Source organism: Somniosus microcephalus, chromosome 2 (assembly GCF_052327205.1).
Source record: "Somniosus microcephalus isolate GS21.2 chromosome 2, FLI_Smic_1.0, whole genome shotgun sequence".
Classification (NCBI taxonomy): Eukaryota; Metazoa; Chordata; class Chondrichthyes; order Squaliformes; family Somniosidae; genus Somniosus; species Somniosus microcephalus.
This window is the reverse complement of record NC_140988.1, coordinates 383,248,676-383,320,314: the sequence shown is the minus strand read 5'-3', so window position 1 is coordinate 383,320,314 and position 71,639 is coordinate 383,248,676. Positions and strand designations below refer to the sequence as shown.

The following is a 71,639-nucleotide window of genomic DNA, read 5'->3' as shown; positions in this document are numbered from 1 at the left end:
CCAGGCCCCTCTCCACAGCCTCGGGGCCTGTTCTCTCCCCACAGCCTCGGGGCCCGTCCCCTCCCCACAGCCTCGGGCCCAGGCCCCTCCCCACAGCCTCGGGGTCTGTCGCTTCGCCACAGTCTCGGGCTGAGATCCTGGACGGGCAGTAAATGGCGGCCTCACCAACATGCCGAGAAGATTTTTTTAAAGTCCAATTTCATTCATTGTGCGTAAAGCACCTCAAGACGTTTCTGTGACTCGAGGCATGGTTTTCACATGCGGGCGAGACCAGAACCATGGAGTCTTTAAATAGGTGCAAGAAAGATCTACAGGGATCATACCAGAGCTGAGAGGTTGTAACTATCAGGAAAGGTTGAACAGGCTGGGGCTCATACTGAGGGGAGACCTGATAGAGGTCTTTAAGATAAAGGGTTCGATGGGGTAGGCAGAGAGAATGTTTCCACTTGCAGACAAGACCAGAACTAGAGGCCATCAATATAAGATAGTCACTAATAAATCCAATAGGGAATTCAGGAGAAACTTCTTTACCCAGAGAGTGGTGAGAATGTGGAACTCGCTCCCACAGGGAGTGGCTGAGGAGAATAGTACAGATGCATTTAAGGGAAGCTGGATAAACACATGAGGGAGAAAGGAATAGAAGGATATGTTGATGGAGTGAGATGAAGAGGGGTGGGAGGAGGCTCGTGTGGAGCATAAACGCCAGCAAGGATCTGTTGGGCCGGATGACCTGTTTCTGTGTTGTACGTTCTATGTAATGAGCATCAATTGAAGTCTCTCTCTTTTATTAGGAGTGCGGCCTCCAGTCTCATACAAGCACGTTGCAGGACCTGAGATAGATGCCAGCCCCATTTATTTGAACGTCTCTCCCTTTTTCTGAACACCCCCTTCTCGCTCTCTCCCCCCTTCTCGCTCTCTCCCCACTTCTCGCTCTCTCCCCCCTTCTCGCTCTCTCCCCCCTTCTCGCTCTCCCCCCTTCTCGCTCTCTCCCCCCTTCTCGCTCTCTCCCCCCTTCTCGCTCTCTCCCCCCTTCTCGCTCTCTCCCCCTTCTCGCTCTTTCCCCCTTCTCGCTCTCTCCCCCCTTCTCGCTCTCTCTCCCCCCTTCTCGCTCTCTCCCCCCTTCTCGCTATCTCCCCCCTTCTCGCTCTCTCCCCCCTTCTCGCTCTCTCCCACTTCTCGCTCTCTCCCCCTGTCTCGCTCTCTCCCCCTTCTCGCTCTCTCCCCCTTCTCGCTCTCTCCCCCCTTCTCGCTCTCTCCCCCCTTCTCGCTCTCTCCCCCCTTCTCGCTCTCTCCCACTTCTCGCTCTCTCCCACTTCTCGCTCTCTCCCCCCTTCTCGCTCTCTCCCCCCTTCTCGTTCTCTCCCCCCTTCTCGCTCTCTCCACCCTTCTCGCTCTCTCCCCCTTTCTCGCTCTCTCCCCCCTTCTCGCTCTCTCCCACTTCTCGCTCTCTCCCCCCGTCTCGCTCTCTCCCCCTTCTCGCTCTCTCCCCCCTTCTCGCTCTCTCCCCCCTTCTCGCTCTCTCCCCCCTTCTCGCTCTCTCCCCCCTTCTCGCTCTCTCCCACTTCTCGCTCTCTCCCACTTCTCGCTCTCTCCCCCCTTCTCGCTCTCTCCCCCTTCTCGTTCTCTCCCCCCTTCTCGCTCTCTCCCCCCTTCTCGCTCTCTCCCCCCTTCTCTCTCTCTCCCCCCTTCTTGCTCTCTCCCCCCTTCTCGCTCTCTCCCCCCTTCTCGCTCTCTCCCCTTCTCGCTCTCTCCCCCCTTCTCGCTCTCTCCCCCCTTCTCGCTCTTTCCCCCTTCTCGCTCTCTCCCCCCTTCTCGCTCTCTCCCCCCCTTCTCGCTCTCTCCCCCCTTCTCGCTATCTCCCCCCTTCTCGCTCTCTCCCCCCTTCTCGCTCTCTCCCACTTCTCGCTCTCTCCCCTGTCTCGCTCTCTCCCCCTTCTCGCTCTCTCCCCCCTTCTCGCTCTCTCCCCCTTCTCGCTCTCTCCCCCCTTCTCGCTCTCTCCCACTTCTCGCTCTCTCCCACTTCTCGCTCTCTCCCCCCTTCTCGCTCTCTCCCCCCTTCTCGTTCTCTCCCCCCTTCTCGCTCTTTCCCCCCTTCTCGCTCTCTCCCCCTTCTCGCTCTCTCCCCCCTTCTCGCTCTCTCCCCCCTTCTCGCTCTCTCCCCCGTTCTCGCTCTCTCCCCCCTTCTCGCTCTCTCCCCCCCTTCTCGCTCTCTCCCCCCCTTCTCGCTCTCTCCCCCCTTCTCGCTCTCTCCCCCCTTCTCGCTCTCTCCCCCCCTTCTCGCTCTCTCCCCCTTCTCGCTCTCTCCCCCTTCTCGCTCTCTCCCCCCTTCTCGCTCTCTCCCCCCTTCTCGCTCTCTCCCCCCCTTCTCGCTCTCTCCCCCTTCTCGCTCTCTCCCCCCTTCTCGCTCTCTCCCCCTTCTCGCTCTCTCCCCCTTCTCGCTCTCTCCCCCCTTCTCGCTCTCTCCCCCCTTCTCGCTCTCTCCCCCCTTCTCGCTCTCTCCCCCCTTCTCGCTCTCTCCCCCCTTCTCGCTCTCTCCCCCCCTTCTCGCTCTCTCCCCCCTTCTCGCTCTTTCCCCCCCTTCTCGCTCTCTCCCCCCTTCTCGCTCTCTCCCCCCCTTCTCGCTCTCTCCCCCCTTCTCGCTCTCTCCCCCTTCTCGCTCTCTCCCCCCTTCTCGCTCTCTCCCCCTTCTCGCTCTCTCCCCCCTTCTCGCTCTCTCCCCCCTTCTCGCTCTCTCCCCCCTTCTCGCTCTCTCCCCCCTTCTCGCTCTCTCCCCCCCTTCTTGCTCTCACCCCCTTCTCGCTCTCTCCCCCCCTTCTCGCTTTCTCCCCCCCTTCTCGCGCTCGCCCCCCTTCTCGCTCTCTCCCCCTTCTCGCTCTCTCCCCCTTCTCTCTCTCTCCCCCTTCTCGCTCTCTCCCCCCTTTTCGCTCTCTCCCCCCTTCTCGCTCTCTCCCCCCTTCTCGCTCTCTCCCCCCCTTCTCGCTCTCTCCCCCCTTCTCGCTCTCTCCCCCCTTCTCGCTCTCTCCCCCCTTCTCGCTCTCTCCCCCCTTCTCCTGCTCGCTCCCCCCTTCTCGCGCTCGCTCCCCCCTTCTCGCGCTCGCTCCCCCCCTTCTCGCGCTCGCTCCCCCCCTTCTCGCGCTCGCTCTCCCCCCTTCTCGCGCTGGCTCCCCCCCCTTCTCTCTCGTTCCCCCCCCCCCCCCCTTTGCATTGGATCGGGTTGCCGGTATGTAACGTGTGTGTCTCTCTCTGTCAACAGCTGCAGGCTTGTACTATCTGGCAGAATTAATCGAAGAACACACGGTCATCACCAGTCGTATCATCAAGTATATGATATGGGTGAGTGTCTCGCACGTGACTGGGGGGGGAGGGCTGGGGCTGTGAGCACTGGGGGTGGGTGGGCGGGATCCTTGTTTACACTGGGATTGTGGGACACAGCAGACAGGGTAACTGGGTTCCCTCTCCTGATCACTGGGCAGGAATTCCCTCGTAGCTGGGCACAGTGCATGTCCAGTTGCCTTTTGAAATGATACCCAGACTCCAAGGGTTAAGTTATGAGGTGAGCTTACACAAACTAGGGTTGTATTCCCTGGAGTTTAGAAGGTTACGGGTGATCTGATCGAAGTTTTCAGGATATTAAGGGGAACAGATAGGGTAGATAGAGAGAAACTATTCCCGCTGGTTGGGGATTCTAGGACGAGGGGGCAGAGTCTAAAAATGAGAGCCAGACCTTTCAGGAGTGAAATTAGGAAACACTTCTACACACAAAGGGTGGTAGAAGTGTGGAACTCTCTTCCACAAACGGCAATCAATGCTAGATCAATTGTTAATTTTAAATCGGAGATTGATAGCTTTTGTTAACCAAAGGTATTGAAGGATATGGGGTGTGGTAAACCACTTTTATCGTTCACTATCGTTACACTATAGTTATCACTGTTATATTGTTCTCACTGTTCTCACTGTTGTATCACTATACGAGGTCGCCTCTTGTCACGCTGTTATACCTGGGCTGACCATCACTGACTCCGCCCATGGCTCCACCTACCGGCCCAGGTATAAAGGTAGTCGACTGGCTGGTATTCCTCCTTGTTGGATCCGATCACCCATGAGGGTGGGCTCTGTTATTTAGTCAATAAAAACCTATAGTTACTTTCCTAACTCGTCGCTTTTCATTGGACGAATTGATAGGTATATCAATTTTATTGACTAAATTTTAAGATGTCTAACCAGCCAGACGCCCAGCCACAACAGCCACAGCAGCCTTCAGACGCCGAACTACAACAGTCACAGCAGCCGGCTTGGCTGCGAGCCCTCAGACCACCGTACCTGGATCTAAATCCACAGGCAGCAAACTCAGCCCTCGACTTCGATCACTGGCTGAGCTGCTTTGAAGCCTACCTGGAAGAGTCCAGCGTGCCTCAGAGATCCAAGCTAAGAGTTCTGAACGCCCAACTGAGCCCTAAAGTATTCGCGCTCATCCGGGACCTTAAAACATACGAGGACGCCATCAACCGGCTGAAAAGACAGTACCAAACCCCGGTAAACTCCATGTATACCAGGCACCTCCTAAGGTCCCGCCCGCAACTGCCAGGGGAGCCGGTGGAGGAATTTTTACGGGTGCTACAAGCACTTGGCAGAGACTGTAACTTTAAAGCAGTAACGGCGGCAGAAAATACGGAAGACAACGTCCGCGATGCCTTCGTGAAAGGCCTACGGTCCGACTACTCACGGCAGCGATTACTGGAAGCAAAGAACCTCGACCTGGACAAAGCTGCAGCCCTCGCTCTCTCCCTGGAGGTGGCCCATCGGGACCAGGAGGCGTTTTCCAGGTACTGTTCGCGACCCTGGGACTCGGGCCTGACCCCTACCGCAATACCCTTCACTGCGCCGCCCCCGGGACCTACCTCAGCGTCGGCGTCCCGGACCCGATCGGGACCGCCACCCCTGGTACCGGCTCCGACATCGGACCCCCGCGGCTGTTTTTTCTGCGGCCAGGAGAAACACCCGAGGTCGCGCTGCCCAGCTAGGAACTCCACCTGCTCAACCTGCAGGAAGAAAGGCCATTTTGCTAAGGCCTGCAGAAGTGGATCTTCAGAGGCCAGCAGTGCCTCATGCGAACTGTGGGGGCGGCCATCTTCCTTCAAGACAACAGAGGCCAGCATCCCCACACGTGAGTCATGGGGGCGGCCATCTTTGATCAAGGCAACCGACACCAACAGTGCCTCATGTGAGTTATGGGGGCAGCCATCTCCTCCGCCATTTTGTCCAACCTCGTGGGAGACTCCATTTTACCCACCACGCTCGACTGCCACCGTGCCCCCGGACCCGACGACCGCCTCACCCGCAGACGACAACGACTCGCTCAGCTACACACTAGCCTCCGTCACTCTGGATCAAGCCCGCCCGCATCACCTGTCCAAGTCGATGATGGACATCAAAGTAAACGGCCACGCCACGACCTGCCTGTTCGACAGCGGAAGCACGGAGAGCTTCATCCACCCAGACACGGTGAGCCACTACTCCCTCCCTGTCCTGCCAACGCGCAACCGAATCTCGATGGCATCGAGGTCCCACGCCACGGACATCAGTGGCTACTGTGTTGTGACCCTGTCGGTTAAGGGTACGGAGTATAAAAACTTTAAACTCCTCGTCCTCCCCCAGCTCTGCGCTGCCGTCCTACTAGGGCTGGACTTCCAATCCCACCTCCAAAGTGTCACCCTAGCATACGGTGGACCCCTCCCCCCACTCACAGTCGACAACCAGCGGATGTCAAACCGCCCACCGCGTAACACCTGCAGCCTATCCACCCTCAAGGTCCCGCCACCTTCCCTGTTCGCTAACCTAACCCCCGACTGCAAACCCGTCGCTACCAAGAGCAGGCGGTACAGCGCCGGGGACAGAGCCTTCATTAGCTATGAGGTGCGGCGCCTCCTGAAAGAGGGCATTATCGAGGGGAGCAGCAGCCCCTGGCGTGCCCAGGTCGTGGTCGTTAAGACCGGCGATAAAAATCGCCTGGTCATCGACTACAGCCAGACCATAAACAGGTACACCCAGCTGGACGCATACCCCCTTCCCCGCATATCTGACATGGTCAATCAGATTGCACAATACCGCGTATTCTCGACCATCAACCTTAAGTCGGCCTACCACCAACTCCCTATCCACCCCGAGGACCGCCAGTACACCGCCTTCGAGGCGAATGGGCGCCTATACCACTTCCTTAGGGTCCCCTTCGGTGTCACCAACGGGGTTTCGGTCTTCCAAAGGGAGATGGACCGGATGGTTGACCAGAACGGACTGCAGGCCACGTTCCCTTATCTAGATAACGTCACCATCTGCGGCCGCGACCGGCAGGACTATGATGTGAATCTGGAGAAATTCCTCCGTACGGCCCAACGGCTGAACCTCACCTACAATAAGGAGAAATGTGTGTTTAACACCTCGCGCCTTGCCATCCTCGGCTGTGTAGTAGAGAACGGAGTCATCGGCTCCGACCCCGAAAGAATGCGCCCCCTCATGGAGCTACCCCTCCCCCACTGTCCTAAGGCACTTAAGAGAACCCTGGGACTCTTCGCCTACTATGCCCAATGGGTGCCCAATTATGCGGACAAAGCCAGACCCCTCATGAAGTCCACATCCTTCCCCTTCACGGAGGAGGCGTGCGCGGCCTTCTCCCTCATTGAGGGAGACATAGCCAAGGCCACAATGCACGCAGTGGATGAGTCCATCCCCTTCCAAGTGGAGAGCGATGCATCTGACTTCGCCCTAGCCGCTACCCTTAACCAGGAGGGGAGGCTGGTGGCCTTCTTCTCAAGGACCCTACAGGGCCCTGAGATCCGACACTCGTCGGTCGAGAAGGAAGCCCAGGCGATCGTGGAGGCGGTACGACGCTGGAGGCATTACCTGGCAGGCAAACGATTTACCCTCCTCACCGACCAGCGTTCGGTCGCTTTCATGTTTAATAACAAGCTGAGGGGCAAAATCAAGAATGACAAGATCTTGAGGTGGAGAATCGAGCTATCCACCTACGATTATGATATCTTGTACCGGCCAGGTAAGCTGAATGAACCCCCTGATGCTCTTTCAACGATTACATGCGCCAGCGCGCATATTGATAGACTTCAGACCCTCCACAACGACCTCTGCCGCCCTGGGGTCACCAGACTTTACCATTTCATTAAGGCCCGCAACCTGACCTACTCCATCGAGGAGGTCAGGACCATGACCAGGAACTGCCAGACCTGTGCCGAGTGCAAACCGCACTTCTATAGGCCGGACAGAGCAAGCCTGATCAAGGCCACCCGCCCCTTCGAGCGCCTGAGCATCGACTTTAAGGGGCCCCTACCGTCATCTGACCGTAATGTGTACTTCCTCAACATCGTTGATGAGTACTCCCGTTTCCCCTTTGCCTTCCCCTGCCCAGACATGACCAGTACCACGGTCATTAAATGCCTGAACGAACTCTTCGCCTTGTTCGGGTTCCCGAACTATATACATAGTGACCGGGGCTCCTCCTTCATGAGCGAGGAACTCCGTCAGTTTCTACTAGCGAGAGGTATTGCAGCAAGCAGGACCACCAGCTACAACCCCCGAGGGAACGGCCAGGTGGAAAGAGAGAACGCGACGGTATGGAAGGCCGTCCTCTTAGCCTTAAAGTCTAAGGGCCTCCCAACCTCCCGCTGGCAGGAAGTCCTCCCGACAGCGCTGCATTCCACCCGGTCACTACTTTGCACTGCCGTTAACGCCACCCCCCATGAACGAATGTTTGTTTTCCCCAGGAAGTCGACTACGGGAACCACTCTACCAACCTGGCTGACCTCTCCGGGGCCCGTCTTGCTGCGAAAGCATGTGAGGGCCCATAAAACGGACCCCCTGGTCGAGAGGGTGAACCTCCTGCACGCCAACCCCCAGTACGCCTACGTGGCTTACCCAGACGGGCGGGAGGATACTGTCTCCTTACGAGACCTCGCACCCTCGGGCACTCCGGAGACACCACCTTTACCCCCCCCCACCACCCCCCCAATTCCAGCCCAGGTAGATGGCATGCCGGAACCCCACGAGCCTTCGCCGACCACGCAGACACCAGCATTAACACCGGATAATGCAACACCGCCGCTGCGACGATCGGAGAGGCTTACGAGGCCTCCGGACAGACTGACATACCAGAACTGGTAGTACACTTCACCCCGCCGGACTCAAATCTAAAGAAGGGGTGAATGTGGTAAACCACTTTTATCGTTCACTATCGTTACACAATAGTTATCACTGTTATATTGTTATCACTGTTCTCACTGTTGTATCACTATACGAGGTCGCCTCTTGTCACGCTGTTATACCTGGGCTGACCATCACTGACTCCGCCCATGGCTCCACCTACCTGCCCAGGTATAAAGGTAGTCGACTGGCTGGTATTCCTCCTTGTTGGATCCGATCACCCATGAGGGTGGGCTCTGTTATTTAGTCAATAAAAACCTATAGTTACTTTCCTAACTCGTCGCTTTTCATTGGACGAATTGATAGGTATATCATGGGGCAACGGCGGGTCTATGGAGTTCGGTCACAGATCAGCCACTGAATGGCAGAACAGGCTCGAGGGGCTGAATGGCCGGCTTCTGTTCCTATGAAATCCAATTGCACCACCCTTTCAGGGAGTGCATTCCAGATCATATCAACCCTCTGTGTGGAAAACAAATGTCCTCATTTCTCCTCTAGTTCTTCTGCCAATTATTTTAAGTCGATGACCTCTGGTTACTGACCCCGTGCCAGAGGAAACAGTTTCTCCCAACTTGCTCTATCCAAACTGCTCATAATTTTCAATACCTCTATTAAATCTCCCCTTAATCTTCCCTGCTCTAAGGAGAATAATTCCAGCCTCTCCACATAACTGAAATCCCTCATCCCCGGTACCATTCTGGTAAATCTCCCCTGCACCCTCTCCAAGGCCTTGACATCCTTCCTAAAGTGCGGTGCCCGGAATTGTCCACAATACTCCAGCTGGGGCCCAACCAGTGATTTGTGAAGGTTTTGATGACTTCCTTGTTTTTGTATTCAATGCCCCTATTTACAAAACCAAGTATCACATTCGCTTTCTTAACTGCCTCATCAACTTACCCTGCCACCTTCAAAGATTTGTGAACAGGTCCCTCTGTTCTTGCACACCCCTCAAAACAGTACCATTTAGATTATACTGCCTCTCGTGCATCACTTCACACTTACCCGCATTAAATTGCATCTGCCATGTGTCTGCCCATTTCACCAATCTGTCTATGTCGCTGGCAAGGCTGATTTTTGTGACCCATCCCTGGTCGTGGCCTCTGACCCTCCTTTCAGGTTTGGACAGGTTGGGTGATTGGGCAGAAGCATGGCAGATGCAGTATAATGTGGATAAATGCGAGGTTATCCACTTTGGTGGCAAAAACAGGAAGGCAGATCTGAACGGCAATAGATTGGGAGAAGGGGAAGTGCAACGAGACCTGGGTGTCCTTGTGCACCACTCGCTGAAGGTAAGCATGCAGGTGCAGCAGGCAGTTAAGAAGGCAAATGGTATGTTGGCCTTCGTAGCGAGAGGGTTCGAGTACAGGAGCAAGGATGTCTTGCTGCACTTGTACAGGGCCTTGGTGAGACCACATCTTGAGTATTGTGTGCAGTTTTGGTCGCCTTATCTGAGGAAGGATGTTCTTGCCATGGAGGGAGTGCAGCGAAGATTCACCAGGCTGATACCTGGGATGGCAGGAATGACGTTTGAGGAGAGATTGGGTCGATTGGGCTTGTACTCGCTGGAGTTTAGAAGAATGAGAGGGGATCTCATCGAAACCTATAAAATTCTAACAGGACTAGACAGACTAGATGCAGGAAGGATGTTCCCGATGGCCAGGGAGTCCAGAACCAGGGGTCACAGTCTAAGGATAAGGGGTAAGCCATTTAGGACTGAGATGAGGAGGAATTTCTTCACCCAGAGAGTGGTGAACCTGTGGAATTCTCTATCACAGAAGGCAGTGGAGGCCAATTCATTAAATATATTCAAGAAGGAGTTGGATATATTTCGTAAGGCTAAAGGGACCAAGGGATATGGGGAGAAGGCAGGGACAGGGTACTGAATTTGGATGATCAGCCATGATCGCATTGAATGGTGGAGCAGGCTCGAGGGGCCGAATGGCCTACTCCTGCTCCTGTCTTCTGTGTTTCTTTCACTTGACCTCTTCGGCACCCATGAAATTCGTTGCCACCAACACCGGCAAAGCTGCCTGCTGAGGCTGAACCAGGTGCTGCCTAACCTGGGTGTCTGGTTCAATCCACAACAGAGCTTCCAACCACATACTATCCACCACCACACCAACCCTCAGTCCTCGCACGATCCTCAGCTGACACTTTAGTTCCTTTGCGCCCACCTCGATGGCCCCCTCCCCCCTCCCCCCTCCCCCCGCCCTACGCAAAACCCGACCGTCCAGAACTCGTGACCTGTCTGCACTCCGTCCCCCGCGCCTATAAGCCTATTCCCTCCCACTTGCTCCAAACACGTCAAATTCAAACCCCTCCAAGGCCTTGTCCCATCCTACCGCTGCAGTCTCCTGGCCCTTACACGCCACCCCATGCCCTCGGTTGCTCTCCCTTGCATCCCCTCCCTGTCCTATCACCATACAGTTGCGGGCAGAGCCTTGCGCTGCCTCGGCCTCGCTCTCTCAATGCTGCTTTGTGCCCATTTCTCCCGCTGTGAAGTGCGTTGGGCCGTTAGACCACACTTGGCGTATAGTGAACTGTTCTGGTCTCCATATTACAAAAAGGATGTAGAGTCACTGAAGCAGGTGCAAATAAGATTCACTAGAATGATGCCAGAACTGGGAGGTTATAACTAACAGGAAAGACTGAACAGGCCGGGACTCTTTTCTCTAGAAAAGAGAAGACTAAGGGGTGACCTGATAGAGGTCTTTAAGATTATGAAAGGGTTCGATAGGGTAGACGTAGAGAAGGAGTTTCCACTTGTGGGGGAGACCAGAACTAGGGGCCATCAATATAAGACAGTCACTAATAAATCCAATCGGGAATTGAGGAGAAACTTCTTCACCCAGAGAGTGGTGAGAATGTGGAACTCGCTACCACAGGGAGTGGTTGAGGAGAATAGCAGAGATACATTTAAAGGGAACATAACATAAAGAAGTAAGAGCAGGAGTCAGCCATTCGGCCCCTCGAGAATTATGAAATATTTTTTAAATGCTAGCCTCTGCTTACCTACCGCTATACCTTTTAATCTATTTTTCCAATCTGCCTTAGCCAACTCACCCCTCATACCTATGTAATTGGCTTTATTTAAGTTTAAGACTCTAGTTTCAGACTTAGGCAAGTCACTCTCAAAATTAATGTGAAATTCTATCATATTATGATCACTCTGCCCCAGAGGATCCTTTACTATGAGATTGCTAATTAACCCTGTCTCATTACACAATACAAGATCTATAATAGCCTGTTCCCTGGTTGGTTCCATGACACATTGTTCTAGGAAACTGTCCCGAATGCATTCCATGAACTTGTCCTCCAGACTACCTTTGCCAATTTGATCTGTCCAGTCTATATGAAGATTAAAGTCCCCCACGTTTATTGCATTACCTTTGTTGCAAGCTCCTACTATTTCTTGATTAATATTCTGTCCAACGGTATAGCTACTGTTAGGAGGCCTATATACTACCCCTACCAGTGTTTTCTGCCCCTTGTTATTCCTTATCTCCACCCATACTGATTCTACTTTCTGATCTTCCGAGCCGAGATCTTTTCTCGCTTCTGTCCTTATGTCATCCTTTATTATCAGGCTACTCCCCCTCCTTTTCCATTATGCCTGTCTTTTCGAAATGTCAAGTACCCTGGAACATTTAGTTCCCAACCTTGGTCATCTTACAACCACGTCTCTGTAATGGCTATTAGATCAAACCCATTTATCTCTATTTGTGCCTCTAGTTCGTCTATCTTGCTACGAATGCTTCGTGCATTCAGATAAAGAGCCTTTAATTAATTTTTTTTTTTACCATTATTCCCTGCTTTGACCTTATTCTCTGCTGCACTGCTACCGTTAAACTCTCTGTCCCTTCCTGTCACACTCTGCTTATTTTTACCCAAATCGCGACCCTGCTCTATTGCCTTGACCTTTCTCTTTAGATTTCTAAATTTCCCCTCACCTGACCCCTCCCCCCCTTTTTTTTAGTTTAAAGCCCTATCTACAGCCCTAGTTATTCGATTCGCCAGGACGCTGGTCCCAGCCCGGTTTAAGTGGAGCCTGTCCTGACGGAACAGCTCCTTCTTTCCCCAGTACTGGTGCCAGTGCCACATGAATTGAAACCCCTTTTTCCCACACCACTCTTTGAGCCACGCATTTAACTCTCTGATCTGCTTGACCCTATTATTTGCACGTGGCTCAGGTAGTAATCCAGAGATTATTACCCTTATGCTTCTGCTTATTAATTAATTTAGACCCTAGCTCCTCAAACTCCCTCAGCAGAACCTCATTCTTAGTTCTACCTATGTCGTTGGGTCCTACATGGACCACAACAACTGGATCCTCCCCCTTCCACTCCAAGTTCTTCTCCAGCCGCAAGGAGATAGCCTTAACCCTGGCAGGCAACAGGACTCTCTTTCACGGCTGCAGAGAACAGTATCTATCCCCTGACTATACTGTCCCCTACGACTACCACATTCCTTCCTGCTCCCTCCACTTGGATGGCCCCCTGTACCACAGTGCCGTGGTCAGTTTGCCCATCCTCCCTGTCGTCCTTTTCCTCATCCATACAGGCAGCAAGTACCTCGTACCTGTTGGACAAGGTCCAGGGCTTCATAAGCACATGAGGGAGAAAGGAATAGGAGGATATGTTGATGGGGTGTGAGGAAGAGGGGAGGGAGGAGGCTCGTGTGGAACATAAACACTGGCATGGACCAGTTCGGTGGGTGACTTGTTTCTGTGCTGTAGACTTGCTGTAACTCGATGTAATTCTATGTGTTTCTACATTAATGGTGATCTATAAATGCAAGTTGTTGTTTGTCTTCAAATCTCTTTCTTGACTCCTCAGTTCTCCACGGGAGTGCTGGTTGGTCTCTACCTCTTCGAGAATTTCCCCATGTTAATGATTGGAGTCGGACTCTTCACAAACCTCGTCTACTTTGGTCTTTTACAGACGTTTCCATACATCCTGCTCACATCACCCAATTTTATATTGTCCAGCGGTAAGTACCCATCTCAGTGCTTGGTGTATGACCCAGTCTTCTTCTTTGCCAATTGGCTCATCAATGCGTGACTGTGGCTGGGGTACGGGCACCCGCTCAATGCCGCTATCCTTCACTTCCCACTGGGGTACAGTACTGGTGGATAGAGGTCTGTCACTGTATAACACTGGGGTACAGTACTGGTGGGTACAGGTCTGTCACTGTATAACACTGGGGTACAGTACTGGTGGGGACAGGTCTGTCACTGTATAACACTGGGGTACAGTACTGGTAGGTACAGTTCTTTCACTATAACACTGCGGTACAGTACTGGTGGGGACAGGTCTGTCACTGTATAACACTGGGTTACAGTACTGGTGGGTACAGGTCTGTCACTGTATAACACTAAGGTACAGTACTGGTGGGTACAGGTCTGTCACTGTATAACACTGGGGAACAGTACTGGTGGGGACAGGTCTGTCACTGTATAACACTGGGGTACAGTAGTGGTGGGTACAGGTCTGTCACTGTATAACACTGGGGTACAGTACTGGTGGGTACAGTTCTTTCACTATAACACTGGGATACAGCACTGGTGGGGACAGGTCTGTCACTGTATAACACTGGGGTACAGTACTGGTGGGTACAGTTCTTTCACTATAACACTGGGGTACAGCACTGGTGGGGACAGGTCTGTCACTGTATAACACTGGGGTGCAGTACTGGTTTGTACAGGTCTGTTACTGTATAACACGGGTACAGTACTGGTGGGTACAGGTCTGTCACTGTATAACACTGGGGTACAGTACTGGTGGGTGCAGGTCTGTCACTGTATAACACTGGGGTACAGTACTGGTGGGTACAGGTCTATCACTGTATAACACTGGGGTACAGTACTGGTGGGTACAGTTCTTTCACTATAACACTGGGGTACAGCACTGGTGGGGACAGGTCTGTCACTGTATAACATTGGGGTGCAGTACTGGTTTGTACAGGTCTGTCACTGTATAACACGGCAGTATAGACCTGTACCCACCAGTACTGTACCCCAGTGTTATACTGTGACAGACCTGTACCCACCAATACTGTACCCGTGTTATACTGTGACAGACCTGTACCCACCAGTACTGTACCTCAGTGTTATACAGAGACAGACCTGTACCCACCAGTACTGTACCCCAGTGTTATACAGTGACAGACCTGTACCCACCAGTACTGTACCCCAGTGTTATACTGTGACAGACCTGTACCCACCAGTACTGTACCCCAGTGTTATACAGTGACAGACCTGCACCCACCAGTACTGTACCCCAGTGTTATACTGTGACAGACCTGTACCCACCAGTACTGTACCCCAGTGTTATACAGTGACAGACCTGTCCCCACCAGTACTGTACCCCAGTGTTATACTGTGACAGACCTGTACCCACCAGTACTGTACCCCAGTGTTATACAGTGACAGACCTGTACCCACCAGTACTGTACCCCAGTGTTACACCGTGACAGACCTGTACCCACCAGTACTGTACCCCAGTGTTATACTGTGACAGACCTGTACCCACCAGTACTGTACCCCAGTGTTATACAGTGACAGACCTGTCCCCACCAGTACTGTACCCCAGTGTTATACAGTGACAGACCTGTGCCCCCCCAGTATTGTACCCTCCTGTTGTACAGTGAACTGACGTCTCTGTGGACATGTATATTATTTAATATAACTAGTGTGCCGTGTGTGTGGAGGTTGATGGCGGTTTTACTTGTTCCCACAGTGCTGGTGGTCTATAACCATTACCTGGCATTTCAACACTTTGCCGAAGAGTACTACCCCTTCACTGAGGTAAGCCAGTGTACTGTGGGCGGCAGTGTCTGTCCGAGTTGTGTTGAGCTGCTCTGTGTGAAGAGACTGAAATGAGTGGCCATTGTTTCCCCTGGGGGAATCTAGAACTAGGGGGCAGTTTCAGAATAAGGGGTCGCCCATTTAAAACTGAGATGAGGAATTTCTTCTCTGAGGGTCGTAAATCTGGAATTCTCTGCCCCAGAGGGCTGTGGAGGCTGGGTCACTGAATATATTTAAGGTGGAGAGAGACAGATTTTTGAACAATAAGGGAGTGAAGGGTTATGGGGAGCGGACAGGGAAGTGGAGCTGAGCCCAAGATCAGATCAGCCATGATCTCATTAAATGGCGAAGCAGGATCGAGGGGCCGAATGGCCTCCTCCTGCTCCTGTTTCTTATGTTCTTTTGACCCCCTCCGATGGATTGGAGACCATCGAGTCACTCGGGCAGTGGCGAAGGTGGGATGTCGCAGATACCCCAACGCACTGAGTGTAGTGGCTTCCTTTAACTGTGTCAGAATGACAAGTCCCAATTGAAGCTTCTCGCTTGTGAAGAGACCCAAGCAAATAAGGTTCGAATCCCACAAGTTAAAAATGAGGAAGTTGGGGGTCAGTCGAGGGGAAATATATCACCCAACAAGTAACTAAGCTGTGGATTTAAAAAAAAATCATTTTTGTCATGTGAGCATCTTTGGAAGACCAGCATTTATTGCCCATCTTTAGTTGCCCAGAGTTTGAAACAACTGAGTGACTTGTTAGGCCACTTCAGGGGCAGCTAAGAATCAACCATGTTGTTGTGGGACTGGAGTCACAGATCAGCCCAGACCGAGTAAGGACGGCAGGTTTCCTTCCCTAAAGGGCCTTTAGTGAACCAGTTAATTTTCTTACGACAATCTGACAGCTTCGTGGTCACTTTTACTGAGACCAGCTTTTAATTAAGTGAATTCAGATTCTCAAAGGGCCGTGGTGGGATTTGAACTCGCGCGCTCTGGATTACCAGTCCAGTAACATAACCACCAATAAGTTAACCAGGGAAGGATGGTAAAAGCACAGTGGGGCCTGAGCCGCTAGGCTCTGTCTCTGTGGAGAGAGTGGGTGTGGCTTGTCCCAGAGCTTCGTGCGACAGGAGTCCCGGCACGTGGGTTGGGCGAGCAGTCTCACGGCCCCGACCACCTACCGGCCGTTTGAATCTAATGGGCAGACAGTCGTTCCAGGTGTGGTGTCCTCAGAGTCTGAATTCCCAATGTGTTCTTCCGTATGCTGAGGGCAAGCGAGAGGGTTTGTTATATTTTGTTGGTTTTCAGGCGTTGCTGGCAAGGCTGGCATTTATTGCCCATCCCAAGTTGCCCTTGGGGTGGTGAGCCGCCTTCTTCTTGAACTGCTGCAGTTCATGTGGTGAAGGTGCTCCCATAGTGCTGTTAGGTAGGGAATCTCAGGATTTTGATCCAGTGACGATGAAGATATGTTTTGCTCAGTGCCAGTTGGTGTTAGGGCAGTTTCTGGAGATCTTGGAAGTCCATCTGTGGTTGTTTGGCTCTGTCGGGAGGTTGGACGATTGAGTGAAGTCCAGGAGGAGGAATTGCTGCCGGATTGTGTGGAATGAATGGACCGGTGGCTTTTTCCTGCTCCTGTTTGATTCTAGTTACCTTGGCATTGGAAAAGCTACAGCGAAGGGTTTATACATTGGATTGGAAACCTATTGTTGGTTATTCGGTCATTCGTTTGGTTACTCGGTTAATATTTTGGTTACTCAAACGCCTCGTTCTCCTGTGTTCTGTCCAGGTACTAGCATACTTCACACTGTGCCTGTGGATAACCCCTTTCTCCTTCTTTGTGTCACTGTCCGCTGGAGAGAACGTCCTTCCGTCCACAATTCAGCACGGAGGTGAGTGTCGAGACGCCCGTCCTTAACACTGTCGGCAGGTTTTTGGTTTGGTGGATCGGTTAATGGGTTGAATGGTAGTTTGGTTGATCAGTTTATGGGCTGAATGGTTAATTTACTGGTTGAGTGGTTAGTTTATGATTTGGTCGATTGGTTCATGGGTTGACTGGTTGGTTGGTGGACTGGTCAATTGGTTCATGGGTTGAAGGGTTGGTTGGTGGATTGGTCGATTGGTTCATGGGTTGAATGGTTGGTTGGTGGATTGGTTCATGGGTTGAATGGTTGGTGGATTGATCGATTGGTTCATGGGTTGAATGGTTGGTTGGTTGGTGGATTGGTCGATTGGTTCATGGGTTGAATGGTTGGTGGATTGATCGATTGGTTCATGGGTTGAATGGTTGGTTTGTGGATTGGTTTGTGAGTTGAAGAGTTAGTTTATAGTTTGGTGGGTTAATTGGTTGGCTTATAGTTTCCTTGATTTTCCACAGATGACGTCGTGTCGAACTACTTCACAAAGGGTAAGAGGAGTAAGTGATCGGGTATCCGAGTGATCTTCACCTTCATCAAAGAGGCAATCCTGCCCAGTCGACAGAAGATGTACTGACAGCCACCGAGTGTATACGTTCACGAGCAGTAGCAGAACTGATGGAGAGGATGGAGGAGGGGAGGGAGCAGAGAGACCAAGAAACTGAATAACACGGAGGATGATGAGCTCCTGCCTTGGACTTTAATTTGGAATTAATGTTTGATTTTTTTTTCTTTAAATGGTCCCTCCTCCCTGAAGGAATTTCTGTTGGAAGGTGATTTTAAACGCATTATTTTTGCACAGATTTTGAAATTTAGAAGGACTTCAAACACACAACAAAAAACAGATCTTGTTCCATTTGGAGGGGTCTCCATCGGAGCTCCCCACGCGATGTATTAAATGTAAACGTTGCCATTTTATAATGGAGTGGATGATTGCTGTACATGGTCATTGATGCTTCCAGTAAACCTTGCTCAGTTTAATGCAAATTTCACTTCAATTCCACTTAAAATGTGGTGTCTCTCCACCTCCGCTCCTTCCAAAAAAACCTCCGCTCTTACTTTCTGTTGAATTTTTGCTTTCCAATCGGCAGAACTTGCATTGTGTTGTGCTGAGGCTAACACTAGAAGGGAGTAATATTAACATCAGTAGAGGTACAGTCAGTAACACAGGGCACTGGGGGGAGGGGTTACTGAGTGACAGTGTGAGGGAGCTGGATTAACATCAGTAGAGGTACAGTCAGTAACACAGGGCACTGGGGGGAGGGGTTACTGAGTGACAGTGTGAGGGAGCTGGATTAACATCAGTAGAGATACAGTCAGTAACACAGGGCACTGGGGGGAGGGGTTACTGAGTGACAGTGTGAGGGAGCTAGATTAACATCAGAGATACAGTCAGTAACACAGGATGCTGGGGGGAGGGGTTACTGATGTGAGGGAGCTGGATTAACATCAGTAGAGATACAGTCAGTAACACAGGGCGCTGGGGGAAGCGTTACTGAGTGACAGTGTGAGGGAGCTGGATTAACATCAGTAGAGATACAGTCAGTAACACAGGGCGCTGGGGGAAGCGTTACTGAGTGACAGTGTGAGGGAGCTGGATTAACATCAGTAGAGATACAGTCAGTAACACAGGGTGCTGGGGGAGAGGGGTTACTGAGTGACCGTGTGAGGGAGCTGGATTAACATCAGCAGAGATACAGTCAGTAACATGGCACTGGGGGAGGGGTTACTGAGTGACAGTGTGAGGGAGCTGGATTAACATCAGTAGAGATACAGTCAGTAACAGGGTGCCGGGGGGAGGGGTTACTGAGTGACAGTGTGAGGGAGCTGGATTAACATCAGTAGAGATACAGTCAGTAACAGGGTGCCGGGGGGAGGGGTTACTGAGTGACAGTGTGAGGGAGCTGGATTAACATCAGTAGAGATACAGCCAGTAACAGGGTGCCGGGGGGAGGGGTTACTGAGTGACCGTGTGAGGGAGCTGGATTAACATCAGTAGAGATACAGTCAGTAACACGGCGCTGGGGGAGAGGGGTTACTGAGTGACAGTGTGAGGGAGCTGGATTAACATCAGTAGAGATACAGCCAGTAACAGGGTGCCGGGGGGAGGGGTTACTGAGTGACCGTGTGAGGGAGCTGGATTAACATCAGTAGAGATACAGCCAGTAACAGGGTGCCGGGGGGAGGGGTTACTGAGTGACAGTGTGAGGGAGCTGGATTAACATCAGTAGAGATACAGTCAGTAACACAGGGCGCTGGGGGAGGGGTTACTGAGTGACAGTGTGAGGAAGCTGGATTAACATCAGTAGAGATACAGCCAGTAACAGGGTGCCGGGGGGAGGGGTTACTGAGTGACCGTGTGAGGGAGCTGGATTAACATCAGTAGAGATACAGTCAGTAACACGGCGCTGGGGGAGAGGGGTTACTGAGTGACAGTGTGAGGGAGCTGGATTAACATCAGTAGAGATACAGCCAGTAACAGGGTGCCGGGGGGAGGGGTTACTGAGTGACAGTGTGAGGGAGCTGGATTAACATCAGTAGAGATACAGTTAGTAACAGGGCACTGGGGGAGAGGGGTTACTGAGTGACAGTGTGAGGGAGCTGGATTAACATCAGTAGAGATACAGTCAGTAACACAGGGCACTGGGGGAGGGTTGCTGAGTGACAGTGTGAGGGAGCTGGATTAACATCAGTAGAGATACAGTCAGTGACACAGGGCGCCGGGGGAGGGTTGCTGAGTGACAGTGTGAGGGAGCTGGATTAACATCAGTAGAGATACAGTCAGTAACACAGGGCACTGGGGGAGGGTTACTGAGTGACAGAGTGTGGGAGCTGGATTAACATCAGTAGAGATACAGTCAGTAACACAGGGCACTGGGGGAGGGTTGCTGAGTGACAGTGTGAGGGAGCTGGATTAACATCAGTAGAGATACAGTCAGTAACAGGGTGCTGGGGGGAGGGGTTACTGAGTGACAGTGTGAGGGAGCTGGATTAACATCAGTAGAGATACAGTCAGTAACACAGGGTGCTGGGGGAGAGGGATTACTGAGTGACAGTATGAGGGAGCTGGATTAACATCAGTAGAGATACAGTCAGTAACACAGGGCGCTGGGGGAGGTTACTGAGTGACCGTGTGAGGGAGCTGGATCAACATCAGTAGAGATACAGTCAGTGACACAGGGCGCTGGGGGAGGGTTGCTGAGTGACAGTGTGAGGGAGCTGGATTAACATCAGTAGAGATACAGCCAGTAACAGGGTGCCGGGGGGAGAGGGGTTACTGAGTGACAGTGTGAGGGAGCTGGATTAACATCAGTGGAGATACAGCCAGTAACAGGGTGCCGGGGGGAGAGTGGTTACTGAGTGACAGTGTGAGGGAGCTGGATTAACATCAGTAGAGATACAGTCAGTGACACAGGGCGCCGGGGGAGGGTTGCTGAGTGACAGTGTGAGGGAGCTGGATTAACATCAGTAGAGATACAGTCAGTAACACAGGGCGCTGGGGGAAGGGTTACTGAGTGACAGTGTGAGGGAGCTGGATTAACATCAGTAGAGATACAGTCAGTAACATGGCACTGGGGGAGGGGTTGCTGAGTGACAGTGTGAGGGAGCTGGATTAACATCAGTAGAGATACAGTCAGTAACACAGGGCACTGGGGGAGGGGTTACTGAGTGACAGTGTGAGGGAGCTGGATTAACATCAGGAGAGATACAGTCAGTAACACAGGGCACTGGGGGAGAGGGGTTACTGAGTGACAGTGTGAGGAAGCTGGATTAACATCAGTAGAGATACAGTCAGTAACATGGCACTGGGGGAGGGTTGCTGAGTGACAGTGTGAGGGAGCTGGATTAACATCAGTAGAGATACAGCCATTCACAGGGCGCTGGGGGGTAGTTACTGAAACTGACTGTATCTCGACTGTTAAACTCTCAGTTAGATTGAGGCTCACACAAACACCATTACTCAAGTCCTGGATTAAATGCTTGTTCTGATGAGGCAGGCTCAGTTTCGCTAGCTGGTTTCGAGGGCTGTCATCTCCCTCGATAACTCTCTCCCCACAGTGTCCAACTCTCCCTTGTGTTTCCCGGGCCGGCCGAAAGGTGGGGTGAGAGGGGTGGGGGCTATTCTTCATTTGAGAGATCAGACCGCGTGTTGGCAGACTGTTGCACTCTGGGAAGCATCACCAGGTGGCATTCTGAGTATCACACGAGGGTTTACTGGGCAGTGATCAGGAACAAGAACCCTGGCTGATCTTGTCTCCTTTCTACTTAGATCAGCTAACTCGCCAACAATATTTTTTGGTCCAAAAGAATGCAGGATGGAAAGACACCCTCTTTAAGGATGTGTTCTGTGTGGTGTGTATTTTAATTCACCTCCTGTTTCTTTGAAGGACAGAATAAACAGGAGCCGCACAGGTTTTATTTGTAAGATGAGAATAATCTGCTGCTTTGCACAGTCGGTGCGTTAAGAGAGCGTATAACCTTTAACCTGTCGGCTCGGTTCAAATACAGGCCGGACTCCATGACGGGGATCTGGCTGATACTGGAGTCACCACTGCAACGTGGTCTCAAATCTCGTCGCGTTTGATGGGGATCAGTTCTCTCTGGCTGGAGATTGGTGAGGCTCTATTTTATTGCAGAGGCGTCGGTTCAAAGCCAGCCTGGACTCCGGCTGAAGAATAATGGGCCTTATCGTGCTAGAGTCCAGGATAGGGGAGAGTGTACATGGGCTGTGGGAGGAGATTAAATGGGTGGGTAGAGTCCATGATAGGGGAGAGTGTACATGGGCTGTGGGAGGAGATTAAATGGGTGGATAGAGTCCATGTTAGGGGAGAGTGTCCATGGGCTGTGGGAGGAGATTAAATGGGTGGGTAGAGTCCATGAGAGGGGAGAGTGTACATGGGCTGTGGGAGGAGATTAAATGGGTGGGTAGAGTCCATGATAGGGGAGAGTGTACATGGGCTGTGGGAGTAGATTAAATGGGTGGGTAGAGTCCATGATAGGAGAGAGTGTACAGGGGCTGTGGGAGGAGATTAAATGGGAGGGTAGAGTCCAGGATAGGGGAGAGTGTACATGGGCTGTGGGAGAAGATTAAATGGGAGGGTAGAGTCCAGGATAGGGGAGAGTGTACATGGGCTGTGGGAGGAGATTAAATGGGTGGGTAGAATCCATGATAGGGGAGAGCGTAGATCGGCTGTGGGAGGAGATTAAATGGGTGGGTAGAGTCCATGATAGGGGAGACTGTACATGGGCTGTGGGAGGAGATTAAATGGGTGGGTAGAGTCCATGATAGGGGAGAGTGTACACGGGCTGTGGGAGGCGATTAAATGGGTGGGTAGAGTCCATGATAGGGGAGAGTGTCCATGGGCTGTGGGAGGAGATTAAATGGGTGGGTGGAGTCCATGATAGGGGAGAGTGTACATGGGCTGTGGGAGGAGATTAATTGGGTGGGTAGAGTCCATGATAGGGGAGAGTGTACACGGGCTGTGGGAGGAGATTAAATGGGTGGGTAGAGTCCATGATAGGGGAGAGTGTACACGGGCTGTGGGAGGAGATTAAATGGGTGGGTAGAGTCCATGATAGGGGAGAGTGTACATGGGCTGTGGGAGGAGATTAAATGGGTGGGTAGAGTCCAAGATGGGGGAGAGTGTACATGTGCTGTGGGAGGAGATTAAATGGGTGGGTAGAGTTTGTGATAGGGGAGAGTGTCCATGGGCTGTGGGAGGAGATTAAATGGGTGGTTAGAGTCCATGATGGGGGAGAGTGTACATGTGCTCTGGGAGGAGATTAAATGGGAGGGTAGAGTCTGTGATAGGGGAGAGTGTCCATGGGTTGTGGGTGGGTAGAGTCCATGATAGGATAGAGTGTATACCGACAATGAGATAATCTGCTATAGTGATGCTGGTTGATGGGTAAATATTGCCCAGGACACCGTTGGGAACTCCCCTGCTCCTCTTCGAATCGTGCCATGGGATCTTATTGATCCACCTGAGAGGGCAGCGGGGCCTCAGTTTAACGTCTCATCCAAAAGACGGTACTTCCGACAGTGCAGCATTCCCTCAGTGCTGCATTGGGAGTGTCAGCCTGGAGTACGGGGCTTAGGTCTCTGGAGTAGGGTTTGAACCCACAACCTAATGATTCAGTCGCGAGAATGCTACTTACTGAGCCATGGTTGAGACTTTGACTCCTTGTTCTACCTTCAAATAAATACTGATTGTCCAAAGACCCAGGTGTCCTTTTGGTACTTGCAGTGGGGATAGTAGACTCCACTTTGCATATGGAGCGTGAGCTGGAAGCGGGGAGGCAGGGTGTGCTCGGCTCCACCCACTCGCGCAGGTGCATGTCTATCTCGGACTTTGCCTTGACCAGGTGCCGTTTCTTGGGAAGGTCGATGACGTGCACCGGCTTGAATTCCTCGGGTATCCTTATCCTATGGTAACTGGAACCCGGGAACAACTCCCTCTTGATGACATCGAAAGGCAGGGTTGGCAGGGGCTCCGATCTCATCCCAACCTTGGCCCTCAGCTCAGGGTGGCCCGCGCTGTCCAGCGCCAGCTCGTGAAAGGGCCCAAAGTCGTGCTGTTGGACCAGGATTTCCGGGCTGATATCCGGATTGGCCTCCACCTGTCTGGAGATATCCGTCACCGGGGGCATAGCCGGATTGGTACTGACGTTCCAGATTGGCTTGATCACGCAGACGGGGGCCTTGCCCTCGCGAGGTGTGGTGCAGGTCACGGTTTGCGAGCCCGGGATCTCGGGGACACCCACCCCTCTCCTTCCCACTTCGCACCCACAGCAGCCCAGCCTTTACCCATCCCGGACCCCCCTCCGATCGGCAGGGACCCTTGGGCTTTGTGAGCTGCTTGACTTTGAGCGTCTTTTTGCCGCTGCTGGTCTCGCCAGTCTTCACCGACTCCCTCAGCTGTTCGAGCACCTGTTCCGCGGCGGTCCTGCACGGCTTGTAGAAGCTGGAAGATGTCCTCACTATATTGGGCAGGTTCTTCTTCTCTAGCCACAGTGTGTAGGACTCATTGGTGAAGTAACCCTGCTCTTCCTACATCAAAACAAATAAAATCATCCGAACCCTTTAATACATTTAAACCTTAGTAAAAAGCTTGTTTTCATATCTTCGCACTCTTCACTTGGAGAACAGTGTGAAGTGGCAAAAGTTTCGCAGGCTGATCGATGTGAATGATCCTTCCATGGTCATCTCCATCATTGTTAACAAAAAACGGAGCATATGGAATGGGAGCCAACCTATTTTAGTTACAAGGAAAGATTGGATAGGCTGGGGTTGTTTTCTTTAGAACAGAGGAGGCCGAGGGGAGACCTTATTGAGGTGTATAAAATGATGAGGGGCCCAGATAGAGTGGATAGGAAGGACCTATTTCCCTTAGCAGAGAGGTCAATAACCAGGGGGGCATAGGTTTAAAGTAATTGGTAGAAGAATTAGAGGGGAGGTGAGGAGAACTTTTTTCACCCAGAGGGTGGTGGGGGTCTGGAACTCACTGCCTGAAAGGGTGGTAGAGGCAGAAACCCTCACCTCATTTAAAACGTTCTTGGATATGCACTTGAAGTGCCGTAACCTGCAGGGCTACGGACCAAGAGCTGGTACCTCCCTGGTATTCAAAACTGAAAACCGGTTAGCGAGTGCCACTGGCTTGGGGGATTCCTGCGCTACCTGAGTCTTCCTCCTACTCTGTCTGGTGATCACCCACTCCCTCACCTCCTGCACCTTCTGTGGCAGTAGGGTGACCCACTTCCAGGAAACTCTCGAACTCCCTGATGCACTGCAGTGACTCCAGCCGCTCCTCAAGCTCCGAATCTCACAGCGTGAGCTCGAGCAACTGGCAGAGCTTCGTGCACACCGTGATCCTGCTCTTGGATCACCGTCCAAACCCCCGGGTTAGGGAGAGGATAGCTCAGCCAGGGTCGCTGCTCTGATTACTATCCAGTGCCCCCATCGGAAAGGTGCATGTGTGTGATGGCATGGGCTTGGGCTTCGCTATGAAAATTCCAATGGTTCAATAACCTGTGATCCTCAGTGTTTAGACTCTCGCATTAAGAATGGCCGCATGAGTGAAGGATCGGAGAGGGCCCAGTCATCGTGGAACAATACCGAATCCCCGCCAGAGCCAGCACATTCAGGAGAGGGGAAGTGAAGGCTACAGACACCGCCCCACGCTGGGTACAGGCACCGCCCCGCGCTGGGTACAGGCACCGCCTCACGCTGGGTACAGGCACCGCCTCACGCTGAGTACAGGCACCGCCCCGCGCTGGGTACAGGCACCGCCTCACGCTGGGTACAGGCACCGCCCTGCGCTGGGTACAGGCACCGCCTCGCTCTGGGTACAGACACCGCATCGCGTTGGGTACAGGCACCGCCTCGCTCTGGGTACAGACACCGCCCCGCGCTGGGTACAGGCACCGCCCCGCGCTGGGTACAGGCACCGCCTCGCTCTGGGTGCAGGCACCGCCCTGCGCTGGGTACAGGCACCGCCTAGTGCTGGGTACAGGCACCGCCTCGCGCTGGGTACAGGCACCGCCTAGCGCTGGGTACAGGCACCGCCTAGCGCTGGGTACAGGCACCGCCTAGCGCTGGGTACAGGCACCGCCTCGCGGTGGGTACAGGCACCGCCCCGCGCTGGGTACAGGCACCGCCCCGCGCTGGGTACAGGCACCACCTTGCGCTGGGTACAGGCTGTGCCTCGCGTTGGGTACAGGCACCATAAGCACAGATTCACGAGGAACATTTTGTCCTAATTGATCAGATCTGGTTCGGTCCAATCAGGTCACATTCAAACATGGCCTCTCCATTCGAGCAGGCCAGGACATGTAAATTTTGATTGGGGCAGAGGGGTGGAAGAGGAAAGACCCACCCCAGGAACTTTGGGCCGTGGAGCGGCCCTTAGCATTATTACTAGCTGGAGTATAACACGTGGGAGGTATCAGCGCTGTGTTACAATTGACTTGGCTTAATACAGACCACTCCCATTACATGAGGTTCCATGATTCCCCTCTGAATACTTACTTCCTTCACAGGCCCTTTATCAGCACTTTACAGCAAAGAGCTGGGCACCTGTTCTTGGGTAGGAGACCAACATAACTCGAGACAGCATGCCATTTTACAGATCTGTGAGGTTTCCCTTGGCTGTCAGGTGGTACTTCTTAGAGGTGGACGGAAGTACTGAGTGGGGTGCCCTAGGGCTCAGTGCTGGGATTATTACTGTCTCGAACTTGCGTCAATGGCTTGGATGCAGAAACTCAATGTAAACTGGTTGAATTTGATGATGATATCAAACTAGGAGGAGCTCGGGAGTTGGAGGGGGCAGCTCCGAAATGATAGAATGAGATGGACATAATTTGCAAGTGTGCAGAACAACGGAAGGTGGAATTTACAGTGTAAGGTACAGTAAACAGGAAGGAAAAGTAGATAAAACACATAGTTCATGAATGGTATTAAAACAGATAAGGATGATGCTGAACGAGACCAAGGAGTCTCCGTCGAATGGACAGCCAACATGTCCAACCAATGCAGAGGAACAGTGAACAAAGCCCGTAATATGTTGAACAGCATCGTTAGAACAGTAGAATAAAAGTCAGAGGGGATAACGGTCACACTGTACAGGGTCTCTGGTCAGAGAGCTCCTTGAGAACTGTGTCCAGTTCAGGTCACTCCCACATTGAGCACTGTGTCCAGTTCTGGTCAGACCCACCTTGAACACTGGGTCCAGTTCTGGTCAGACCCACCTTGAGCACTGTGTCCAGTTCTGGTCAGACAGCTCCTTGAGCACTGTGTCCAGTTCTGGTCAGTCCCACCTTGAGCACTGTGTCCAGTTCTGGTCAGTCCCACCTTGAGCACTGGGTCCAGTTCTGGTCAGACCCACCTTGAGCACTGTGTCCAGTTCTGGTCAGTCCCACCTTGAGCACTGTGTCCAGTTCTGGTCAGTCCCACCTTGAGCACTGGGTCCAGTTCTGGTCAGACCCACCTTGAGCACTGTGTCCAGTTCTGGTCAGTCCCACCTTGAGCACTGTGTCCAGTTCTGGTCAGACCCACCTTGAGGACTGTGTCCAGTTCTGGTCAGTCCCACCTTGAGCACTGTGTCCAGTTCAGGTCAGACCCACCTTGAGCACTGTGTCCAGTTCTGGTCAGTCCCACCTTGAGCACTGTGTCCAGTTCTGGTCAGACCCACCTTGAGCACTGTGTCCAGTTCTGGTCAGACCCACCTTGAGCACTGCGTCCAGTTCTGGTCAGTCCCACCTTGAGCACTGTGTCCAGTTCTGGTCAGACCCACCTTGAGCACTGTGTCCAGTTCTGGTCAGACCCACCTTGAGCACTGTGTCCAGTTCTGGTCAGACCCACCTTGAGCACTGTGTCCAGTTCTGGTCAGACCCACCTTGAGCACTGTGTCCAGTTCTGTTCAGACCCACCTTGAGCACTGTGTCCAGTTCTGGTCAGTCCCACCTTGAGCATTGTGTCCAGTTCTGGTCAGTCCCACCTTGAGCACTGTGTGCAGTTCTGTTCAGACCCACCTTGAGCACTGTGTCCAGTTCCGGTCAGACCCACCTTGAGCACTGTGTCCAGTTCTGGTCACTCCCACCTTGAGCACTGTGTCCAGTTCTGGTCACTCCCACCTTGAGCACTGTGTCCAGTTCTGGTCACTCCCACCTTGAGCACTGTGTCCAGTTCTGGTCAGACCCACCTTGAGCACTGTGTCCAGTTCTGGTCAGACCCACCTTGAGCACTGTGTCCAGTTCTGGTCACTCCCACCTTGAGCACTGTGTCCAGTTCTGGTCAGTCCCACCTTGAGCACTGTGTCCAGTTCTGGTCAGACCCACCTTGAGCACTGTGTCCAGTTCTGGTCAGTCCCACCTTGAGGACTGTGTCCAGTTCCGGTCAGTCCCACCTTGAGCACTGTGTCCACTTCTGGTCAGTCCCACCTTGAGCACTGTGTCCAGTTCTGGTCAGACCCACCTTGAGCATTGTGTCCAGTTCTGCTCAGTCCCACCTTGAGCACTGTGTCCAGTTCCGGTCAGTCCCACCTTGAGCACTGTGTCCAGTTCTGGTCAGACCCACCTTGAGCACTGTGTCCAGTTCTGGTCAGTCCCACCTTGAGCACTGTGTCCAGTTCTGGTCAGACCCACCTTGAGCACTGTGTCCAGTTCTGGTCAGTCCCACCTTGAGCACTGTGTCCAGTTCTGGTCAGACCCACCTTGAGCACTGTGTCCAGTGTTGGTCAGTCCCACCTTGAGCACTGTGTCCAGTTCCGGTCAGTCCCACCTTGAGCACTGTGTCCAGTTCAGGTCACTCCCACCTTGAGCACTGTGTCCAGTTCTGGTCAGACCCACCTTGAGCACTGTGTCCAGTTCTGGTCAGTCCCACCTTGAGCACTGTGTCCAGTTCTGGTCAGACCCACCTTGATCACTGTGTCCAGTTCCGGTCAGTCCCACCTTGATCACTGTGTCCAGTTCCGGTCAGTCCCACCTTGAGCACTGTGTCCACTTCTGGTCAGTCCCACCTTGAGCACTGTGTCCAGTTCTGGTCTGACCCACCTTGAGCACGGTGTCTAGTTCTGGTCAGACGGCTCCTTGAGCACTGTGTCCAGTTCTGGTCAGACCCACCTTGAGCACTGTGTCCAGTTCTGGTCTGACCCACCTTGAGCACGGTGTCTAGTTCTGGTCAGACAGCTCCTTGAGCACTGTGTCCAGTTCTGGTCAGTCCCACCTTGAGCACTGTGTCCAGTTCTGGTCAGTCCCACCTTGAGCACTGAGTCCAGTTCTGGTCAGTCCCACCTCGAGCACTGGGTCCAGTTCCGGTTAGTCCCACCTTGAGCACTGAGTCCAGTTCTGGTCAGTCCCACCTTGAGCATTGTGTCCAGTTCTGGTCAGTCCCACCTTGAGCCCTGTGTCCAGTTCTGGTCAGTCCCACCTTGAGCAATGTGTCCAGTTCCGGTCAGACCCACCTTGAGCACTGTGTCCACTTCTGGTCAGTCCCACCTTGAGCACTGTGTCCAGTTCTGGTTACCGAGACACAAGGAAGATATTCAAGTGCTGCAGATGATGCTGAGAAGAGGCACGAATCGAATTCCCAGATTCAAGGGTCTGGGTTATCGGCAACGTCTGGAGAGACCTGGCCCTTTTTAATATTTCCCTCCTAACTCCCTATATTCAGCTTTTAGGACCTCATCCCGGTTTTTACCTATATCGTTGGTACCTATATGCACAACGACAACTGGCTGTTCACCCTCCCCTTCCAAAATGCTCTGTAGCCGCTCCGAGACATCCTTGACCCTTGCACCAGGGAGGCAACATACCATCCTGGAGTCTCGTTTGCGGCCGCAGAAACGCCTATCTATTCCCCTTACAATAGAATCCCCTATCACTATAGCTCTCTCGCTCTTTTCCCTCCCGTCCTGTGCAGCAGAACCACCCACGGTGCCAGGAAGTTGGCTGCTGCTGCCTTCCTCTGGTAAGCATCTCCCTCACCAATATCCAAAGCGGTATATCTGTTTGAGACGGGGATGGTCACAGGGGACCCCTGCACTACCTGCCTGCTAAGGGGCATAATTTCAGAATAAGGGTGCACCCTTTTAAATCGGAAATGAGGAGGAATTTGTTCTCAGAGGGTCGTTAATCTTTGGAATTCTCTTCCACAGAGAGCTGTGGAGGTTGGGTCATTGAATATATTGAAGGTGGAGATAGACAGATTTCTGAACGATAAGGGAGTCGAGCGTTATGGGGAGCGGGCAGGGAAGTGGAGTTGAGGCCAAGATCAGATCAGTTGTGATCTTATTGAACAGCGGAGCAGGCCCGAGGGGCCGAATGGCCGACTCCTGCTCCTATTTCTTATGTTCCTATGTTCTGATGAGCCCACCTATCCACTGTATTCCCTTGGTGCGTTTCTAATAACCCTGAATCCCATTTGTTGATAAGAACCTGTCTAGTTCCTTCTTGAAACCCATTCAGGTTTCTTGTTCCATTATCCCGTGCTTTTAAAATCATCTAGCTGTTTGATTTAGGTGCCTGCGTGGCCCAGTGGTAGCACGTACTCTAAGCTGACACTTCAGTGCCATACTGAGGGAGTGCGGCACTGTCGGAGGTGCCGTCTTTCGGATGAGACGTTAAACCAAGGCTCCATCTGTCCTCTCAGGTGGACTTAAAAGATCCCATGGCCAGTATTTTGAAGAAGGGTCGGGGAGTTCCCCTGGGCCAACATTTATCCCTCAACCAACATCACTAAAAAGACAGATTATCTTGTCATTATTTCATCACTATTTGTGGGAGCTTGCTGTGCACAAATTGGCTGCTGCGTTTCCGACATTGCAGCAGCGATTACACTTTAAGGAAGTGCTTCATTGGCTGTGAAGTGCTTTGGGATGTCCTGATGTTGTGAAAGGTCTATCAATGCAAGTTCTTGATGCACTACTGAGAAATTGGAGGGCGTAAATCAAAATTGCCTTGTGCTATTGTTTACCTGGTATCAACATTGGAAAGTTGGTCTTTGCTAAATTCAGCAGCAACCTTTCAGTCGGTCCTTTATCCTTCACCATTGTCCTTGTAATGACCAGACCCTAAACTATTCACCCATTTTTGACGGCAGCACATGGATTGGATCTCAAGGTGCAATATCCTCACTGTTTAACAAAAAATCAATTTGTTTGTGTTTCTAGGCGACATGTGTGAGCATGTTTGTCTATCAAGCTCCAATAGCTCACGTTTGCAAATAGAAGACAATGGGGTAATAAAACCAAGTAATTTAATGTCGGGAGCCGGATAAGAAACAAAAAGGAGAATAAATCTCAGGATTATCATCCAGGGTCATTTCTCACCTTGAAGAACGAGCTGGCTTGACATCTATTGTGAGGGCGGATTGAAGGTTATCGTCAGCAGCTGTCCAGTGAAGGGGCAGTGTTACTTGTGCCCATTGCTTCTTTCTTAGTATTACTATTTGGCATCTCACTCTACTCTCTAAAGTGCCTCGGGGCACTAACCATGTGAATAGTGTGTTATAAACTCAGTTTATCTGGGGAGAATCCTGGCGCTAAACCGGGGAGGCAGTTCCCAAAATAGTCATTCTCAATGTCAATTGAAAATGAAAGTTCTTTAAACTTCTGGGGAGCGAAGGGTTAACACTGTGCTGATTGGTTGTGAGTTCTAACACCTGTGATTGAAAGGCGATCCAGTTGTTTCTTGGCAAGCCGTGTGGTAATGATTGTTTGGGAGTTAAGTACTTCCAAAATAAAGTCCATTATATCCCAAGTTAATTACTGTGCCATTAATGTGCAGCCATTCTGTTTGTTAAAGTGTTATTTAGACCCACTTGTGCCTCAGTAGTCAGTGATTATTCAACAGGCTTCACATTCTGCACGTGTGTGTCTTGGTGCCACCCACAATTATCAACGCCTGCTATTATTTTATTTTGTCGTGGTATATAAATGGCGTGAGTCACACAACACGAGTCGCCATCTCTGATTGGACGTATTCCCGGCGCTTTCATCACGTGACCTGCTGGATCCAACCACCTTTTTCCCCCGTCTCCAATATTTTTATAAATGAATGAAAGTGGTCAAAGAAAATGGAAATAAAAAATCATTTTCTTTAATGCCCTGGTGACTTTTATCCCAGGTTTGCTCAAAGCTGCAATTGGGAATGATAGCATAGTGGTTATGTTACCAGACTAGCAATCCAGAGACAGACTTAGATTAAACAATCTGAGAGACATGAGTTTAAATCCCACCACATGGCAGCTGAGGAATTTAAATTCAGTCACGTCAATAAATCTGGAATAAAAAGCTACCATCAGTAATGATGAGCATGAAACTATAGGATTGCGCTAAAATCCCACCTTGTTCACTAATGTCCTTTAGGGAAGGAAATCTGCTGGCCTATATGTGACTCCAGACCCTGCTGGCCTATATGTGCTCCCTGTGGGAGCACCTTCGCCTCACGGACTGCAGCGGTTCAAGAAGGCAGCTCACCACCACCTTCGCAAGGGCAATTAGGGATGGGCAATAAATGCTGGCCTTGCCAGCGAAGCCCACATCCCATGAACGAATAAAAAAAAATCCAGGAGATTAAATTCCTGGAGACTCCGGGACATCCTGCAGAGTTGGAAACCCAACACACGACTCTGCCTCTCAGTACATGCCAAGTGGTGTCTTGTTTCCCCCACTCAATTCTTCACCCCCAGCCCCTCCCCACTAGTATTTGTTTTTGTACCAATTCACTACTTTGTTGGTTAATTGTGTTTGGAGGAGTTAATTGACGTGGCCTGGGACTTTGAAAGTGCCACTGGTGCTTTAGTGACTGAATAAGCCCAATCCAGGTTTTACTGACTGGGGGATTTGGCAATTTAGTTACTGGAACTTTGGGGATCACATGACAGAATTCCACCAACTTATAATTCCATCCACTGCAACTTTCAGAAGGGAATTGGGTAAATGCTGGAAAAGGAAAAATTTGCTGGGCTACAGGGAAAGAGCAGGAGAGTGGGGCTAATTGGATAGTGCATTCAAAGAGCTGGCAGAGGCACGATGGGCTGAATGGCCTCCTTCTGTGCTGTATGATCTTAGCCAGTCCCTGAGAGGACATTACCAGTTACAGCGAGAGTTAGTGGTTAGTTTAGATTGTCATGTGTTGGGAGTTGGAGAGCAATTGGCCAGAGGTTTTTCCTGAATTGGCCATGTTTCTTTGTCTGTTTCCAGAGATAGCGTAACTGGTAGGTGGGACGGCAGCATGTGAGGTCATACTGTCTACTGGATGGGGTGAGCTTAATGGGCCTGATAGTCTTCATCTACTTTTGTATGTCTTTTTGTATGTTTGTATGTGCAGACTGGGGAATCAATCTGGGTCCAGCCTAGTGTGTGGCTCAAAGAGTTCACCCAGTCAGTAACTGAGCCCAGGGACAATCAGAACTCATCTCTTCCCCTTTCTGTTCCCTTCAATGATCCGTGCACAAATCAGGAGACACACAGTAAATTTGTTCATTTTCAATCCATGTTTATTTTCAGATGTTAAACTTCTCACATTTCAGTTATTGAAAGATGACTTGTACACGAAAAGACTCTCTGGTCCATCCAGCCTTGTCCATCGCAATATATAGACCCCCCACCATGTGATCTCCTGGGAGAGGCGAAAAACCAGACATAAAAACCCAAGCCAATTTGGGAAAAAAATCTGGGAAATTCCTCTCCGACCCCCTTAGGCGATCGAAACTAGTCCAGGAGATCATTATGGCCCAAATATTCTAAGACAATTACTTTCTCACTTCAGCTCTGCTAACATCAATTGAACACAATCCCCGGGAGCCTGGTCTTCAACAATCTCCTGTCTAGTTCTGTAGCAGCAGTCACAAACACAATATTCAGCGATGACGAGAGACTGGTTGGCAGGTTGTCTAGTGTTTCCATTTCTGTCATTCCAGGTTGAACGAAAACTGTCCCCAATCTTTTCTTTAAAGTGTTAACTGTGACACCATTTAATTTGCTGGGAACATCCGTTCCTAAACATTGACAGGCCGAATTGGGGGTGGAACGTGGATCTAATTACCGGGATGCACCGGCACAATTTGCCTGGGGAAAATCTCTTAAGGCGTGACCTTCCCTGTTAAGACATTTTGTTAAGACATCCTAACTTTGAAGGACAAACCCACTTGTTTTTCCCCTCCCTCCCCGACTCCCGTGCAGTGTTAACTTTTAGCACACCCCAGAACCCAATTTGTTGACACCCAAAGACAACCCAGAACGAGGAAAAGACATACCAACACTCCCCACTAGACCCAAGAGACAACCAGGTGGGTGGCAAATGCCGCGTCACTTGAAGAATGAAGAGGAGCTTACAAGGGAGCAGCTGACATGGGAACAGCTGACAAGGGAGCTGTGATCTTCATTCAGGCATTCTGCACACACAGCTGGCGACTAACCAAGTAGTACAGAGGACGAAGAGGGTGGAGGTACTTGTATGGGAACAGAGGCTTAAATGACCAGGACAGACACAATAAAGTGAGCATTACCCATGAGTGCCGCACTGCTGGTATACCCTAATCTGACGGGCATTCCATCTCAACTGCCAGGCCATCAATCAGAAGCTGGCAGGATCCAAATCCAGATCCTGACGGTTCAGCTTACTGTTTGGATCTGGCGCTGGCGCCCGTGAATAACACCCACTTTGATCTATTTGTCCTGGGAGCCGGAGAGTCTGTTCGCTTGCAGGTACGGTCCGCCCTCCTCACCCTGAGTACCAGTTGGACAGTGTCCAGCAGTGTGTGGAGGATGTCAGAATGAAAAATTCCCTAAAAAAGGTAGGGTCCTCTATACTCTAAAAATGACTTGGATTTCTCCCGTGAGCTCCTGAAATCAAAGTGTATATTCAAAACCCGGGTGTCCCTGAATCACGGTTTGTGAGGTAACCAAAGGGTTAACCAGAACCACCACCTGCTGCAATTTCCTGGAGCATCCTGGCGATCAGGCAACCCTGAGCAACAGAATCCAGAAACAAAAGCACAAAAGACTGTCGGGCCTCCGCCCTGACAGCCTGAGGTCCTCCAGCAGATTGGTGATTATCCGGTGATGCGAGCAAGTCGATCGACCTGGTAAACCCCCCAAGTCCTGAAGATGTTCTGGACTACCTCAGTGTGGATCATCCACCAGTTAGGGTGGACTACAGAGCAGCTGAGTGTGCCGACTGTTGTGTTGTCCTCCCCGGGCCAAATGTGGCACCAAGAGTGTCACCCCGTCATTCAAGCACCAATGGGAAGCAATGCGTCAACTTGACAGAGGGACCCAGGAAGGAGGGTCCCACCCTGTTTGTTGACTTACCGGACCCTTGTCATATTGTCTGTCTGCAGACGCACTGACTTACCCTGCACCGAGTCTGAAAGTGGAGATGTCCTATTATACCGTTCACACCCCGAGCCTGTTGAAATGCCAAGTGAAATCACTAGCCGAGAAGACCATTCATCCTGAATGTGGCTCCCACCCATATGTCAAAGCATTAGCTGAAGAGCCTGATGGCTGTAGCACCAATGTATGGAGAACACTGCGCTCCCAGGACCACCAGCTCTAGTTCAGATGCTGCGACAAAGGAGACCTGTGGATACATTACTGGCAGAGTGATGGTCATCCAGAAGGCTCAACTGGAGAAATACCCCCAACAGTTGAGCCTTCTGGATGACGATCACACGCTCTCAGTGTGGATGGTAGAAGACCTGCCAGTATGCCCACTAGTAGATGGTTCCTCTGATGGACAAACCAAACATCCAGAGTGATCCACTTCCACAGGGAAGTACTGGAAATAGCCCACCCACACAACTCTGAGGTGGGCTATCCAGGCATGATCACTGCTGGGGGAGGTGGAGCTGGACAGGGTCTCGAATGTTACTTGTGAGCTACCTGCATTCCAGGTCCTAATCTGGAATGACGGGCTAGCAAGATACAAAGGACATTGTGCTCCGGATAAGGCCTTGAATAGGCTGGTGGGGGTGAATGGATTGGTGGTGGTGAGTGGATGGTGGTGGTGAATGGATTGGTGATGGTGAGTGGACTGGTGTTGGCGAGTGGAAGGGGCCTATAGATGGGGTGGGCTAAGCTACAAAGTGAGCAGTGCCCTCCCACCCTTGTGTGTCAATTCGGGAATGCCTGAAGGTTCTGCTACAGCAGATCCTCCACTTGCTCGCCAAAGAAGCCCTCAGCACCAATGGGCATCTGCAGAAGCTGAAGGGTCCCCAAGGTGTGAGGACAAACTAAGTGGCGATGCAAGATCCACTGGACGATAGATCCTGCTCCTACATTGAGAGCACCCACACAGTCTGCTGCTGCAGTAGATACTCTCTGAAGGTGGTCCTCTCTGGCAGGGATTGCTCCCTCAACTCACCTACTGATCAGTGAAGCCAGCCCCAGTGGATTTGATGGCAGGGAATTCGGGATATGCGCCAAACCCTGCAGGAAGGTCCGCCAGACCCACATGTCCCACCATTTGGATTCCGGTGGGTGGAACAGGACTAGTTTCCTGAGGCTTTCACGACTGAAGTTCACCAGCTGTACCAGCGAACCTTAAGTTGTGAGGCAGAGTGGCGGGGCTGTCTACCTTGGCCATAACTGGGGTGCGCCTATCAAGTCCGTCCAAACCGCCTTGGAAATTGGGAGGGGGAATCCAACAAAGGTCGCTGCCTGAGGCCTTTGCAAGACCCCAGGTAAAAACTCAACCCCCACAAGTGATGGGACTTCCGGAACTCACAGTTTCAGACTCGAAGTCACCCTTGTTTTGAATACATGGAAAAACCTCAACGCACGGAAGCCGTGGTCAACTCAGGCTCCCAGTTTGGTTTCTGGAGTGCACGCACCCTCCCTGGGAGTGCCTCTCGAGTGTCGTAGGGAGCGGCTGAAGGTGGGTCCACAGTGGTGGGTGGGAGCCACAGATCTATAAATAGAGATCTGCAGCTGCACTCACCAAAGTGGACATCACCCGCAGCATAGGTGACCCTGTGTAGGGTCGAGTCCACCGAGGGTGGTGCCCCCAAATGAGCTGGCGCCAACTGGAGACAATGTCCCGGGGCTGCGTTGGTGTCACCAGAGGGGACGGATGCCTCTGGGGAAGGACACACCAACAGTAGCTGGTGGCGCTTGGGGGAACCAGCCTGATTCTGGCACCAGTAGGCACGGACACCTCCGAACCAGCTGGTGCCAGAGGAGGACTCTTCCTCTATCCTGGGAGGCCTCAGTACAAGTGGTACCGGGGTTTCACCCGATGTAGTTGACTGGGATGGATTGGCTTTAACCAGCTCGTCCCATTCCACACCATCGAGGCAACAACCGGAGCGTCCACCCTTGAGACTTTCCTGTTCAGTCCCAACACTTGGACCACCGGTCGACATCGGTCGGAGATGACTGTATGGACTGGGCCCTATCCAGTGCCAGTGCAGTTAACCCCGAGCAATGCCGAACTGAGCCTGGAGTTGGAGCAGGGTTGGTGCTTGATGCCGATGCGGGGACCTGAGGGCTGGACGTGAAGGTCCAGCCCAGGGGAGAACTAGGGAGGAGGGAGAGGGGCGTGGGAAATGTTTTAAAATGGGAAAGAAACGTGCCAGAAGGGAAAGAGTTGGTTTAACACCATCTCCAATCATTGGCTGCGAGTTTAAATGGACCTGTTATTGGCCGTCAAATAAAGAAATTAAAAGATGTACAGTTGACACTAAAGAAATGGATGGGTAGAGGGGTATTTCAGTGTTGCTGTTTCCTCCTTTGTGGTATCTCTGCTGGCATTGATGTGATGTCAGGATGTGTGATCCAGTTGTCTTTGTGGTTTTGTTACTGACAACTTTAATCTGTTGGTAGTTTGATGAAACCGTCCATTTCCTCTCACTCGTCCTGACACCAACCTGTACCTGTGGCAGAAGAAGAAATGACAAAAATCACTGGATTGCAACAAGGACAACGACAGGCATTTTATCGCTCCCCTCGTATAGTAAACCATATAACCTGTAAAAGGATTTATCAAATTCCCTTTAAAAAGTCAACACCTGGGCCAGCGTCGAGCTGTGTGGGCAGGTACCAAGCTCGGTCAAGGCAGCTCCAGTGGCATTACTGCCCAGGAGTACATTCTTCGAGTCTTAACCCTGAGCTCTCAGTACTGGTGAACACTTTGAGAAACTGATTATTCAGTTGTTCACTCTCCCTGTCAGCCTCTCCTCTTATTTAGACCCGTTCATTCAACACCAATCAGCGGTTTCAAGAGGGACGCTCTTGACTTTTTAATGGTCGGGCTGAGCTGTCCCACAGACTATCCTCGTGTCCAGGACAAGTTGATCAGAACAACCAGCATGTACTGACCTGCTTTCAGTTTCCAGGATTTGAGCCTTTATATCTGCACGGATTTTGCTGTAACTGACTCTGACTTTCACAGGGAATGATACAAGCTGGAAGTACAGCTCCAAACACAGTTAGTCACAGTCAGTAAATAGTTGTCTACATTTACAGATCAGGGAGTGAGCATTAAACTCCAGGACTGGGAGGAGCCGGTCAGTGAGGAGTGGGGCTCAGTAACCATCAGTAACCAGGCTCCGGGACCCAGACTACCTATGAGCAACGCTATGGAAGAACTACCAATAACAAACTGAACTATTCCACCTGACTGTGCATCAATATTACTGTATCTGATAAACTGTTCATATTACTCATTATGACTTTCACTAATAATACAAGATAAACAGGTTAAGACATAGAAACATAGAAGATAGGAGCAGGGGTAGGCCATTCGGCCCCTCGAGCCTGCTCCGCCATTTAATGAGATCATGGCTGATCATCCAAATTCAGTACCCTGTCCCTGCTTTCTCCCCATATCACTTGATCCCTTTAGCCTCAAGAAATATATCCAACTCCTTGAATATATTTAATGAATTGGCCTCAACTGCCTTCTGTGGTAGAGAATTCCACAGGTTCACTACTCTCTGGGTGAAGAAATTCCTCCTCATCTCTGTCCTAAACGGGTTACCCCTTATCCTTAGACGGTGACCCCTGGTTCTGGACTCCCCCGCCATCGGGAACATCCTTCCTGCATCTAGTCTGTCTAGTCCTGTTAGAATTTTATAAGTTTCAATGAGATCCCCTCTCATTCTTCTAAACTCCAGCGAGTATATGCCCAATCGACCCAATCTCTCCTCATACGTCATTCCTACCATCCCAGAAAGACAAACCTTTCAAAGTTCACGAATTCTGTCCAAGCCGCTGGTTGATGATGTTTCAATTGTTCGTGTTGTCTTCACAGAGCAAAGCTGTTCAGATGTTCGAGCCGACCGCATTCAGTCCTAGAAAGAGCAGCCAGTTGTTCAGACTCAGTGCAGCTCCCTTGCCTACACAAACTGTTGTATCTCGTCCTGGCTCATTTTTATCTACTTTACAAAGCTGTTGTGATGTCTCATCTCAGTGTGAAGCGCAGTGTGAGGGTGGGGCTTACTCTGTGATGTCATGGATTGACCTCACCTTGAAACCATATTTGGGAAAAACCTTTGGGCTTTACTGTGGGACAGCTCAGCCCGACCATTTAACCTTTGGGTTAAAGTGACTTGTTTCGCTAGAAAGCAATAACAGGTTTCCATGTGGTCACGACCCAGAGCACAGGGTGCGTGGGCGATGGGCAGTGATGGGATTGTTTGCCTTCTACCAATTATGTTAAGTAATTGCATACATTTAAAGCAACAGGAGTCGGCCATTCAGCCCCGCGAGCCTGCTCCAGCATTCAATTAGACCATGGCTGCTCTGCACCTCAAATCCATTTACCTGTCTTTGATTGATATCTCTTGATCAACTTAGGAACAGGAGGAGGCCATTTGGCCCCTCGAGCCTGCTCCGCCATTCAATGAAATCATGGCAGATCATCCAAATTCAGTACCCTGTCCCTGCCTTCTCCCCGTATCCCTTGATCCCTTTAGCCTTAAGAAATATATCTAACTCCTTCTTGAATATATTTAATGAATTGGCCTCTACTGCCTTCTGTGGTAGAGAATTCCACAGGTTCACCACTCTCTGGGTGAAGAAATTCCTCCTCATCTCAGTCCAAAAGGCCTTCGATAAGGTCCCACATAAAAGATTAGCATGGAAAATTGAGGCTCATGGGATAAAGGGGAAAGTTTTGGCGTGGATAGGGAACTGGCTGTCAGATAGAAAACAGAGAGTTGGAATAAACGGCTCATTTTCTGAATGGCAGGCAGTAACAAGTGGGGTACCACAGGGATCTGTCCTGGGCCCCCAGCTGTTCACAATTTACATTAATGACCTGGATCAGGGAGTCGGATGCAGCATTTCCAAATTTGCAGACGACACTAAACTAGGAGGGGGGGTGGGCTCAGAGGACGAGACCAGGAAGCTCCAGAGCGATTTGGACAGACTGGGCGATTGGGCGGATAAATGGCAGATGCACTATAATGTGGACAAGTGCGAAGTTATCCACCTTGGGTGCAGGAACGGGAGGGCAAATTATTATTTAAATGGCAATAGATTGGGAGAGGGGGAAGTACAGAGAGACCTGGGTGTTCTTGTACACCAGTCACTGAAGGCGAGCATGCAGGTGCAACAGGCGGTCAAGAAGGCAAACGGTATGCTGGCCTTCATAGCAAAAGGGTTAGAATACAGGAACAGGGATACCTTGCTGCAGCTGTACAGGGCACTGGTGAGACCACACCTCGAGTACTGTGTACAGTTTTGGTCGCCTCATCTGAGGAAGGATGTTCTTGCCATGGAGGGGGTGCAGCGGCGATTCACCAGGCTGATACCAGGAATGGCGGGAATGACCTATGAGGAGAGACTATGTAGTTTAGGGATGTACACACTGGAGTTTAGAAGATTGAGAGGGGACCTCATAGAAGTGTATAAAATTCTGACAGGTCTAGACAGACTGGATGCAGAAGGAATGTTTCCCTTGGCGGGTGAGAACAGAACTAGAGGACATAATTTAAGGATAAGGGCTAAACCATTTAGGACAGAGATGAGGGGGAATTTCTTCACTCAGAGAGTGGTGAACCTGTGGAACTCATTGCCACAGAGGGCAGTGTACGCCAGCTCATTAAATATATTTAAGAGGGAATTAGATATATTTCTACGGGCAAAAGGGGTTAAGGGTTACGGAGAGAAGGCGGGGACGGGATACTGAATTAAAGGATCAGCCATGATCTCATCGAATGGCGGAGCAGGCACGAAGGGCCGAATGGCCTACTCCTGCTCCTATCTTCTATGTATCTATGTATCTATGTAAATGGCTTACCCCTTATCCTTAGACTGTGACCCCTGGTTCTGGACTCCCTGACCATCCGGAACATCCTTCCAGCATTTAGTTTGTCTGGTCCTGTTAGAATTTTATAAGTTTCAATGAGATCCCCTCTCATTCTTCTAAACTCCAGCGAGTATAAGTCCAATCGACCCAATCTCTCCTCATACGTCACTCCTGCCATCCCAGGTATCAGTCTGATAAATCTTCGCTGCACTCCATCCATGGCCAGAACATCCTTCCTCAGATAAGGTGACCAAAACTGCACACAATACTCAAGGTGTGGTCTCACCAAGGCCCTGTACAACTGCAGCAAGACATCCTTGTTCCTGTCTTAATGCAAGGAGCATTCGTAATAAGGTGGATGAATTAGCTGTGCAAATAGATGTAAACAGATATGATATGATTGGGATTACGGAAACATGGCTCCAGGGTGATCAGGGCTAGGAAATCAACATCCAGGGGTATTCAATATTCAGGAAAGACAGGCAAAAAGGAAAAGGAGGTGGGGTAGCATTGCTGGATAAAGAGGAGATTAACACAATTGTAAGGAAGGATATTAACTCTGATGATGCAGAATCTGTATGGGTAGAGCTGAGAAATACCAACGGACAGAAAATGTTAGTGGGAGTTGTATACTGACCCCTAAACAGTAATGCGGAGGTTGGGGATGGCATTAAACAGGAATCATAGAAACATAGAAGATAGGAGCAGGAGTAGGCTATTCGGCCCCTCGAGGCTGCTCCGCCATTCAATGCGATCATGGCTGATCATCCAAATTCAGTACCCTGTCCCTGCCTTCTCCCCATACCCCTTGATCCCTTTAGCGATAAGAAATATATCCAACTCCTTCTTGAATATATTTAGTGAATTGACCTCTACTGCCATCTGTGGTAGAGAATTCCACAGGTTCACCACTCTCTGGGTGAAGAAATTCCTCCTCATTTCTGTCCTAAATGGCTTACCCCTTATCCTCAGACTGTGACCCCTGGTTCTGGACTCCCCGACCATCGGGAAAATCCTTCCAGCATCTAGTCTGTCTGGTCCTGTTAGAATTTTATAAGTTTCAATGAGATCCCCTCTCATTCTTCTAAACTCCAGCGAGTATAAGCCCAATCGACCCAATCTCTCCTCATACGTCATTCATGCCATCCCAGGTATCAGCCTGGTGAATCTTCGCTGAACTCCTTCCATGGCAAGAACATCCTTCCTCAGATAAGGCGACCAAAACTGCACACAATACTCAAGGTGTGGTCTCACCAAGGCCCTGTACAACTGCAGCAAGACATCCTTGTTCCTGTACTCAAACCCTCTCGCTACGAATGCCAACATACCATTTGCCTTCTTAACTGCCTGCTGCACCTGCATGCTTACCTTCAGCGACTGGTGCACAAGGACACCCAGGTCTCGTTGCACTTCCCCTTCTCCCAATCTATTGCCATTCAGATAATAATCTGCCTTCCTGTTTTTGACACCAAAGTGGATAACCTCGCATTTATCCACGTTATATTGCATCTGCCATGCTTCTACCCAATCACCCAACCTGTCCAAATCATCCTGGAGTTTCTTGGCATCCTCCTCACAGCACACACGCCCACCCAGCTTTGTGTTATCAGCAAACTTGGAGATATTACATCTAGTTCCCTTGTCCAGATCATTAATATATATTGTGAATAGCTGGGGTCCAAGGACCGATCCCTGCGGCACCCGACTAGTCACTGCCTTCCACTCAGAAAAAGACCTGTTTATTCCAACTCTTTGCTTTCTGTCTGCCAACCAGTTCGCTATCCAAGTCAATACCTTGCCCCCAATCCCATGGCCTAGAATTTCAGTATAGCCAGTTTTGGGGCGCTAACGTTAGCGCCCGCCCGAAGTTAGCGCCCGCCCCAAAGTTGCGCCCCCTTGCCGGAAATTCAGTGGCTTCGCCCTAAGAGGTTGCTGGAGCGCTAAAAGAAGCGTTGCACTACTATCTTTAGGCGCTAAGCCGGCGGTGCAGAGGGATAGCGCCGAGGCGGGGCGCAGCGCGGGTGCGGTCATTTTTTGATTGACAGCAGACCCCGTGGCGCCGACCAGCTCTTAAAGGGGGAAGGGACGAATTGGTCTGCTGCCATGCCCTGCACACTGCAGCTCTGGAGAAGAGGCGCAGGATCTTTTTCCCAGAGACTGGGAGGAATCCGACCCACCAAGAATACACCAGAGCCTGGAAGCAGATTGCCAACAGGGTGACGTTCACCGGCGATGCCCCCAGGACCCACAAACAATGTCGGAAAAAATACAACGACCTGACCAGGATTGTCAGGGTGAGTACCCTTTCCAGTCTCCTCCTCATTCTTGCATGTACACCTGACATGATGGGCAAAGGGAGCTGAAAGTCCTAATGGCCAGCCCTCAGCCAGCAGCTTTGGGACAGTCATGAGCATCAATTGCCCATTCTGCACTCTACACTCTGGCCAAGCTATTCCACCATGGGAGGCAGTGCACAGTACATCAGGGCTACACTCTGGCCAAGCTATTCCACCATGGCAGGCAGTGCACAGTACATCAGGGCTACACTCTGGCCAAGCTATTGCACCATGGCAGGCAGTGCACAGTACATCAGGGCTACACTCTGGCCAAGCTATTCCACCATGGGAGGCAGTGCACAGTACATCAGGGCTACACTCTGGCCAAGCTATTCCACCATGGGAGGCAGTGCACAGTACATCAGGGCTACACTCTGGCCAAGCTATTCCACCATGGGAGGCAGTGCACAGTACATCAGGGCTACACTCTGGCCAAGCTATTCCACCATGGGAGGCAGCGCACAGTACATCAGGGCTACACTCTGGCCAAGCTATTCCACCATGGCAGGCAGTGCACAGTACATCAGGGCTACACTCTGGCCAAGCTATTCTACCATGGGAGGCAGTGCACAGTACATCAGGGCTACACTCTGGCCAAGCTATTCCACCATGGGAGGCAGTGCACAGTATATCAGGGCTACACTCTGGGCAAGCTATTCCACCATGGGAGGCAGTGCACACTACATCAGGGCTACACTCCGTACTTACAGCCCGTCCTTTCTCTTGCAGGCTAAAGTTGCCTATAATCGCCAGGCCCGTGCCAGGACCAGGGGAGGCCGCGCCAAGCTGCAGAAGCTCACTCGCCTGGAGGAGCACGTGAGTGGGCTCATGGGAGCCCGGCTGATCGTGCCCACAGCGTGCGGAGTAGCCGACCCTCCACTGCCCGGCAATGGTAAGGACCTCGCCTTTTGGCCCTCTCGCGTCGCACTTGCGCATCCGAGCTACTTCCTTTGCCACTGTCCCACCAATGCGCTGAATGCCACCAGTCCTGACTCCCTCGCTGACGCCGTCTCCTCACTCTGAAGCTACTCTTGTGCATTCCTGCTTTCAGCTGGTGACGACCAGGTCCGTGAAGCTGCCAGTGACAGCCCCTCCGAGCAGGAGGAGGAGGAGGAGGAGGAGGAGGAGGAGGAGCAAGAGCAAGCCGGACCATCAGGGGAACACTCAGGTCCCGCAGGAGAGGACAAAATGATTGACACGTCCTCACTGGATGAGTGCCTGGACCAACTGTCGCAGGGGATTGCAGCTTCTGGGACCAGTGGCGTCCAGCCACCCAGGAGCCCTGCGCATGGGCCGCGGCCTTCCCCCCAAAGGGGGGAAGGATCAGAGGGGAGTGCAGTTGATCGGGACACTCGCCGCCACCAACGTGGCAAGGTTCCCCTAGTTCGGTCCCCTGCTCCCCAGCGGGAGAGTCCCGACTCCAGTCCGGACACCTTCACCTCGGAGGAGGCGTGGAAGCTGGACAAGATGGCCGAGGATTCGGACCGGCGCCACACGGAGCTCATGCGTGTGGTGGGGCGCATGCCTGAGGCCATCGAGTCGCTGGCGACCAGTGTGCGCGAGTTCGGGGCATCAACTGCCGCGAGTGGCCGCATGCTCACTGATGCCATCAAGTCCCTGGCGGGTGTGATGCGGGCGCACACCAGGACAACAGGGGCACTCACTGCTGCCACACGCGCTGTCTCAGGCAGGCATCGCCAGGGCACCCGCCGCGCTGCAGCATCCCAGCGAGCCGCCCCTCGGCTGATTGTTGCGGATCCTGCAGTGCGGGCCCGGCCGAGTGCCAGCGTGCCACAGCACCAGCCAGCGCATCCCAGACGCCAGCTTGCCCACATTGCGCCATCCGTCGCCGCCACTCCCCCACTGGGGCGTCAAGGGCAAGCGGCTGGAGCTGATGTTGGCCAGGCTCAGGTGCGCCACTCAGCAGCCGGCCCCTCGAGGTCCAAAGGCCGTGTAGGCCGCCCCCCAAGGGCATCTGGCGGAAGGACATCTGAGCCTCAGGCGCCTTCCCCCAGCCTCGCAGCAGCCACTGGGCAGAGCTTGCGAAGGAGCAGCAGGCCGGGCAGGGGAGGCAAAAGGCTGGACAAGGTCTCGCCCTCGCGGGCCACTCAGTAGAGGGTGTGGCCAGCTTTCGTTTTATATGGCGGTGGCCATCTTTCTTTTGCCCATGGTTGTTTGGTTCGTGGGCTTATTTTTTGCGTTAAGGCCGAGGTTGAGGCCAGGTTTGTACAAATGTGGAGTTACTCCTGCCCAGTTTGTGGGAGTGAGTCGTTTGTTGGGCTTTTTGTGGGGCCCGTTGATTGTTTTTGGGGATTCATGTGGGAAAGGGTTTTCATTTTTGTGTAATAAATAATTATCTTTATTCATAGAGTCTCCATGGTTGTTGTGATGAAATATTTCCATTCATCACTGCCTGTGACTGAGATCGGTTTCAGTGTCATTTCCCTTCCCCCAGACCTCATTGTATTGTGTACTGGAATGTGCTGTATTGTATACTGGAATGTGCTGTGTGTAGGGCTCCGCCCATACCTGGCCCCGTTTGTAAGCTAGCTTCAGTCTAGCCCCAATCTCCAGAAGGACGACATCTCTCTCGCTTACGTGTTTCGTTCTAAGTTAATAAAAGCCTTGTTTTGTTCTGCTACCTTCGAGTCTCGGAATTATTGAGGCACATCAATTTTATTAACTTATTTTTTCAACACTATGGATCAACTCCTGAAACCCGAACGTTTGGATTTGGATCAACATGCTCCGGACGCATCAGCATGCTTCGGACACTGGTTTGAGTGTATGGAATTCTTCCTGGACAATTCCGCAGCCGTCAAAGACGCTACGGACGCTGCAAGGATGAGGCTCGGAATTCTGCGGAATTGGGTAAGCCACCGGGTTTACCCCCTCATCCAAGACGCCGAGACATACCTGGCCGCCTGCGACATCTTAAAGGCGCATTACCAGCAGCCTACGAATGAGGTGTATGCTAGGCACCTGCTCGCCACCTGCGCACAGCGACCTGGGGAATCGGTGGAGGAGTTCCTAAGCACCCTGAAAATGCTTGGCAAAGACTGCAAGTGCCGAGATGTAAAAGCCGCGGTGTACACTGACGAGCTTGTTCGCGATGCCTTCATCACAGGCCTCAGCTCCACTTACATCCGGCAAAGACTGCTGGAAAAAACGGGGTTGGACCTGAAACAGGCTGCGGACACCGCGCGATCCCTGGATGTGGCCCAGAGAAACTCGGACGCCTACTCTTCAGCCCGCGCCGTCCACGCCGCCACGTGTGCACCGAGGGCGCCGCCATCTTGGAAGGCATCTTCCCCGCCCGACAGCCCGACACCGGCTGGGCCCCGCTCTCCCCCCAGAAGCCCTACGACAGCCGCGACGCGTCAGGGACCCAACTGCTACTTCTGCGGGCAGCCAAAGCACACCAGAAACCTGTGCCCGGCGAAAGGCACCACCTGCTTTAAGTGCGGTAAGAAGGGGCACTTCGGGAAGGTGTGCAGAGGGAACCCCGCCGGAAAACCCGCCACCGCCGCGTGTGCGCCGTGGGAGCGGCCATCTTGGACGCCATCTTGCCCGACCTCATGGGGTCCGCCATCTTGTGAGCAGACAGCGTGGACGCCATCTTGTATTGATCAGGGCCCTACAGTGGCATCGGTCACAGTGGACCAGACCAGGCCGCACCCGCTATCCAGATCAATGGTGGACATCGAGGTAAACGGGTGCTGGGTTAAATGCTTAATTGACAGTGGAAGCACGGAGAGCTTTATCCACCCAGAACTGGCACAACAACTCTCCCTAAAGGTGGTCCCTACTCAGGGTACCATCTCTATGGCTGACAAAACCCAGACATCGACCATTCTGGGTTACTGCACGGTACAATTGTGCGTTAACGGAACTGTATATGATAATTTTAAAGTATTAATCATGAAGAACCTATGTGCGAGCGTGATCTTGGGCCTGGATTTCCAGTGCAACCACCAAAGCATCACGCTCAAGTACGGTGGGTCCCAGCCGCCCCTCACAGTGTGCGGTCTGGCTACCCTGAAGGTAAAGCCGCCTTCGCTATTCGTGAACCTTACCCCTAACTGCCGGCCAATAGCGACCAAAAGCAGGAGGTACAGCTGGGAGGACAGGCGGTTTATCGCGACCGAGGTAGACAGGCTCCTGAAAGAGCGCATTATTGAACGCAGCAACAGCCCGTGGCGCGCCCAAGTGGTAGTGGTAAGGGGTAGCGAGAAGAAACGGATGGTGATCGACTATAGTCAAACGATCAACAGGTACACCCTACTAGACGCCTACCCGCTACCCCGCATATCAGAAATGGTGAACCAAATCGCCCAATACCGGGTGTTCTCCACCATCGACCTCAAGTCAGCGTACCACCAGCTCCCTATCAGACCAGAGGACCGCCCGTACACCGCCTTCGAGGCGAACGGACGCCTCTACCAATTCCTCAGAGTCCCCTTTGGGGTGACGAATGGGGTCTCGGTCTTCCAGAGGGAGATGGACCGCATGGTCGATGACCACCACTTGCAGGCAACCTTCCCCTACCTCGACAACGTCACCATCTGCGGTCACAACCAGCAGGATCACGACTCGAACCTCGAGAGGTTCCTGAAAACCGCACAAAAACTCAACCTCACCTACAACGAGGACAAGTGCGTTTACAACACCACGCGCCTCTGCATACTAGGCAGCGTGGTGGAGAATGGGGAAATCGGACCAGACCCCGACCGATTGCGCCCCCTACGGGAGCTGCCCCTGCCCAACACTCCCAAAGCCCTGAAAAGATGCCTGGGGTTATTTTCTTATTATTCCCAATGGGTCCCCAACTACTCCGACAAAGCCCGCCCCCTCTTGAAAGCATCCTCTTTCCCGCTCTCTGCTGAGGCCCACGCCGCCTTCAAAAGCATTAAGCAGGATATTGAGTGGGCCACGCTACAGGCAGTGGACGAGAACACTCCATTTCAAGTGGAAAGTGATGCGTCTGACTTCGCCTTGGCGGCCACCCTCAACCAGGCGGGGCGGCCCGTAGCTTTCTTCTCGAGGACCCTCCAAGGGCCCGAGATCAGACACTCCTCCGTGGAAAAGGAGGCCCAAGCCATCGTGGAGGCAGTGCGCCACTGGCGCCACGACCTAGCCGGCAAACGCTTCACCCTACTTACCGACCAGCGGTCGGTAGCGTTTATGTTCAATAATAAACAGAGGGGGAAGATTAAAAATGATAAGATTCTTAGGTGGCGGATCGAGCTCTCCACCTTCGAGTGCGACATCATTTACCGGCCAGGGGCCCGTAACGAATCCCCTGACGCCCTCTCACGAGGGATGTGTGCCAGCGCCACCGGGGATCGGCTACAGACCCTCCACAATGACCTCTGCCACCCAGGGGTCACGCGGCTGTTCCACTTCATAAAGTCCCGTAACTTACCCTACTCGATTGAGGAAGTTCGGTCCCTGACCAGGAACTGCCGCACTTGCGCTGAGTGCAAGCCTCGGTTCTACCGCCCAGATAGAGCCCACTTAATCAAAGCTACACGGCCCTTTGAGCGGCTCAGCTTAGATTTCAAGGGCCCCCTCCCGTCCGTCGACCACAATGTTTACTTCCTGAACATTGTGGACGAATACTCCCGGTTCCCATTCGCCTTCCCCTGCCCAGACATGACCAGCGCCACGGTCATTAAATGCCTCAACAGCCTGTTCTGCCTGTTCGGTATGCCAAGCTACATCCATACGGATAGGGGGGCGTCCTTCATGAGTGAAGAGCTACGCCAGTACATGCTGTCCAGGGGGATCGCCACGAGCCGTACCACCAGCTACAACCCCCGGGGTAACGGCCAAGTGGAGCGAGAGAACGGGACAGTATGGAAAGCAGTCACTCTAGCTCTAAGGACCAAGAGCCTCCCTATCTCCCGCTGGCAGGAAGTCCTCTCGGATGTGCTCCATTCGATACGGTCGCTATTGTGTACGGCCACTAATACCACACCTCATGAACGAATGTTTGTCTTTCCCCGGAAATCCACCTCAGGCGTATCCATGCCGTCATGGCTCTCCACCCCAGGTCCGGTACTCGTGCGAAGGCATGTGAGGGGCCACAAGACGGACCCTCTCGTGGAGCCAGTACACCTACTCCACGCCAACCCCCAATACGCATATGTCCGGCACGCCGACGGAAGGGAGGACACCATGTCCATAAAAGACGTCGCCCCAGCCGGCATCGACAACAACCACGGCAATAGCGGCAACGACGATCACAGCAACTCTTACCCACCCACTACTCTTTCATCACCCCCGGAAGAACACCGACCAACGGCACCCCCACCAACTACCCCTTCAACAACCCTGGCGGCACCCCCGGCAGAGACCCAGGAGGCTACCGGGGACACCCAGCCGACACCCGCGGCACCGCAACAGCCACGTCGGTCGCAGAGGACTATCAAATCCCCGAACAGACTAAATCTATAGAAGGGGTGAATGTGATGAAATATTTCCATTCATCACTGCCTGTGACTGAGATCGGTTTCAGTGTCATTTCCCTTCCCCCAGACCTCATTGTATTGTGTACTGGAATGTGCTGTATTGTATACTGGAATGTGCTGGAATGTGCTGTGTGTAGGGCTCCGCCCATACCTGGCCCCGTTTGTAAGCTAGCTTCAGTCTAGCCCCAATCTCCAGAAGGACGACATCTCTCTCGCTTACGTGTTTCGTTCTAAGTTAATAAAAGCCTTGTTTTGTTCTGCTACCTTCGAGTCTCGGAATTATTGAGGCACATCAGTTGTTCTTGTTGGTGTTTGTTGGCTTCGCCGGCTGAGGGCATGCGGAGCGGCTGCATTCATCTTCCCTCCTGGCCACAAGGCATTCCCTGACAGGGGGCTTAGAAGTACCGTGTAATAAGGTGGCGTCGCGCGGCCCTTGGCCCTGGTCGCTCCCTCCTGGGAACGTACTCGTGCTCCTCCTCCTGCTCCTCCTGCTCCTCCTGCTCCTCCTCCTGAGGTGCTGCCCCAACGTCAGGTGGCAGTGCCTGAGTCCTGCGGATAGCCAGGTTGTGTAGCATGCAGCAAACTACCACAAATTGGGAGACCCGGTCCGGCGAATACTGCAGAGCTCCTCCGGAGCGATCAAGGCAGCGGAACCGCTGCTTGAGGACCCCAATAGTTTGCTCGATGATGTTGCGGGTGGTTTGATGGCTCTCGTTGTATGCCTCCTCAGCAGCGGTCCTGGGCGCGCGGAGCGGGGTCATGAGCCAGGTACACAAAGGATAGCCTTTGTCCCCGAGTAGCCATCCTCTTGGGGGAGCCTGTGCCTCGAACATGTCATGCACAGTACTCTGCCGCAGGATAAACGCATCGTGGCTGCTGCCTGGAAAGCTGGCATTGACAGCCATGATGCGCTGCTTGTGGTCACACACCAGCTGCACATTCAGAGAATGGTAGCCCTTCCTGTTGCGAAACTGCTCGCCATGCTCCAGAGGGGCCCGCAAAGCCACATGCGTACAGTCAATGGCGCCCTGCACCAAGGGGAAGTCCCCGAGTCTTGCAAATCCCAAGGCGCGCTGATGCTGGCCCTCCAGGGCCATGGGGAAGGAGATGAATTGGCTTCTCCTTCTGAACAGTGCTTCGGTCACCTGGCGGATGCAGCGATGTGCGCCGTACTGGGAGATGTTAGCTATGTCCCCAGCAGCGGATTGGAAGGAGCCGGTGGCATAGAAGTTCAATGCCACCGTCACCTTCACTTCCACCGACAGAGACGTCCTGCACCTGAGCTTTGGACGTAGATCTCTGCGAAGCAGGTGGCAGATCTCTGCAACCACCTCCTTTCGGAATCGGAGCCTTCTAACACATCGCGCGTCAGTCATGTTGAGGTAGGAGCGCTGCTGGCGGTATAGCCTGACTGGGTAAGGCCTACGTGGCCGACGCCTGTAGCCCCCTCTGCCTCTAGCCAAGGCTGCCCCTCTCACGTTTTCGGAGTGGCAGGCTGTGACCAGCGGGGTGCCGCAAGGATCTGTCCTGGGACCCCAGCTGTTCACAATATATATAAATGATCTGGATCAGGGAATTGGATGCAATATTTCCAAATTCGCTGACGACACTAAACTAGGAGGAGGGGTGGGCTCTGATGAGGATGTCAGGAGGCTACAGTGCGATTTGGACAGGTTGGGGGAATGGGCGGATACGTGGCAGATGCACTATAATGTGGATAAATGCGAGGTTATCCACTTTGGGGGTAAAAACAGGAGGGTGGATTATTATCTAAATGGCAATAGATTGGGAGATGGGGAAGTGCAGAGGGACCTGGGTGTTCTTGTGCACCAGTCACTGAAGGAGAGCATGCAGGTGCAACAGGCGATTAAGAAGGCAAATGGTATGTTGGCCTTCATATCAAGGGGGTTCGAGTATAGGAATAGGGATACCTTACTACAGCTGTACAAGGTGCTGGTGAGACCGCATCTGGAGTATTGTGTACAGTTTTGGTCGCCCCATCTGCGGAAGGATGTTCTTGCCATGGAAAGAGTGCAGCGGCGATTCACCAGGCTGATACCTGGAATGGCGGGAATGACCTACGAGGAGAGATTGAATAGTTTGGGCTTGTACTCACTGGAGTTTAGAAGATTGAGAGGGGATCTCATCGAAACATATAAAATTATGGCAGGCCTGGACAGGCTGAATTCAGAGAGAATGTTTCCAATGGCAGGGGAGCACAGAACCAGGGGCCACAGTCTAAAAATAGCAGGCAAATCATTTAAAACAGAGATGAGGAAGAATTTCTTCACTCAAAGAGTGGTGAGCCTGTGGAATTCCCTGCCACAGAGGGCTGTGAAGGCTAATTCAATAAATATTTTCAAGAGAGAATTGGATATATTTCTGAAGGCTAAGGGGATTAAGGGTTACGGAGAAAAGGCGGGGACGGGGTACTGAACTGGTAAGATCAGCTATGATCTCAGACGAAGATCAGCCATGATCTCATTGAATGGCGGAGCAGGCTCGAAGGGCCGAATGGCCTACTCCTGTTCCTATCTCTATGTTTCTATGTTTCAATGCGTCTGCGAGCCCTACGGACATGGCGCTGCAGCTCCGCGTTGGCACCCCATGCAACCCCCATCAAATCCTGGCAAACACTCAAATTTCCAAAAGGCCACTTGCAGCGCTCTGGCCTGAGTCCAAAAATACCTGAGCTGTTGCTGCTTGAAACCAGTTAGCTATCCTCCTTGTTGTGTGTCCAGAAATGCGTTGCACAAGAGTGTTTGCTGCAAAATGGCTGGCCTTTATACTGGAGGGTACGTCCCCTTTAATTTGCGCCCCCCCCGGGGCCCGCGCTGGCTGTGTTGCGTTCCTTTTTTCAAACGCTCCGGACGCCAGCCGCACAATGGGGCGGTCCGACTGAAGTTTGGAATCGGGGCGCGCAAAGGGCGTTGCACGAGGATGTGACGTCATTTTCTGCGCGCGCAGCCGGGTGGGCGCTAAACTTTGCACCGGCGCTAAGGGTCAACTTAATTTGGGGCGAGGCGCAAACTGCGCTGCGCCCGGGCGCTACACGCATAGCGCCCGAAATTCACTTCTCTTAAGGCGCTAACTGCTGGCGCAACCAACTGAATTTCTAGGCCCATGTGCCTTAACTTTACACGCTAATCTCTTATGCGGGACCTTATCGAAAGCCTTCTGAAAGTCCAAATATACCACATCCACTGGTTCTCCCTTATCTATTTTACCAGTTACATCCTGAAAAAATTCCAGTAGATTAGTCAAGCACGATTTACCTTTTGTAAATCCATGTTGACTTTGTCCGATCCTGTCAATGTTTTCCAAGTGCTCTGCTATTACATCTTTTATAATGGACTCTAGCATTTTCCCCACTACCGATGTCAGGCTTACCGGTCTGTAATTCCCCGTTTTCTCTCTACCACCTTTTTTGAATAGTGAGGTAACATTAGCTACCCTCCAATCCATGGGTACTGTTCCAGATTCCATCGAATGTTGGAAGATGATCAGCAATGCATCTACTATTTCTAGGGCACTTCCTTAAGTACCCTAGGATGTAGATTATCAGGCCCTGGGGATTTATCGGATTTCAATCCCGTCAATTTCCCTAATGCCATTTCCCTACAAATACTGATTTCTTTCAGTTCCTCCCTTTCATCAGACCCTATGTTCCCCGACATCTCTGGGAGGTTATTTGTGTCCTCCTTTGTGAAGACAGATCCAAAATATGTATTTAATTGGTCTGCCATTTCTTTGTTCCCCATTATAAATCCCCCTGATTCTGACTGCAAGGGACCTACGCTTGACTTCACCAATCTTTTTCTCTTCACGTATCTATAAAAGATTTTAAGTCAGTTTTTATGTTCCCTGCAAGCTTACTCACATATTCTATTTTCCCCTTCTTAATTAATCACTTTGTCCTCCTTTGTTGAATCCGAAACTGCTCCCAATCCTCAGGTTTACTGCTTTTTCTGGCCAACTGATATGTCCTCTCCTTGGATCTTATGCTATCCCTAATTTCCCTTGTTAGCCACGGTTGAGTCATCTTTCTTGTTTTATTTTTATGACAAACTGGGATGAACAAATTCTGTAGTTCATCCATGCAGTCTTTGAATGTTTGCCATTGCCTATCCACCGTCAACCCTTTGAGTGACATTACCCAATCAATCCTACTCAACTCGCACCTCAGACCATCGTAGTTTCCTTTATTTAAATTCAGGACCCTAGTCTCTGAGTCAACTACTTCATTCTCCAACTGAATGAAGAATTCTATCATATTATGATCGCTCTGACCCAAGGGGCCTCGTACAACAAGATTGCTAATTAATCCTTTCTCATTACATAGGAGATTAGAGCTGAATGCAATAAGGGCACAGTCGTTATCATGGGTGATTTTAATCTACATATAGATTGGGCTAACCAAATTAGTAACAATACTGTGGAGGAGGAATTCCTGGAGTGTATATGGGATGGTTTCCTGGGCCAATATGTCGAGGAACCCACTAGAGATCAGGCCATCTTAGACTGGGTATTATGTAATGAGAAAGGAATAATTAACAATCTTGTTGTGCGAGGCCCCTTGGGGCGTAGCGATCATAATATGATAGAATTCTTCATTAAGATGGAGAGTGAAGTATTGACTCAGAGACTAGGTACCTGAATTTAAATAAAGGAATCTATGATGGTATGAGGCGCGAGTTGGGTAGGATTAATTGGGGAATGTTACTCAAAGGGTTGACGGTGGATAGGCAATGACAAACATTTAAAGATCGCATGGAGGAACTACAGATTTTGTTCATCCCAGTTTGGCATAAAAATAAAACAAGAAAGATGACTCAACCGTGATGCATTGCTGGACATCTTCCAAAATTCTATAGACTCTGGAACAGTTCCCATGGATTGGAGGGTAGCTAATGTTACGCCACTATAAAAAAAATGTGGTAAAGAGAAAACGGGGAATTAAAGACCGGTAAGCCTGACATCGGTAGTGGGGAAAATGTTAGAGTCCATTATAAAAGATGTAATAGCAGAGCACTTGGAAAACAGTGACAGGATCGGACAAAGTCAACATGGATTTACAAAAGCTAAATCGTGCTTGACTAATCTACTGGAATTTTTTGAGGATGTCACTGGTAAAATAGATAAGTGAGAGCCAGTGGATGTGGTGTATTTGGACTTTCAGAAGGCTTTCGATAAGGTCCCGCATAAGAGATTAGCGTGTAAAGTTAAGGCACATGGGATTGGGGGCAAGGTATTGACTTGGATAGAGAACTGGTTGGCAGACAGAAAGCAAAGAGTTGGAATAAACGATTCTTTTTCCGAGTGGCAGGCAGTGACTAGTGGGGTACCGCAGGGATCGGTCCTTGGACCCCAGCTGTTCACAATATATATTAATGATCTAGACGAGGGAACTAGATGTAATATCTCCAAGTTTGCAGACAAAGCTGGGTGGGCGTGTGTGCTGTGAGGAGGATGCCGAGAAACTACAGGATGATTTGGACAGGTTGGGTGATTGGGCAGATGCACGGCAGATGCAGTATAATGTGGATAAATGCGAGGTTATCCACTTTGGTGGCAAAAACAGGAAGGCAGATTATTATCTGAACGGCAATAGATTGGGAGAAGGGGCGGTGGCATAGTGGTTAGCACTGTTGCCTCACAGCGCCAGGGACCCGGGTTCGAATCCGGCCTCGGGTGACTGTCTGTGTGGAGTTTGCACATTCTCCCCGTGTTTGCGTGGGTTTTCTCCGGGTGCTCCGGTTTCCTCCCACAGTCCAAAGATGTGCGGGTTAGGTTGATTGGCTATGATAAATTGACCCTTAGTGTTAGGGGGATTAAATACGTGGGGTTACGGGGATAGGGTGGGATATGTGTTGGTGTAAGGGGTTACGGGGATCGGGTGGGATATGTGTCGGTGCAGGCTCGATGGGCCGAAATGGCCTCTATCTGCACTGTGGGGTTTCTGTGATTCTGTGATTCTGTGAAGGGGAAGTGCAATGAGACCTGGGTGTCCTTGTGCACCAGTCACTGAAGGTAACCATGCAGGTGCAGCAGGCGGTTAAGAAGGCAAATGGTATGTTGGCCTTCGTAGCGAGAGGGGTCGAGTACAGGAACAAGGATGTCTTGCTGCAGTTGTACAGGGCCTTGGTGAGACCACACCTTTAGTATTGTGTGCAGTTTTGGTCGCCTTATCTGAGGAAGGATGTTCTTGCCATGGAGGGAGTGCAGCGAAGATTCACCACTGATACCTGGGATGGCAGATATAACGTATGAGGAGAGATTGGGTTGATTGGGCTTATACTCGCTGGAGTTTAGAAGAATGAGAGGGGATCTCATTGAAACTTATAAAATTCTAACAGGACTAGACAGACGGAAGGATGTTCCCGATGGCGGGGGAGTCCAGAACCAGGGGTCACAGTCTAAGGATAAGGGGTAGGCCATTTAGGACTGAGATGAGGAGGAATTTCTTCACCCAGAGAGTGGTGAACCTGTGGAATTCTCTACCACAGAAGGCAGTTGAGGCCAATTCATTGAATATATTCAAGAAGGAGTTAAATATATTTCTTAAGGCTAAAGGGATCAAGGTATATGGGGCGAAAGCAGGGACAGGGTACTGAATTTGGATGATCAGCCATGATCTCATTGAATGGTGGAGCAGGCTCGAGGGGCCGAATGGCCTACTCCTGCTCCTATCTTCTATGTTTCTATGTTTCATTCAGCCCCTCGAGCCTGCTCCGCCATTCACTGAGATCATGGCTGATCTGCGACCTAACACCATCTACCCACTTTGCCCCATTTCCCTTTATACCTTTGGTTAACAGAAAGATAATCTCTGATTTAAAATTAACAATTGATCGAGCATCAATTGCCGTTTGCGGAAGAGAGTTCCAAACTTTTACCACCGTTTGTGTGTAGAAGTGTTTCCTAACTTCACTCTTGAAATTGTGAGATTAAGACAAGAGTACACTAGTAATTGGGAAACTTAGGACTGGTAGTACGAAGATCTTCACATAAGAGTGAACAACACATGGGATGAAGACCCAGATTGGGTAGTGGAGGCAAAATCGGTGAAATTATTTAAGTGACAATGGAATGCTGCGAGCGGGGGACATTAAAGTTTCTGCATGGATCCATAACTCATCCATAACTATCTTGTGATCTTGTAACCCCCAGTGAAAGAGAATCACTCTTTTCAAAATCCCGTTTCAGGAACTTTCCCTCATCCAAATCCCCTCATCTGGTCTGTGTGGTGAGTCCTCACGTACAGCACAGCCCAGTTTAAAGCAAAGTCATCGCTCACGATATTCACCCGCAATGGACCAGGTACATAAAGATTTAATGATCATTAGTTAATGTTAACTCACCAAAAAAAAAAAATATACTCTAGTATATATTAGGGAACTCATGACAGCCACCTGTCTTGCGGTTGCTGAATCCTACATAATAGACAAACTATGCTGCAGTTGTACAGGGCCTTGGTGAGACCACACCTTGAGTATTGTGTGCAGCTTTGGTCGCCTTATCTGAGGTGAAGGTGCTCCCACAGTGGCATTAGGGAGGAAGTTCCAGGATTTTGACCCAGCGACGGTGAAGGAACGGCCCATGTATTTCTAAGACAGGATGGTGTGTGACCTCCCCACAGCCTCGGGCCCCAGGCCCCTCCCCACAGCCTCGGGCCCCAGGCCCCTCCCCACAGCCTCGGGCCCCAGGCCCCTCCCCACAGCCTCGGGCCCCAGGCCCCTCCCCACAGCCTCGGGCCCCAGGCCCCTCCCCACAGCCTCGGGCCTCCAGGCCCCTCCCCACAGCCTCGGGCCCCAGGCCCCTCCCCACAGCCTCGGGCCCCAGGCCCCTCCCCACAGCCTTGGGCCCGTCCCCTCCCCTAAGCCTCGGGCCCCAGGCCCCTCCCCACAGCCTCGGGCCCCAGGCCCCTCCCCACAGCCTCGGGCCCCAGGCCCCTCCCCACAGCCTTGGGCCCGTCCCCTCCCCTAAGCCTCGGGCCCGTCCCCTCCCCACAGCCTCGGGCCATACCTCCCCTAAGCCTCGGGCCCGTCCCCTCCCCACAGCCTCAGGCCCGTCCCCTCCCCACAGCCTCGGGGCCCAGGCCCCTCCTCACAGCCTCGGGGCCCGTCCCCTCCCCACAGCCTCGCGCCCAGGCCCCTCCCCACAGCCTCGGGGCCCGTCCCCTCCCCACGGCCTCGGGGCCCAGGCCCCTCCCCACGGCCTCGGGGCCCGGCCCCTCCCCACGGCCTCGGGGCCCGTCCCCTCCCCACTGCCTCGGGGCCCGTCCCCTCCCCACGGCCTCGGGGCCCAGGCCCCTCCCCACAGCCTCGGGGCCCCGTCCCCTCCCCACAGCCTCGGGGCCCGTCCCCTCCCCACAGCCTCGGGCCCAGGCCCGTCCCTTCCCCACAGCCTCGGGCCCGTCCCCTCCACACAGCCTCGGGGCCCAGGCGTTTCGATATGCCATTAGGAAATTGTCCACCTTGTGCTGTAGCGGAATCTGATCATCGTTCATGGCCTTTATTGCCTTTTTGAATGTTTGGACAAATCTGTCGGCCAACCCGTTTGTCGCCGGATGATATGGGGCAGAGGTATAATGTCTCACCCCATTCTTCTTTAAGAATTTTTGGAATTCTTCCGACACGAACTGTGGTCCGTTGTCCGAACAGATCTGTTCTGGCAATCCGTTCCTTGCGAATATTGTTCTTAACACCGCAATTGTCTTTTCTGAAGTAGTGGTATTCATCTTGATCACTTCTGGCCATTTGGAATGTGCGTCCACCGCAATTAGGAACATGGAGTCCATGAATGGACCAGCAAAGTCAATATGTACGCGTTGCCATGGGGCTGAAGGCCATTCCCATGGGTGTAGTGGTGCGATCGGAGGTGCATTTTGCACTTTTTGGCACCCAGCGCAGCTTTTCGTCAACTCCTCTATCTGTTGGTCAATACCCGGCCACCATACATAAGCCCTAGCAAGACTTTTCATCTTAACTCCCCCCAGATGACCTTCATGCAGTTCTTTTAGAACTCTTTCCCTTAACTTGGGAGGAATAATCACTCTTGTCCCGTACATCAAAGTACCATGGCAGACGGACAGCTGGTCTCGCCTTGCCGAGAATGCCGGTAACAGAGGATCACCACGTGTTGGCCATCCTTTCACTGTCACCTTGTAGACTCTGGACAGTGTCGGGTCGTTCCTGGTTTCTCTTTCAATACTTGCATTGGTGACTGGTAAACACTCGATGATGGTCGAATGAAATAACTCAACAGGGTCAACTTTCGTCGTTTCTTCTTCTTCAGGTAGTGGCAGGCGCGACAGCCCATCAGCATTGCCATGCTGCTTCGTACCTTTGAATTCTATTTGATATTGATGTGCCCCTAGGAAAAGGGACCATCTCTGGAGACGCTGTGCTGTCATCACTGAAACACCCTTCTTAGGGTTAAAAATGGATACCAACGGCTGATGGTCTGTCAGAAGTGTGAATTTTTGGCCCTGCAGGTAATGATTAAACTTCTTCACTCCCCATACAAGGCTGAGAGCCTCCCTATCGATCTGCGCATAGTTGCGCTCAGCGGAGGTCAATGATCTGGATGCAAACGCGACTGGCCTTTCCGTGCCATTTGGCAACTTGTGTGAGAGTACTGCCCCAATACCATATGGAGAAGCATCACAAGCCAACCGAATAGGCAGTGTTGGGTTGAAGTGAGCCAACACTTCCTCTGAGGTGATCAATTCTTTGCTTTTGCGAAATGCCTTCTTACAGTTTTCGCTCCATTCCCATGGTACCCCCTTCTGTAAAAGAGCATTTAGCGGGTGCAGTACCGTGGATAGATTTGGTAGAAATTTATGGTAATAGTTAATCAATCCTAGAAACGACCTCAACTGAGAGACATTATCCGGAGCGGGAGCCTTTACAACTGCCTCTATCTTGTCAGGAGACTTATGAAGCCCCTCCCGGTCAATGACATGACCACAGTACGAGATCCGCTTCTGGAAGAACTCACATTTCTGCCGATTAACTCTAAGTCCATACTCTTTCAGTCTGTTGAGCACCAGTTCCAAGTTTGCGAGGTGTTCTTCATCACCATCACCTGTAATCAGAATATCATCCAGGTAACATTGTGTGCCTGGAATTCCCTGTAATACCTGCTCCATGGCCCTCTGCCAAATTGCTGGAGCTGATGCCACTCCAAAAACCAGCCTATTGTACCGGTACAAACCTCGATGCGTGTTGATCGTGAGGTATTGGCGTGACTCTTCTTCAACCTCCATCTGCAAGTACGCCTGCGCCAGGTGTACCTTGGTGAAGTGTTTCCCGCCAGACAACGAAGCAAAAATATCCTCAATCCGCGGAAGCGGATACTGCACCGTGTGAAGCACCGGATTAACGGTGATTTTGAAATCTCCACAGATGCGAACCTTCCCTGGTTCTCCTGGCTTGTTGCTCGAAGGACGTTTCATAACGGGAACAATGGGCGTAGCCCACTCACTCCAATCTACCTTAGACAGTACACCTGAACGTTCTAGCGCTTCAAGTTCCGCTTCTACAGTAGGTCGTATTAAAAATTTTGGGTGTGCATGTTCATCAATCTTGATGTTTGCCGTAATTCCTCTCAGTGTTCCCAGTCCCTGCTGGAACACCTCTTTAGCATCATCCAATATTTTGGACAATCGTTTAGGTTTGACATCTGTTTCCCCGGAATCTACCGTTAGTGCCTTCAAGGAGTGCCAGTCCATATTCATTTTCCTAATCCACTCCCATCCCAGTAGTGGTGGACCTCCTTCAGGTAGCACATATAAGTCCATTACTTGGCTTTCTTCGCCCTTGTGGACCACTTTTACCTCTATCTTTCCGATGGGGTACACTCTTTGCCCCGTGTATGTTTTCAATATAATCTCCGTATCCCATAAGGGAATATGTTGGAATAACCTTTTGTAATCTTTCTTATTCATGACCGTCAATGCCGATCCAGTGTCCAATTCCATCTTTACTTGGACTCCTGCTATCTGAAGGGTGACCCAAATTGTCTGGAGATCTGCATCCTTACCAACGTTGTGTACTCTTAAGCTACCCAGTTCATTACTGCTAGCATCTGAATCTGACTTCTGTTCGGTCGAACTGTTCTTTGTCACCTTGTGTACCTTTATGTATTTTCCTTGCGGTGACTTTTTGTTGCTGGTCTTCTTTCCTGACCAGCATACTTTAGCTATGTGGCCAAGCCTGCCACACGTTCTGCATTCTTGGTTTTTTAACCAACACTGGTTCTGATCGTGCGTTGTCTTCCACAACGATAACATTTTACAGTACTCAAACCCAATTTATTTGTACTGAGTTCCGGTGACCGTAGCTGCATTACTGCCGTGCCTCTCGCTGCGGCTTCGTGTGCTGCTGCCATAGTGACCGCTTTCTCAAGCGTCAGCTCATTCTCCTCGAGCAGTCGCTTTTGTGTATCTTCTTTTAATAAACCACACACAAATTTATCTCGTAGCGCCTCTGTCAGTCTCGTTCCAAACTGACAGTACTTTGCTAGCTTACGCAATTCCATTAAATATTCAGCATTGCTTTCATCCTTCAGCTGCCTTCTGCTGTAAAATTTAAATCGTTCCGCTAGCATCAGCGGCGTGGGGTTTAGATGATTTTTCAGGACAGTAACAATCTCCTCGAACGTCTTATCCGCCGGTTCATCTGGTGATAAAAGGTGTTTCAATTGCCCGTATGTCTTCGCACCCATTAAGTTTAATAATGTTAGTGCTTTCTCTTCATCTGGGATTTTATTTGCTTTACAATAATTTTGTATGCGTTCTACATACATGGCCCAATCTTCGATGTCGCTATCAAAGGTATTAATGTTCCCATGTTTAGGCATCGTTGCAATTTAATTTATTTTTATTTTTATCCAAGATGGCGGCTTCCCGCTCTTGTCTTCGTCCTCCGCCTACAAAATGGCGGTTTTCCCGCGCTTGGCGGTCTTCACCCGTCCCCCGACGCTGTCTCCGCTTCACCGCGGCTCTCGCGCCTTCAGTTGCCCCAGACGCTGCGCCTTTTTAGCCCGAATGCGGCCCGGCCCTTATCACCAGCCGCGATCGATCTCACCGCCCTTATTCCTCCGTCTTCCCTCCCCGTCTGTACAGCCAACGCGGCCGACTTTCTGGTCGCTTCGCTGCCCGGCTTACCCACCACCGAGGAAGAAAGAAGATAGCTGACAGCCGCTGATGGAGGCTTCGAGTTCAGGATGTCTTCTGCACTCTGGTTTCTCGATGTCTGCCGCGCGCCGTGTCTTCCAGCAGGGTGATGAGGGTGGAAGCCTCTCTTCAACGTCCGTTCTGTGGACGAAGCCGCCGTGGATATAAACTGCCGCAGGGTAAGAATCGGACTCGTCGCCACTGTTAAGTCTGTGTGTTCTAGTTGTAATTACTAACACAGACTACAAGATTAAAGTTCAACAGGTCTTTACTGGTTGGAGGTCAGGACTATACTAAAATACAATATTACGACACAGTGCTTATATACCGGTGTTCACCACCGGTATTACGTATACAGCAGCCAGAGAAAGTAGTACATCTCTTAAGGTGGAACAGGCTTAAGTTCTCTTAAGGTGGAACAGGTTACATACACCACACTCCCCACAGCCTCGGGGCCCAGGCCCCTCCCCACGGCCTCGGGCCCGTCCCCTCCCCACAGCCTCGGGGCCCGTCCCCTCCCCACGGACTCGGGGCCCGTCCCCTCCCCACGGACTCGGGCCCGTCCCCTCCCCACGGACTCGGGCCCGTCCCCTCCCCACGGACTCTGGCCCGTCCCCTCCCCACGGACTCGGGCCCGTCCCCTCCCCACAGCCTCGGGGCCCAGGCCCCTCCCCACAGCCTCGGGGCCCGTCCCCTCCCCACAGCCTCGGGGCCCAGGCCCCTCCCCACAGCCTCGGGGCCCGTCCCCTCCCCACGGACTCGGGGCCCGTCCCCTCCCCACGGACTCGGGCCCGTCACCTCCCCACGGACTTGGGCCCGTCCCCTCCCCACAGCCTCGGGGCCCAGGCCCCTCCCCACAGCCTCGGGGCCCAGGCCCCTCCCCACGGCCTCGGGCCCGTCCCCTCCCCACAGCCTCGGGGCCCGTCCCCTCCCCACGGACTCGGACCCGTCCCCTCCCCACAGCCTCGGGGCCCAGGCCCCTCCCCACAGCCTCGCGGCCCAGGCCCCTCCCCACGGCCTCGGGCCTGTCCCCTCCCCACAGCCTCGGGGCCCGTCCCCTCCCAACGGACTCGGGCCCATCCCCTCCCCACAGCCTCGGGGCCCAGGCCCCTCCCCACAGCCTCGGGGCCCAGGCCCCTCCCCACAGCCTCGGGGCCCAGGCCCCTCCCCACAGCCTCGGGGCCCGTCCCCTCCCCACAGCCTCGGGGCCCAGGCCCCTCCCCACAGCCTCGGGCCCGTCCCCTCCCCACAGCCTCGGGGCCCGTCCCCTCCCCACAGCCTCGGGGCCCAGGCCCCTCCCCACAGCCTCGGGGCCCGTTGCTTCACCACAGTCTCAGGCTGAGATCCTGGACGGGCAGTAAATGGTGGCCTCACCAACATGCCGAGAAGATTTTTTTAAAGTCCAATTTCATTCATTGTGCGTAAAGCACCTCAAGACGTTTCTGTGAGTCGAGGCATGGTTTTCACATGCGGGCGAGACCAGAACCATGGAGTCTTTAAATAGGTGTAAGAAAGATCTACAGGGACCATACCAGAGCTGAGAGGTTGTAACTATCAGGAAAGGTTGAACAGGCTGGGGCTCATACTGAGGGGAGACCTGATAGAGGTCTTTAAGATAAAGGGTTCGATGGGGTAGGCAGAGAGAATGTTTCCACTTGCAGACAAGACCAGAACTAGAGGCCATCAATATAAGAGAGTCACTAATAAATCCAATAGGGAATTCAGGAGAAACTTCTTTACCCAGAGAGTGGTGAGAATGTGGAACTCGCTCCCACAGGGAGTGGTTGAGGAGAATAGTACAGATACATTTAAGGGGAAGCTGGATAAACACATGAGGGAGAAAGGAATAGAAGGATATGTTGATGGAGTGAGATGAAGAGGGGTGGGAGGAGGCTCGTGTGGAGCATAAACACCAGCAAGGATCTGTTGGGCCGGATGACCTGTTTCTGTGTTGTACGTTCTATGTAATGAGCATCAATTGAAGTCTCTCTATTTTATTAGGAGTGCGGCCTCCAGTCTCATACAAGCACGTTGCAGGATCTGAGATAGATGCCAGCCCCATTTATTTGAACGTCTCTCCCTTTTTCTGAACCCCCCCTTCTCTCTCTCTCCCCCCTTCTCTCTCTCTCCCCCCTTCTCGCTCTCTCCCCCCTTCTCGCTCTCTCCCCCCTTCTCCCTCTCTCCCCCCTTCTCCCTCTCTCCCCCCTTCTCGCGCGCTCTCCCCCCTTCTCGCTCGCTCTCCCCCTTCCTCGCTCGCTCACCCCCCCTTCTCGCTCGCTACCCCCCCCCTTTGCAGTGGATCGGGTTGCCGGTATGTAACGTGTGTGTCTCTCTCTGTCAACAGCTGCAGGCTTGTACTATCTGGCAGAATTAATAGAAGAATACACGGTCATCACCAGTCGTATCATCAAGTATATGATATGGGTGAGTGTCTCGCACGTGACTGGGGGGGAGGGCTGGGGCTGTGAGCACTGGGGGGGGTGGGCGGGATCCTTGTTTACACTGGGATTGTGGGACACAGCAGACAGGATAACTGGGGTTCCCTCTCCTGATCACTGGGCAGGAATTCCCTCGTAGCTGGTTTTTAGGCGTCGCTGGCAAGGCTGGCATTTATTGCCCATCCCAAGTTGCCCTTGGGGTGGTGAGCCGCCTTCTTGAACTGCTGCAGTTCATGTGGTGAAGGTGCTCCCATAGTGCTGTTCGGTAGGGAATCCCAGGATTTTGATCCAGTGACGATGAAGATATGTTTTGCTCAGTGCCAGTTGGTGTTGGGGCAGTTTCTGGAGATCTTGGAAGTCCATCTGTGGTTGTTTGGCTCTGTCGGGAGGTTGGACGATTGAGTGAAGTCCAGGAGGAGGTATTGCTACCGGATTGCGTGGAACGAATGGACCGGTGGCTTTTTCCTGCTCCTGTTTGATTCTAGTTACCTTGGCATTGGAAAAGCTACAGCGAAGGGTTTATACATTGATACCTTGGATTGGAAACCTATCGTTGGTTATTCGGTCACTCGTTTGGTTACTCGGTTAATATTTTGGTTACTCAAATGCCTCGTTCTCCTGTGTTCTGTCCAGGTACTAGCTTACTTCACACTGTGCCTGTGGATAACCCCTTTCTCCTTCTTTGTGTCACTGTCCGCTGGAGAGAACGTCCTTCCGTCCACAATTCAGCACGAAGGTGAGTGTCGAGACGCCCGTCCTTAACACTGTCGGCGGGTTTTTGGTTTGGTGGATCAGTTAATGGGTTGAATGGTAGTTTGGTTGATCAGTTTATGGGCTGAATGGTTAATTTACTGGTTGAATGGTTAGTTTATGGTTTGGTCGATTGGTTCATGGGTTGACTGGTTGCTTGGTGGACTGGTCAATTGGTTCATGTGTTGAAGGGTTGGTTGGTGGATTGGTCGATTGGTTCATGGGTTGAATGGTTGGTTGGTGGATTGGTTCATGGGTTGAATGGTTGGTGGATTGATCGATTGGTTCATGGGTTGAATGGTTGGTTGTTGGATTGGTTCATGGGTTGAATGGTTGGTGGATTGATCGATTGGTTCATGGGTTGAATGGTTGGTGGATTGATCGATTGGTTCATGGGTTGAATGGTTGGTGGATTGATCGATTGATTCATGGGTTGAATGGTTGGTTGTTGGATTGGTTCGTGGGTTGAATGGTTGGTGGATTGATCGATTGGTTCATGGGTTGAATAGTTGGTGGATTGATCGATTGGTTCATGGGTTGAATGGTTGGTTCATTGGTGGATTGGTCGATTGGTTCATGGGTTGAATGGCTGGTGGATTGATAGATTGGTTCATGGGTTGAATGGTTGGTGGATTGATCGATTGGTTCATGGGTTGAATGGTTGGTTTGTGGATTGGTTTGTGAGTTGAATAGTTAGTTTATAGTTTGGTGGGTTAATTGGTTGGCTTATAGTTTCCTTGATTTTCCACAGATGATGTCGTGTCGAACTACTTCACAAAGGGTAAGAGGAGTAAGCGATCGGGTATCCTAGTGATCTTCACCTTCATCAAAGAGGCAATCCTGCCCAGTCGACAGAAGATGTACTGACAGCCACCGAGTGTATACGTTCACGAGCAGTAGCAGAACTGATGGAGAGGATGGAGGAGGGGAGGGAGCAGAGAGACCAAGAAACTGAATAACACGGAGGATGATGAGCTCCTGCCTTGGACTTTAATTTGGAATTAATGTTTGATTTTTTTTTCTTTAAATGGTCCCTCCACCCTGAAGGAATTTCTGTTGGAAGGTGATTTTAAACGCATTATTTTTGCACAGATTTTGAAATTTAGAAGGACTTCAAACACACAACAAAAAACAAATCTTGTTCCATTTGGAGGGGTCTCCATCGGAGCTCCCCACGCGATGTATTAAATGTAAACGTTGCCATTTTATAATGGAGTGGATGATTGCTGTACATGGTCATTGATGCTTCCAGTAAACCTTGCTCAGTTTAATGCAAATTTCACTTCAATTCCACTTAAAATGTGGTGTCTCTCCACCTCCGCTCCTTCCAAAAAAACCTCCGCACTTACTTTCTGTTGAATTTTTGCTTTCCAATCGGCAGAACTTCCATTGTGTTGTGCTGAGGCTAACACTAGAAGGGAGTAATATTAACATCAGTAGAGGTACAGTCAGTAACACAGGGCACTGGGGGGAGGGGTTACTGAGTGACAGTGTGAGGGAGCTGGATTAACATCAGTAGAGATACAGTCAGTAACACAGGGCACTGGGGGGAGGGGTTAACTGAGTGACAGTGTGAGGGAGCTGGATTAACATCAGTAGAGATAGTCAGTAACACAGGGCACTGGGGGAGAGGTTACTGAGTGACAGTGTGAGGGAGCTGGATTAACATCAGTAGAGGTACAGTCAGTACCACAGGGCACTGGGGGGAGGGGTTACTGAGTGACAGTGTGAGGGAGCTGGATTAACATCAGTAGAGATACAGTCAGTAACACAGGGCACTGGGGGAGGGGTTACTGAGTGACAGTGTGAGGGAGCTGGATTAACATCAGTAGAGATACAGTCAGTAACACAGGGCACTGGGGGGGGGTTACTGAGTGACAGTGTGAGGGAGCTAGATTAACATCAGTAGAGATAGTCAGTAACATGGCACTGGGGGAGGGGTTACTGAGTGACAGTGTGAGGGAGCTGGATTAACATCAGTAGAGATACAGTCAGTGATACACGGCGCTGGGGGAGAGGGGTTACTGAGTGACAGTGTGAGGGAGCTGGATTAACATCAGTAGAGATACAGTCAGTAACACAGGGTGCTGGGGGGAGGGGTTACTGATGTGAGGGAGCTGGATTAACATCAGTAGAGATACAGCCAGTAACAGGGTGCCGGGGGGGTAGTTACTGAAACTGACTGTATCTCGACTGTTAAACTCTCAGTTAGATTGAGGCTCACACAAACACCATTACTCAAGTCCTGGATTAAATGCTTGTTCTGATGAGGCAGGCTCAGTTTCGCTAGCTGGTTTCGAGGGCTGTCATCTCCCTCGATAACTCTCTCCCAACAGTGTCCGACTCTCCCTTGTGTTTCCCGGGCCGGCTGAAAGGTGGGGTGAGAGGGGTGGGGGCTATTCTTCATTCGAGAGATCAGACCGCGTGTTGGCAGACTGTTGCACTCTGGGAAGCATCACCAGGTGGCATTCTGAGTATCACACGAGGGTTTACTGGGCAGTGATCAGGAACAAGAACCCTGGCTGATCTTGTCTCCTTTCTACTTAGATCAGCTAACTAGGCAACAATATTTTTTGGTCCAAAAGAATGCAGGATGGAAAGACACCCTCTTTAAGGACGTGTTCTGTGTGGTGTGTATTTTAATTCACCTCCCATTTCTTTGAAGGACAGAATAAACAGGAGCCGCACAGGTTTTATTTGTAAGATGAGAATAATCTGCTGCTTTGCACAGTCGGTCCGTTAAGACAGCGTATAACCTTTAACCTGTCGGCTCGGTTCAAATACAGGCCGGACTCCATGACAGGGATCTGGCTGATACTGGAGTCACCACTGCAACGTGGACTCAAATCTCGTCGCGTTTGATGGGGATCAGTTCTCTCTGGCTGGAGATTGGTGAGGCTCTATTTTATTGCAGAGGCGTCGGTTCAAAGCCAGCCTGGACTCCGGCTGAAGAATAATGGGCCTTATCGGGCTAGAGTCCAGGATACGGGAGAGTGTACATGGGCTGTGGGAGGAGATTAAATGGGTGGGTAGAGTCCATGATAGGGGAGAGTGTACATGGGCTGTGGGAGGAGATTAAATGGGTGGGTAGAGTCCAGGATAGGGGAGAGTGTACATGGGCTGTGGGAGGAGATTAAATGGGTGGATAGAGTCCATGATAGGGGAGAGTGTACATGGGCTGTGGGAGGAGATTAAATGGGTGGATAGAGTCCATGATGGGGGAGAGTGTACATGGGCTGTGGGGGGAGATTAAATGGGTGGGTAGAGTCCACGATAGGGGATAGTGTACATGGGCTGTGGGAGGAGATTAAATGGGTGGGTAGAGTCCATGATAGGGCAGAGTGTACATGGGCTGTGGGAGGAGATTAAATGGGTGGGTAGAGTCCATGATAGGGGAGAGTGTACATGGGCTGTGGGAGGAGATTAAATGGGTGGGTAGAGTCCATGATAGGGGAGAGTGTACATGGGCTGTGGGAGGAGATTAAATGGGTGGGTAGAGTCCATGATAGGGGAGAGTGTCCATGGGCTGTGGGTGGGTAGAGTCCATGATAGGATAGAGTGTATACCGACAATGCGATAATCTGCTATAGTGATGCTGGTTGATGGGTAAATATTGCCCAGGACACCGTTGGGAACTCCCCTGCTCCTCTTCGAATAGTGCCATGGGATCTTATTCATCCACCTGAGAGGGCAGCGGGGCCTCAGTTTAACGTCTCATCCAAAAGACGGTACCTCCGACAGTGCAGCATTCCCTCAGTGCTGCATTGGGAGTGTCAGCCTGGAGTACGGGGCTTAGGTCTCTGGAGTAGGGTTTGAACCCACAAACTAATGATTCAGTCACGAGAATGCTACTTACTGAGCCATGGTTGAGACTTTGACTCCTTGTTCTACCTTCAAATAAATACTGATTGTCCAAAGACCCAGGCGTCCTTTTGGTACTTGCAGTGGGGATAGTAGACTCCACTTTGCATATGGAGCGTGAGCTGGAAGCGGGGAGGCAGGGTGTGCTCGGCTCCACCCACTCGCGCAGGTGCATGTCTATCTCGGACTTTGCCTTGACCAGGTTCCGTTTCTTGGGAAGGTCGATGACGTGCACCGGCTTGAATTCCTCGGGTATCCTTATCCTATGGTAACTGGAACCCGGGAACAACTCCCTCTTGATGACATCAAAAGGCAGGGTTGGCAGGGGCTCCGATCTCATCCCAACCTTGGCCCTCAGCTCAGGGTGGCCCGCGCTGTCCAGCGCCAGCTCGTGAAAGGGCCCAAAGTCGTGCTGTTGGACCAGGATTTCCGGGCTGATATCCGGATTGGCCTCCACCTGTCTGGAGATATCCGTCACCGGGGGCATAGCCGGATTGGTACTGACATTCCAGATTGGCTTGATCACGCAGACGGGGGCCTTGCCCTCGCGAGGTGCGTTGCAGGTCACGGTTTGCGAGCCTGGGATCTCGGGGACACCCCCCCCTCTCCTTCCCACTTCGCACCCACAGCAGCCCAGCCTTTACCCATCCCGGACCCCCCTCCGATCGGCAGGGACCCTTGGGCTTTGTGAGCTGCTTGACTTTGAGCGTCTTTTTGCCGCTGCTGGTCTCACCAGTCTTCACCGACTCCCTCAGCTGTTCGAGCACCTGTTCCGCGGCGGTCCTGCGCGGCTTGTAGAAGCTGGAAGATGTCCTCACTATATTGGGCAGGTTCTTCTTCTCTAGCCACAGTGTGTAGGACTCATTGGTGAAGTAATCCTGCTCTTCCTACATCAAAACAAATAAAATCATCAGAACCCTTTAATACATTTAAACCTTAGTAAAAAGCTTGTTTTCATATCTTCGCACTCTTCACTTGGAGAACAGTGTGAAGTGGCAAATGTTTCGCAGGCTGATCGATGTGAATGATCCTTCCATGGTCATCTCCATCATCGTTAAAAAAGGGAGCATATGGAATGGGAGCCAACCTATTTTAGTTACAAGGAAAGACTGGATAGGCTGGGGTTGTTTTCTTTGGAACAGAGGAGGCCGAGGGGAGACCTTATTGAGGTGTATAAAATTATGAGGGGCCCAGATAGAGTGGATAGGAAGGACCTATTTCCCTTAGCAGAGAGGTCAATAACCAGGGGGGCATAGATTTAAAGTAATTGGTAGAAGAATTAGAGGGGAGGTGAGGAGAACTTTTTTCACCCAGAGGGTGGTGGGGGTCTGGAACTCACTGCCTGAAAGGGTGGTAGAGGCAGAAACCCTCACCTCATTTAAAACGTTCTTAGATATGCACTTGAAGTGCCGTAACCTGCAGGGCTACGGACCAAGAGCTGGTACCTCCCTGGTATTCAAAACTGAAAACCGGTTAGCGAGTGCCACTGGCTTGGGGGATTCCTGCGCTACCTGAGTCTTCCTCCTACTCTGTCTGGTGATCACCCACTCCCTCACCTCCTGCACCTTCTGTGGCAGTAGGGTGACCCATTTCCAGGAAACTCTCGAACTCCCTGATGCACTGCAGTGACTCCAGTCGCTCCTCAAGCTCCGAATCTCACAGCGTGAGCTCGAGCAACTGGCAGAGCTTCGTGCACACCGTGATCCTGCTCTTGGATCACTGTCCAAAGCCCCGGGTTAGGGAGAGGATAGCTCAGCCAGGGTCGCTGCTCTGATTACTATCCAGTGCCCCCATCGGAAAGGTGCATGTGTGTGATAGCATAGGCTTGGGCTTCGCTATGAAAATTCCAATGGTTCAATAACCTGTGATCCTCAGTGTTTAGACTCTCGCATTAAGAATGGCCGCATGAGTGAAGGATCGGAGAGGGCCCAGTCATCGTGGAACAATACCGAATCCCCACCAGAGCCATCACATTCAGGAGAGGGGAAGTGAAGGCTACAGACACCGCCCCACGCTGGGTACAGGCACCGCCCCGCGCTGGGTACAGGCACCGCCTCACGCTGGGTACAGCCACTGCCTCGCTGTGTGTGCAGGCACCACCCTGCGCTGGGTACAGGCACCGCCTCGCGCTGCGTACACGCACCGCCCTGCGCTGGGTACAGGCACCGCCTCGCGCTGGGTACAGGCACCGCCCCGCGCTGGGTACAGGCACCGCCCCGCGCTGGGTACAGGCACCGCCCCGCGCTGGGTACAGGCACCGCCCCGCGCTGGGTACAGGCACCGCCTCGCGCTGGGTACAGGCACCGCCTCACGCTGGGTACAGGCACCGCCCAGTGCTGGGTACAGGCACCGCCCCGCGCTGGGTACAGGCACCGCCCTGCGCTGGGTACAGGCACCGCCCTGCGCTGGGTACAGGCACCGCCTTGTGCTGGGTACAGGCACCGCCTCGCGCTGGGTACAGGCACCGCCTAGTGCTGGGTACAGGCACCGCCCCGCGCTGGGTACAGGCACTGCCTCGCGCTGGGTACAGGCACCGCCCTGCGCTGGGTACAGGCACCGCTCTGCGCTGGGTACAGGCACCGCCTCGTGCTGGGTACAGGCACCGCCCCATGCTGGGTACAAGCACCGCCCCGCGCTGGGTACAGGCACCGCCCTGTGCTGGGTACAGGCACCGCCCTGTGCTGGGTACAGGCATTGGCCCACATTGGGTACAGGCACCGCCCAGCGCTGGGTACAGGCACCGCCTCGCGCTGGGTACAGGCACCGCCCTGTGCTGGGTACAGGCATTGGCCCACATTGGGTACAGGCACCGCCCAGCGCTGGGTACAGGCATTGGCCCACATTGGGTACAGGCACCGCCCAGCGCTGGGTACAGGCACCGCCTCGCGCTGGGTACAGGCACCGCCCCACGCTGGGTACAGGCAC

At 52.0% G+C, this 71,639-nt stretch overlaps 1 long non-coding RNA gene and 2 pseudogenes across 3 annotated transcripts; 1 reads left to right on the top strand and 2 right to left on the bottom strand.

The window, feature by feature from the left end:
* The first annotated feature begins 14,949 nt into the window (after positions 1-14,949).
* LOC147123806 (uncharacterized) lies at positions 14,950-66,124 on the top strand. Of its 3 annotated transcripts, none has more exons than XR_015075084.1 (3): positions 14,950-15,013; positions 64,737-64,839; positions 65,605-66,124. It is a non-coding gene; the product is annotated as an uncharacterized LOC147123806 (long non-coding RNA). The 3 variants fall into 3 exon arrangements; XR_015075086.1 differs by lacking the exons at positions 64,737-64,839; positions 65,605-66,124 and adding exons at positions 16,792-16,894; positions 17,380-17,899; XR_015075085.1 differs by lacking the exon at positions 14,950-15,013 and adding an exon at positions 63,989-64,089.
* Positions 22,928-63,045, bottom strand: LOC147123807 (uncharacterized; annotated as a pseudogene).
* A 1,954-nt stretch (positions 66,125-68,078) lies between the features above and the next one.
* LOC147123805 (uncharacterized) lies at positions 68,079-70,683 on the bottom strand (annotated as a pseudogene).
* Between the last annotated feature and the right edge of the window lie 956 nt (positions 70,684-71,639).